Source organism: Clinocottus analis, unplaced genomic scaffold, assembly GCF_023055335.1.
Source record: "Clinocottus analis isolate CAN_PGR_092001 unplaced genomic scaffold, fCliAna1.0.p SCAF_11, whole genome shotgun sequence".
Classification (NCBI taxonomy): Eukaryota; Metazoa; Chordata; class Actinopteri; order Perciformes; family Cottidae; genus Clinocottus; species Clinocottus analis.
The window spans coordinates 3,502,100-3,571,855 of record NW_027175832.1 but is presented as its reverse complement, the minus strand read 5'-3'; the positions used below and the strand labels follow the sequence as shown (position 1 = coordinate 3,571,855).

The following is a 69,756-nucleotide window of genomic DNA, read 5'->3' as shown; positions in this document are numbered from 1 at the left end:
CGCATTTGATTGAAAATGAAATCATATACACGAAGAAAAGGTACATATGGCAGAGGTTTGAAGGATCTAAATTTAGGGGGGGGGGGATTGAAGGACTGAGCTATGGGGGTTCGAGAAAGAGGAGAGGAGCCCGTCTTTCTTTGGTGTATATGCAAAATGGCTGAAGTGGGTAATGGAGCCGTGAGGTAAGAGGATTAAGATCAGCATTGGGTCAGGACTGATAGTGAGGAATGGGGTGATGGAGTGACAAAAGGATGAGTAGAAGAGAAAGGAAAAAGGGGGGAAAAGAGGAGAGAAAACGGAGAGAAGTTAGACAGAGATGGGTGATTTGGGGTGAGAAGATGAAATAGAAACGGGCCCTCTCATCTCCTCTCTTTCAGGCTCATAAGTGATCATTTGGGTTATGTGCTACCGCCTGATAGGAAGCAAAGCATGACGCTGAACCTGCTCCTTGGATTGACTCGTGCAGACAACGAGACAACGGGCGCGACGGCATCTACAGCTTGAAGGCGACAGAAAGGTATAGAGTTCAACCGCTGAGCGCTCAGGAAGCGAGAAATCTGCAGCATCGAGCGTTCCTGTGGTCAATAATAAACACACGTGGCTTGGAAATATTTGCTTTTTTTTTGCTAAGAATTGGAAGAAAAGATTGATGCATCACTGCCTGTTAAATATGAGGCTGGAGCCAGGAAACGTTTAGCTTAGCTTAGCATAAAGACTGGAATCAGAGGCAAAGAAAGCTCACCAATTAACACATTATCATTTGTTTAATCTGTAACGTGTAAAAAAAAAAAAAAAGTCACCACTCCCACTTAAGAAATGGTCCCGCACATATAACCTTCCATACAACCACAACTTGTGGTTTTCCTGGTATGTTTCACAAAAAATATATATAATTTATGAGCTTTAAAGATGCTGGTATATTTAATTACCTCTTGAGAGGGCCAAGCAAGTAGTTTCCCCTGTTTTCAGTCCTATTGTTTAGAAAATGTCTCAGCTATAAACAAACAGATATAAGTGTTTTTTATTCTCTTCTTCAAACGCATAACAAGAAAGCGACGAAGCAATTTATCAAAATGGTCGTCCATTAACAGCAATATCTTCAGAAAATGAATAAAAGACAACATTGAAACTGGAAAAGGCTAAAAGTGCCTCTAGTTTACAAACTTCTTCTCCATAAGTATCTGCCCCAGCAGACCGAGTTGTGGCCTGGGATCCAGTCTGCAGCGGCTGAGGCGCCGCATCTAAATGTTCCTCTGACCGACGCGTCTCTGCTTTAGCCAATTAGCTGCCGTCACAGGATCTGACTCAACTCCTATTTGCCAGCCAAAGAGGCTCAGCTGCTCGACCCCGGCGTGCGGTATAGCCTCGCCAAGCTACGTTTCCCTCCTCACAACCCCTCCCTGCCTCAGTCGCCAAGTCTTAATTCAGACACTTTGAAGTGTCTTGGTCTGCGGTGAGGAGCCACTCAATCAATTACGAATAAAATAATCTCCTTATGATATTTCTAGGTTCCTTCAAGTAGAGGAGGGGGGGAATGGAAGAACAGATTACGAAAGCCAAAGCAGTCTCTCAGCTGCGTCTAAAGTGACAGGGGGAGAATCAGCTGAGAGGATGGGGGGGGAAATTAAATAAGAAAGAAAAAGATTATGTCGAAGTGTGTCACCTCCCAACACTTCTGGGAAATCTCTAACCTGATCCATACAGGAGGTGGTGGAGGAGCGAGAATGGATTATTGCAAGACCTGTTAAAAAGGACCCACAGTTGCTTGAAAAGCTTTTGCTTACCACTAAATGAGAACACACACACAGACACACACACACACATGCATGTGATGCATTGGTGTCACTTGCAAAAAACAAAGACGAGGGGATGTAACATGTCATCTTGATCTGCTCAGTTTTTTTTTTCAAATATGTACTCAACATGACAAACATAAAAGACAGACAAAGACATTTGTACGTGTGAAAATAAAAGTTTTTTTTTCTCCTATGCAGCGTCAGTGAATTCCAACACAGGAAAAAATAAGAGTACGATGCTCAAATGATTAGATTGCATTGATATTCATACAGTTTTTAAAGCATTCTTGGGCGAATGAAAAGTAACTTTGTCCCCTTCAAGCACAGTTTAACTCACATGTATATGACACAATAGCACATGATGTCATCTTCCATCTTGCTCTGTGTGTATGAGTCGTCTCTGCATCTAGATTTGATCCTTTAAAGCAAAGTTTAGACAACTCATGTCAAGCTTTTAACAATTTATTGGAATAATTAGCATTTTAGTGCTCGTGTGGCTCAGTTCATGTGATGTTGTGGAGCAAACATAAGCGTTACACAGACTGTCCCCGGACGCAGCCGAACATACACAACATCTGATGGACATTATTGTAAATTTCATGTATGTATTAGGGAGAGTTCAGTAGAAAGATGGATTGAAACCAGAGAAACAATCTGACTGCTAAAACATGAAGGAGTTCAGTTTCTAAAAGCACGTATAGGAATAGAAACTGAGCTCTATGTTGGTGCATGCCAACCCAAAGAGAAGATGAAAACCATCCATCCTCTGAAAAAAAAAACACAGAATTCATACAGTCATTTAGGAAAGCTGTGCTCTGTGGAGAAGAATTCACCCTTTAAGTGATCATCATTGTCATTCTGCGTAACTTGTGTATTTCTTACAAGACTTAGAAGTTCTTAATTTGACAAAGTGTACTGCACAACATATTGAATACTGTAGTTTTTCTTTTGTCTTGTAATACTTCGTACTCTTTTGTGTCCAGTAACAAACGATGCCTCGACCGTCTCCCCTCTCCTCCCCCGTCAGTGTTGCTCAAACATCTCGCCTCAAGCCCTTTTCATTTTCACGGCGGCCGAGCGTTTCTGCTGCTGCAAGCTCAGCCACGCGCTCGCATTGATCGCTCCACCTTCATCCTCGGCGTCCCTCGCACCCGAGTATGGCGACTAATTATCCCCGTTCTCACTCTTCCTCGTCCCAGATTGAGAGGGTCGCGGGGAAAAATCAATAAAGGTGACAAGTGGGGCGGGGTTAAGGGTCAACGAGGTCCCTGACAAGTGTGTCCGGGGAAGGAAGGAGCGAGAGAGGGGGGAAAAAGTGCTTGTACATGTGTACGTCTCTGTGTGTGTGTGTGTGTGTGTGTGTGTGTGTGTGTGTGTGTTGCATAAGGAGTGGTCAAGGAAACAGAGTGACCAAAGGCCTCGTGGGTGTAAGTGTCAGACTTGTCAGAGATCAAATATATGACCATTGATCTCAGCTCTGTGTGTGTGTGTGTGTGTGTGTGTGTGTAGGTGTGTGTGTGTGTGTGTGTGTCTGTGTGTGTGTGTGTTGGATGGTGATGAATGTGTGCGTTTGTTTGGATCATGGTGGAATCTGACAGGGGTGAGGAGTCATCATATAAAGCCCATTATGGCCAAACAAGCCAATGAAACAAATGAATCCCACGAGATGTCGTCATAAAGACCCTGCCATTCATCCGTCACTCCATCCATCCTTTCGTCATCAATTCTCACCTTGCTCAGAAAAAATAAAATAAAATTCAGGAGAATAAAAATGACCTATTTTACGTGTGCTTGCTTCATCTTATCACACTTCAAGGAATAGTTCCACACGTTGGGAAATATGCTTATTTATTAAGTGGGTTGTGTAAATATGCTATTTGAGAGATGTCAGTCTTTATGCTAAGCTAAGCTAACTGTCTCCTGAATCCTCCTTTAGATTAATAAATGGATAGATGAGTATCTACTCATCTAACGCTCGGCAAGAAAGAGCTTGAAAGCATTTCTCAAAATGTTGATTTTATTCCTTTAAAATGTATATTTTTAAATCACCAGTTAAAATGCATTTAACTATTTACTTCTCATTCCACAATGTTTAAATGTCCAGAGCAGCTTGTTTAAATGTATTCAAAATGCATGAAGCCCAGGCGGCTTTACCAGAAGCTCATCTACATTAACGTCGATCTCCTGCTGCTGCTCAATTTGGCCGTTCCTTCCCCGCTGTTTAAATTCCACATCAGTAATCGTTCACTGTAATCTTCCCAGCAACACATAATCACAGGCTTTTTACAGCCCAGGAATTAGCTCACACTTCTCCCAGGAGACTGTGTGTGTGTGTGTGTGTGTGTGTGTGTGTGTGTGTGTGTGTGTGTGTGTGACTTAATGACAGCCATTTAATGACTGACATCCCCTTCATGATGAAGGTAATTATCCCTGGAAAACAAGGAAGACAGCGATACAGGTGAGACGAGGAGGGTTTTCACTTCCAATAGAAACTTTTGGTCGAGGGCATTGTGCGTTTTTTGAGCTCTGGAGGTGTCTTTACAGACAAACATCTCTACTGTACATCCACCCCACACACAAGCGCAGGAGATGTGGCGAAGAAAAAGGAAGATGAAGCATTGAAGAAATCCATTTGCAATTTAAATGGAAATGTAATGAGCCCATGGTGGCAGTGAATTAGCCTGCTGATCAATTGATCATGTCAAGGACAAATAGGTAAACAAACATATCCATTAGCCTCCTGCTCCACCTCCTCCCTCCGTTCCCTGCTGTGGAAAAGTGCTGGAGGATCACTGAGGTGTGTGTGTGTGTGTGTGTGTGTATGTGTGTGAGAGGAAAGAAAAAACACAAATACGGCCTAAAGTGTGTTTTCATGCGGCGATGCCCGAAAAAAAACACTAAGTGCTCCCTGCAAACACATATACACAAGTGTAAACACACTGACACACAATTGCATACCCCACTGTGACCGTCCTGCCCAGCTCGTTAGACAGACAGTTGGGCCCAGCAAGGTTCCTTTCAGAGGAGGAAGAGGAGGAGGAGGAGGAGGAGGAGGAGGAGGAGGAGGAGGAGGAGGAGGAGGAGGAGGAACGAGGTCTCTGAGACTCAAACAAGAAGCAGGAGGAAGAAAACAAGAGAGAAAGAGATCGAGTGAAGAGATGACCAGAGGACAGCGGGTTGGAACCAGACCTGCTGCCTGGCTTCACCCCAATGTGTGTGTGTGTGTGTGTGTGTGTGTGTGTGTGTGTGTGTGTGTGTGTGTGTGTGTGTGTGTGTTCTGAGAAAGACAGAAGGGCCAATCATGCCCAACACTAACTGTTAATTACTGCTTTCAGAAATGTGTGTTTGTACCATATTTCTGTTCAGTCTTGAACGATGTCAGTCAAACGTAAATGTTCTATTTATTTTCAAGGAAAGAAGCTTCATTTTGAAACAAGCTAACACATTAATCATTTTGGTCACTGAGCCACATCTCTCATCAGTCACAATCATAGATTATTCCTCTCTGGAAGAAGACTCAAGAAGACTCAAACGCCACAACTAAAGCACCTTAATAAGGAATTGATGAAGAGCTTCTTTGGTTTAAGTATCTGTCAAAATAACTTGAGCAGAACGTTCATGGACAATCATTACGGTGAATCTTAAAGATTTACTGTGCTTTGCTGTGGCCGAGAGATCCAAATCCCATAATTACAGAGTTCAAAGTGAAATTCTGGCTACATAGCAGCGCTAATGCTTTGACCTGCATGCTAACACCAGAGTCTTGCATGTCAGCCGTCTAACATTTCCTTATTAGTATTTAACACATCAGGCAACCAAGTGACGCAAATGTGGAAATCTCATTTTATTTATTTAGGGATATTGGACATATTCCAATTTTGACCTGATGATGTGTGCTAGATGAAAATACAGGAGATCCCTCAAAGATGTTAGGATGCATCCTCTGGAGACAAGGACTGTATGGATGAAAAAACTAAACCAATGATTAATAATTAAGTTACTAATGCTTTTACATATCATTGCAAAGTTATTAACTCATTAAGTAATTCATTTTGCCACCAATTATCCGCCTCCTGATGTTATTGTAAAACTATGTAGACATAAAAATAATAATTTGTATTCATGAAGGGAATACCAGAAAGGATACCGGCACAACCTGGCAACCTCAAAGTGGCTTTTCCTCATAGTTTATAACACTTTTTTAAAGTATTAAAATAATTACAAGACATTTGAAATGGTGCTTTAAAGTGCTTCCAGATATTCTCGTCTTTCCAGAATGCAACGCTGCTGTGCTCATCTGCAGGGCAACGACGTTTCGCACAGTTTACAGTCATTAATTCGGACAATTGTTTGGCTTCGGTCTCGAATACATACGAGGTGTTCAGCCTCGGTCACGACACACGAGGTGGCGACACAAGAGGAGACGACAGCTTGAGCGCTTCCATCATGAGCTATTTCATGCACGCTGCCTGTTCAGCGAACAGCAAAAAGTGCCTCCATCTCCACTTCCAAAGCAGGATAGCATATTGCCCTTAGCTTTTAAAAGGCAAGGACATGTGGAAAGGCATTTGGAATATTATAATAACCTAACACGTGCTGCATTTTGCAGTGTGAATGGTTATATGGTGACACTTCAAATTAGGAGCATATAACGGAATGTGATGCACTTTGCACAAGACCTTGAGAAGGAGCGCGGATCCCCGTTGCTTGCGTGTATTTAAATATTGTCACACGTTGCCTTGGATTTCGGCAAATATAGAGATAGCTATACCTCCAAATCTAGAACGCACAAGAACAAAGAATAACACACGGCTGTTGAGGAAACAGCAGGTTAATTCAGGATGGAGGGAGTAGGGGGGGAAAGAAAGCGCTTTTTAAAGAGGACCATTTGTAAAACAAGGAGTTTAAAGCCAGATTATAGGGCAACAATGACACAATCCCTTATGTTCATTCCTGTAATACGCTGTGAAGAGGAGGATTTATACTTTATTGTGGTGGAATGTATCCAGGCTGCCTCTTTGGGAAACATTTTCCTCCTCCTGAGGCCAGGTGTAATCCCTGCACAGAGGAAACAGAGATGCCTTCAGCCAGCGGCTGATCAGCCTCATAATGGTTCAAGTATTACGAGCGATGCCACCAGAGGTAAAACTCCTTCAATTCAGTTGAACGCTGCACACACACTCTCTCTGCAAAGCGTGTGCTTGGTGTGGACGCCTGCTCTCTGCTCGTCTCACGGTCTGAGTTGGATTGCATTGGATTGTCTTAATTGTCTCTAATGGCTAAATTGTCCCAACTATTTGCTTCATTAACTCCGTGTTAGCTCTATTAAGAAGGAATGGAGCCGGAGAGGAGACGGTAATTGAGAGTGTTAATGAAGGCAACATGATGAGTGCCACGCTGAAAGTAAAAGGGAGCTTTTGTTTTGACACTTTTGACAGAGTGGTGGAACATTTTATTCTGAAAAGATCTCAATTAAATGATATTTAAACATGTTGAAAACTGTGGAACTAATTTTGTCTCTAGACCTATTTTTCCCCTGTGTTTGAGTCGTCGTAGGAACCCCAAATTAATTACAGTACTTGTGTTGATTGTATGTATTTGTTCAGCAAAGTCTTAGGGAAAAAATGTATATCTGCAAAAAAAAATCACTTTTAAAAGATATTTTGATCATAACTATGAACATCCCGCATGATATGAGCCAGATTTCCCAAAAATGCCTCCCAGAGTGGTCAATAAGACACCTTTTTTGGAAAGATTAGGACCTAAAGAATCATAATCTGCAACAAAATCACAATAAAACAAAACCTTGGCCTGTTAGGAAGGAGTTTCAGTCAAAAAACTGTATCGTTCGGTTCAGAAATTACGTATTTTATGCCAAAAGATCATCTGAATGGGGCATGCTGGGACTTAAAATAGTAGCAGGAGGATTTTCGTGCACGGTTTCCAAAAGGTTAAAAAAGGCTACTTCAGATGAAAAATCATGTCTTATTCCACACATTGAAAGATAAGTTAACATCTTAGTGCCAGTATTCACATTTTTTATAAAATAAAATGACATTTGCAATGAAATGAGAGAAATACACGCTGCTGATGTTCCCTTAATGCAGCAGGTATCCGCTGGTATCACCACCTTTATCTTCCTCAGAGCTCCAACTAAAACCGTCAGACATGAGCTCACAGTTTGCTAAACCCAGCTCCAGATTATGGTGAGATTGTCCGTATAGAGCAGACACAGTGGGATCGTCGTAAAGACAGATGTTTCAGAGGACGTGAAAGGATTCTGGCTCCAGCAGAGCTTAAAGCTTTGTCATCGTTGTTAAGATTTGGCCTCATGAACTCATTTCTTTAATTGAAATCTGGGCTTTAGGGCCACACCCTGTGCCAATATTAGCAGAGGCCATAAAAGGAAAGGCCTCACCTGAGCCGAACCCTATGTACGATATGCAGCTTTCAGCCTGTGTGGATAGTTTTTTTTTACTGTGACACACAAATCTAAAGACTTTAACAAGTGGAACTATACTTCAATCAAAAAATATTAAGACTTTTGACATAGTGTTCAAGGAGTCTGAAGAATGAGTAAAGTCTCGTCGTTTTCTCATACAGGGTTTCTGTCTAAAATGATCCAACATGGTACTGCACCTTTTTTTACATTGTACTGATGAGTTACTGGACAACCTGAGAATATTTGCTCAAAAACAACAGATCACTCATGGAGATAGTAAAACTAAAGGGCGATGTTACTGAAATGTAAAGGGAAAAACATGCGCGTCATCGTTCTTTTTTTAAAAACGACACCGGTTGAATGTTATTTGAATTAGCTGATCATGTAGATAACGGACAGGAAACCCAGAGCATCTTTGAGAATGATGATGGATATCCTAAGAAATGTGCTCGCAGGTTATGGTGGAGGTTTTTTTTTAGGAAATGCTTCATACACACCTGTAAAAACACATGCAGATAATTAACATTGAGTGCTCAGCTATACAGATTTCAGTTTGGTTTTCAAAATAAAAAACATGTCGGCCTAACTAATACACAAATATGTCATCTACATGTGGCCCGACAACCAAAAAGGAAATCACAAGATTGGAAACTGCTATCGCTAACCACTGGAGTCGACAACTACAGGTATTCAAGTTGAGTGATAGTCATAGAAATATGTATTTCCAATTCATTATGAATAGCATTTTGACAGTTTTTCATCTATATGTGTGTGCATACATATTTAAGTTAAGTTTGTTGCTAACAGCTGTGCTCTCCTCCTCAGTGACCTTGCAGTTATCTCCACCAACAACTTCCTGAAGAGTCTTTTCACAATACATTTCACTCTGTAGTGATTTAAAAGACCAGTCAACTTCAATATAATTTCTATACAGACAGTATTTCAAATATGAACATTATTCACGGTTCATGCAGTTAGTGAACACGTGAAAGTTCTTGCAGGTGAAAGCTTGTCAGTATTACTGAGCTCTTCCAGGAAACTTAGACCCTGGATGATCTTTCTAGTTCAATCCTTCAGTGTGTGAGAGTTTACTCTCTTTCTCTTTTTCCTGCTCATTCTCTCTTCTCTCTCTCTGACGCTCTCCAGTTTTTCCTCTCTTTTTTTCCAACACATAGGTGGATTAAGGCAGAGGGGCTTTTGTTTAGATAAAGCGAAGGATTAGGGAGAGATTTGCCCCCATAAAGTTGTGGGCTTAATGGGCCTTTTATCCCTGCATGTCCCTAAAGCTGTGTTGCCTCTGGATTAGGACGATACAATGGGGCCCCTTGTGCAGAGGGATCCGGGCCAGAGAGAGCGAGGGAGAGAAAGAGAGAGAGAGGAGAAGGCAAGAAAAAGAAATGAGACAGAAGGACAGAGACAAGGGAGAAAAGAGTCAAGAAGAAAGAGAGAAGGGGATAGATGGACGGAAAAAAGAGGGGCATTAGGGAGCTTTTAGAGGAAACTGACAGGTTGAAAACTTTTAGAGGAGGGATTTAGCAGATCCTGAGATCTTGTCACCAATCGAAGGGATTTCAGGAGGATTCAGAGGTGTTGTGCTGACAATAAAGCAAAAAGAACTGTTGCGGTCTTTTAAAATTCATTCATCTCACTTTTTTTAGAATAAATAAATAAATGGGAAAGCGGCTCTCAGTGTTGAAGTGCTGCTAATAATGTGTCTAAGAAGTGGCTCCTGGCAAATTGCTTTGTTATTCTTGTCAAAAAAAAAAAGGTCTCCGCAAGAAGTCGATTTTTAAACTACACATCAAAATGATTAATTGCCCCGGGATGAACAGATGCTGAAATACCCTTGAATGGTGCCAGGGAGGCTGAGGCTTGCTGGATTGTGGACCTAATGTATTCATGAAGTTGCCGAAATATCATTAAGAGTATTAATTAGCTATTAGTGAGCAGAATTCACCGGCATTAAAGATGGTTTTTGTTCTTCACCTTTATCAAACACCGGCTCAGACAAGAGGAGAAATACACTTTATATGAATATTATAGGGAAGAAAATCATTTGTGAACCTGATATGAAATCAATGAAGAAACAACAGAGATGTTTCTTGGACAAGTTTAGGAGTTTACTCACTTTTCTGATGTTAAAATCTACAGGAGATTACATGACTTCTGATGGGAAGATCCGAACAACTCAAGTTCTTTTGTCAAATTATATATATATATATATATATATATATATATATATATATATATATATATATATATATATATATATATATATATATATATATTACTTAGGGTTGCTCGTCAACTGGAGGTCATTGTTTACCCACCTTATATTCAGCGGTGCCTGGCTGGGTACAGGGTAAGGGGAGTTGTTTTTTGGCGTTTAAGCCCTTCAGATGCGCTGGACAGCTCTAGTCGCTCTAAGGAGCTTTAGGTGGAGAGGCGCTGAGAAGAAACTCTTTCTCGCTTTAATTGCTTTAGAGACGGTCCTCACAAAGAGACAGTGGCCAGATTTACCTCCCGTTTAAGTTCTTATTTCCATTGGTTCACAAGTTAATCCTCTTTCTTTCTCAGACCTCGGAGGAAAAACCGAGTGAGCCCATACCGAGGCGACAGAAACCAGAGAGGCGCACGAGTTCCTCCAGACGATGGGAAAAGACTTTGAAGCACAGGGAAAAAAAAAAAGTTTGAGGTGGTGAAAAACAAACAGATTTAGAAGGAAAGACGCAGCAGAGAGATGGCGTTTTGACGAAATCCATTACACCAGGCAGTTAGGCCTAATAACAACAACCACACCAATAATAACAGTATTAATAATAATAATTTGTCATAATAAACCTAATTATTTTATGGCCCCGTAAAAAATGGAAATAAACACTAAAATATCACCGGAGATGACACAAACATATATAGTTTCTTTTTTTGTAAAAATCACATTGAATAATCCGTCTCAGATTACCAGAAGTGTCGTCATCAGCGAAGGTCTCACGTTTTGTAGGTTTTGTATAAAAGAAGCAAGAGTTTCCATCTTAATTTCTTTCACTTCATTTATTAATTCAGCGTTTTGCATTTAATCATCAATGTTTGAGTTAGCGCTGTTGTACAAAATAAAAGATGTTTTAAATATATTGTATATTAATATATTATAATAGCCCCACCTCACGCTCACGCGCGCACACACACACACACACACACACACACACACACACACACACACACACACACACACACACACACACACACACACACACACACACACACACACCTTTGATTAGTCCACAAGCCATTGATTGTCTTCAGTGTCTGGGTGCGTCAAAGCGCATGGACACATTCTCTCTTCCATGAAATCTTCTGTCTGTTCAGGGAGAATCATGGTCAGAGATAAAACCGCATAAAGGCCAAGCACTTTCCCAAAGAATCTACCAACAAAATATGCAAGCTTTACATTAAAAGGCTACTTTACGCTGCCCTTAATTCCCTACCTAAACGGTTTTGCTCCGGGAGAAGAAATCTTCTCTGAAAACCCTTCAAGAAGAGAAGGGCATTATTGCCCTAATCCTCTTACCCGCAGTCATTTTAAGACAGGGGTTTTGGGAGGCTGAGATGGCGTCTTGTCTTCCCTATCCCATCCCAAATCCTTCCAGGCCGGGGAGAGTCTAAAGGCAGCGCCCTGGCATCTATTAGGCATCTCTCTAAAGTCTCTCTCTCCTCCAGTGGAATGGAGCAAAAAGCCGAAAAGCAAACACACTTAAGATTGGTTGATTTTACTCACAAAAACTAAGGATGGGCAATTGGATTAATGATCCAAGTGCATACCAGCAGTTTGGGATATTAAAAAAACAAAACACATATAATATTATATTATATCACACATCTTCTGAATGTTTAAAATGCGTTGACAACGTTTTTCATATATTAGAAACGTATTTAGAAAAGTTGCAGAATAAATGTCTTGTGTGAGCGTTGAACCAATAAAATAATTCACAAAGTTACAAACGGTTTTTAAATAAATAAAATATGAATACTGCATTATATTGATCACTATTTAATATCTACACATTGTGCACAAAAAACTGAGCCATTAACAACCTTCAGTCTTCACATATGGGGGTGTTTATCGATGTCAATAAAAACATGTGGACCAACACGGAGGGATTTAGCGGACATAATGTGCTTAAAATGATCATATTTGAAAATAACACCACAAGTCTGCACACTGAACGATCAGCGAGCTTATTGACTTTGACTGACAGCCCGGAGAGCCAATAGAAAACCAGCATGACCCCCGCGAAGCTCTCCTTAAAATGCCTCCGCCGGGCTCTCGCGCACCAGCAGATGGCGGCTTCCCACTTCTGCGCGAGACCGAGAAACTCACAACAAGAGCAGGTGGAGCGCGAGCGGACGGACTTGAAGCGAAGCAACGAAACTGGAGGACTTGTGTATCTCACTGTCGGACAAAAGGACGGAAACAAGCGGGCTTTCAGAACAAGAACAGAACAAAGCAGCCACAGGAGCCGAGGAGAGACGTGGAGGATTGTCAGTGAAGGACTTCTAGAGGTAAACACAACTTCTGTCCGTCTCGTTATTCAGTTCAACGCTTTTCTGACATGTTGCGTTGAAACATGTCGTTCAAAAATGCTTTAATGTGCATGTTAAACTCTGTTGCATGTGTCAGCTTTTGTCTCTGATGTACTAGTGTATTGTGTTTGTAAGTGTACAATATAGCCGTCTGTGGCCACGAGAGACTTTAAAATTACACATCTTTTTTTTTTAAAAACTTAATTTTAGTGGAGAGCAATTCCGCCGGTAGAAATGCTATGATACATCACGAATTTTAAAGTTTTCGTAAGTCACAACGTGAACACATTACAAATAATACAAACCTAAAATAAAGCTAACTCTTAACAAGCACTGTTTTTTTATTCACGAGCTCAAACATGCATACCCAAACTAAAATTAAAATAAAAGTCCTGTTCGCCACTCATGATGGTTAAACACGTGACCGTGACTATGACCCCCTTCTTTGGAGTTTACTATTTAAAAAAAAAATCTGAATTCCCCTTAATACATATTTACAGAAGACACCTGGAAGGTTTTTCTCCTTTTTTTTGTCCAAAATGTTCCGGGCATATCTCGTATGTCAGAATAAAGGCGTTTGGATTTTTAAATGCTTTTAACAGACAATTAAATCTTAGATATCGAAATACCTTTACATTTCTATGCCAGGCTTCTGCAGAGCAGATCTCCTTCAGCTTCAGAGACAATCACAGACACGTCGCTCGGCCTCTGACACTTCTCACTGAAGAGCAGATTGTCAGGTCGACTCATGCCCCTGAGGGCTGTTAGCAAATAACATTTTCTTTCTCCCTAATTTAGTGGGATCAAAGAGTTGCACTGTACGCCAATTTACATAATGACGGTCTGATAATCGAAGCATTGCGCAGGCTGCCAGGAGGGCCCAGTGCCCGGAGCAGAGAGGCTTATGGGGGACAATGCCAGCACTGACAGCTCAGTGATGAGCCATTGTGCTGCATTTGGTTCGGGCGGTATGCTATCACCAGAGGTGCAGTGGTAAATATAAAAGGGGTAAAGCATAATCACGAGGAGACGGGCCTTAAAGATAAGAAGTTATACTTGAGGGCCAAACTGTATAGAATGATGTTGCTGAGAATGAGAAGTTTTTAATTGCAGATTATTGCATTCAGCAAAAAAAAAGACAGGTTAATTATCGATGGCAGACGTTTCAGCCCCTTTCATCTTTCACCGTTTTTTTTGGTAAACTGATGCAGCTTTTTGAGCAATGCTTGTGCAAATAGAAACATGGTGCATTCATTTATACGTGTGCGACTTCGGGTTTAATCCAATTATAGCATGCCACCTAAATGAACACGCACGCACACTTTCCCACGCGGGCACGCGCACGTGCAGACTCCGACCTGGAGCTGAGCTTCCACAGTGCCGCTGCACGTCCGTCCGTGTCAGCGTTGATGATAAATGGAGGGCCTCGCAGTCGAAACCTATTTGCACTTCCATTAGACGGGGAGCCAAATGGGGATCAACATGCATATTTTTACCCGCGGAGAGGCCATACATCTCCGCCAAAACGTTGCCCCGGGGCGATGGGATAAGAGGCCGCCAGAGAGGGGAAGGGGAGGGGGAGAAACAGGGGGAAGAGAGAGGGAGGGGGGGCATTCAAATCAAATACTTGGGGGAGTAAAGTAAATGTTTAGCGAAGCACCTTCTGTCCCGACGAATTAAACTATTCCCCACTGCCCTCTGATCACATTCATCAGCCGCCGAGGCACTTAATAGGCTGGGAATGGGCACTGCGGGCAACACACACACACACACACACACACACACACACACACACACACACACACACACACACACACACACACACACACACACACACGCTCTCTAAAAAGCTTATGGATAGAAAAAAACTGCCTTTGAACGACCACCCGGTATTTTCTGTTTGATAAAATCCGCGAACGATTGCTTAATTTGCCTATTTTAAAACAGTTTATATATATATATATATATATACATATATATATATATATATACATATATATATATATATATATATATATATACATATATATATACATATACATATATATATATATATATATATATATATATACATATATATATATATATATATATATACATATATATATATATATATATATATATACATATATATATATATATATATATATATATATATATATATATATATATATATATATATATATATATATATATATTATCCTCATAAGATTATTGTAGTTAATTGTTATTAATGTGTCATAATTTAGTGCTTTATACTGGAATTTAATGCTTAAATTTGACATTTGATTGTTAAATGATTGATCAAAAGATGTCAACTATAAGGTTATGTAATAATATGACCGTGGTCGAATTAACATTAATTAATGATCAAATTACAACGAATATTCTGCATATATTAAGATGACGGAGCCCTCTAAACGGTTACACTACAATTGTTGACATTTACAGCATCGACCTACACGAGGAAAATATTGTTATTTTCTTCATTAAATGTACTATAACAAAAACAAAAGAAGTAAAATGATAATTCAAGAACATCATTTATCCGGATACCGTATCCTGTCATATGGAGGACGGTGTTCTCCCTGTGGTCTCTCTGTAATACTTCTAATAACTGGTTGAGATATCCCTTCCTGTACTAATACATATCTAATCGTGTCCTCAAGCGCTTCATCATGAACATCTCGGTCGTGAAGGAAAACTATAAAATACAGTTTGGGAAATTGCCGCCACGTGAAAGACTCTAATTTAGATGTTTTATTCAAGGAATTTAATCGTAACATTAAAGCTGCACGTTTAGGCTGCGTGTACATTATAAATAACACCAAATTACACAGCATCATTTGCACAGTTTAGAGTTAAATGTTGCAGGAAACAAAAAGTGAAAAAGTCAATCATTAATCTGAACAGCACTTGAATAGCATGTCCGTAATCAGAGACTATTAAAAAATAATCCTGCCATCCGGGTTGCAGGTTTTGCCACCAAGACCCGAAACAAATCTCTTTTATTTAATTTCCCAACACATTTCATCAGCGCCTTGATCTGTCAATGCAACCCTTCCAGTGGGGATTTGGCTTCTCCGGGATCATAACGACGTGAATAAATTCACGACTGGAGGCCTCCGTCACGGTTCATTATGCGAACGAGCGATAATTACCCCAATTAAAAGTCTTTTGTATAATTAATGGATTGAACACAGCGATAATTGGATGCTAATAGATAACACGTTTGTCTGAGTGCGCACATTAAAATCCATCGGCCCTTCAGCGCGAGGACCTGTCATTTGGGGGCCATTACATTTATTTTTTTTTGAAAGCCGAAACATGATTTTGCTCCTTTTATCAACACGGGAGGGTTGGTTTCACATCACGTGTTCAGCAACCACGCGCACATGACAGCATGCACTCCCTCTCCTTCCACTATTTGAAACTCGCATCTGTCTTCCGTTCCGCAGGTACTGACCTCTCGCCATGCAGCACTACGGGGTGAACGGCTACTCTCTGCACGCCATGAACTCCCTCAGCGCCATGTACAACCTGCACCAGCAGGCCGCGCAACAGGCGCAGCACGCGCCCGACTACCGGCCGTCCGTGCACGCGCTCACACTGGCAGAGAGACTAGCTGGTAATTAAGTGCACGCTCACACACAAACTTCTCACATTTTCTATTATTTTAATATTTTCCATAGCAATAAATAACAAGTGCCTATGCAATAATGATAATAATCCGCTTCAGCTTCATGTAATGTTATAATTAGTGCAGCTGACGTTCGTGCACATAACATTAGGTGTCGTGGACCCAGCATGCCCAGTTAAATAAACTTTCCGTGTGTGTTTCCTTTCCAACGGCTGCGCATTTCAAGACATCATCCTGGAGGCTCGCTACGGCTCTCAGCACCGCAAACAGCGCCGCAGCCGCACGGCCTTCACCGCGCAGCAGCTGGAGGCGCTGGAGAAGACCTTCCAGAAGACTCACTACCCGGATGTGGTGATGAGGGAGCGGCTGGCCATGTGCACCAACCTGCCAGAGGCCCGTGTGCAGGTATGTCTCTGAAGGGGAAAAACACTGAGCAGCAGAGAAAAGCTTGTTTGTGTTATATTATTTATGTGATTGTAGGATTTTTTATCTTTTGACAAAAGTTGTATTTGTAGTGTTGGCACACTATTGACCTATGTGCGTGTGTGTGTGTGTGTGTGTGGGAGGCAACATTTTATAACAGTTATATGTGAAGTTATATAACAGTTATATGTAAAGAATATAACTAATAATCATAAGTCCGGCCTGCTTTACATTATTGTTTTGTTCATCAAAACACAGCTTGTGTGAGCTGAACACAGAAAAAAATTAAAAAAGTTTCCACATAAGAAAATGTAAGAATCCAATATGCTGAAATAGTGTCGATTAAACTATTTGTTAAAACTTTAAATTTGATCATGATAATTTGCTTTTAAATGAGGTCATTCTGTTCCAGCCTTGTGGACGTGCTCATTAATACTGTCAATAATTTACTTTTTGGAAATTTAATTTGCCCTTCAATCATTTGATGCAGACTAAAATCCATCATTTAGTGTGTGTCCGAGTCCCTCTAATAGCTTACCTCCACATCTCTCCTGCTTGTTCTTCCATCTAACTCGGCCTCTTCTCCCCTCTGCCGTCAGGTTTGGTTCAAAAACCGCAGAGCCAAATTCCGCAAGAAGCAGCGCAGCCTCCAGAAGGAGCAGCTCCAGAAGCAGAAGGAGGCTTCGGGGGAAGGAGGAAGCGAGAAGGAGGACGCATCTCCCTCCACAACAATCCTCCCTGACACCCAGCTGCCTCCTTCATCCTCCTCCTCATCCTCCTCCTCTTCTCTGGAGACAGAGGGTCCCGTAGTCCGTCCTGTGCCGCTGGACATGGAGCTGAACGTCACGTCGGCAGAACACTCCGGTAGTGAGTCGGCGACGGAGGACAATGCCACGGATAAGGAGGACGAGACTAAATCTCACAGAGAGGAGACAAAGTGTGAGCGAGCAGTGACTCCTGGGGATGTTTCACCAGCTTGCAAAAGACTCAGCCCGAAACCAGGTAAACAACTCTCTCCCAATGCGTTTCACACACTTGTCTTAGCAACGCTCACCTGTACCAGAATCAGCTGACTGTTATAATTCACTTTCTAAATCCCCTCTTCTCTCTGTCCAGACTCTCCCCTGGTGTCTCCGTCCTTGAGCCCCCCCTCCTCCTCCAGCGGCGGCCTGGCTGGTGGTCCTCTCTCTCAGAGCCATTCTTACTCCTCCTCCCCTCTCAGCCTGTTTCGCCTGCAGGAGCAGTTCCGCCAGCACATGGCCGCCACCAACAACCTGGTGCACTACCCAGCCTTTGACCTCTCCGCCCCGTCTTCACTCCCCTACCTGGGGATGAATGTTAACATGCCCCCCGCGCCGCTGGGCTCTCTGCCCTGCCCGTCCTACTACCAGTCCCTGTCCCATCACGCCCAGCAGGTGTGGAGCAGCCCGCTGCTGCAGGCCTCGGCCGCAGGCGGCCTCGCCAGCCACAACAGCAAGACCACGAGCATCGAGAACCTCCGTCTGCGGGCTAAACAGCACGCCGCCTCGCTGGGACTGGACACAATGTCCAACTGAGAATCAGATTGTATGGATGACAATGTAAACTAGGCCAGAGCCTCCTCGGCCTACACATCACCCCAACCCCCCCCCACTGCGTGTCTGTGATAGTTCTTTAGGAGTCGTGTAGTGACCCCTTCATGAGTACATGGGCGCAGGACATGCAGAGATGTCCAAAAATAAAAACATGCCGCCATGCACTGGACCTATACAACGACATTTAGCAGCTTTTTTTTTTTTTTTTAAGCCGACACACACTTTTCAACAGCTGGTTTGACTCCTCGTCGCTTCAGTTGCAGATCGAGGTCCAAAAGTGTAACTTCGGAAAAAGAGAATCCATAAAATATAAAAAACATTGCGAGAATAATGAAATGGATGAAATTAATTTTCCAACTCAGAGGACAGTTAGAGTATTCCTGATTCACACAGCTGATGATGGATGCACTTGGTTTGAAAGACAATGCAAATAATGTTTACAAGAATAATGTGAATAAATGAGGCACTTTGGAAATAAGAGGAGGAAAAAAAGGTATCGCTTGTGCAACAAAGAGACCATTAATGACACAGGACCCCCTCACATTTCAATTAAGCAACATAGTTATGTATATAGCATGTACTACATAACGGCAAATAAATAAAAAATAAACTTCAAGTCATGTTGTCCTCAACAGCATAATTAAAAGTGACTAATTTACCAGTTTAATGGCCAGTAATATGCCACTTTGTACAGAGGCTATAGCTTGATAATGAGAAAATGATTTCAGTGACTAAATTCTCAAAGCCTTTAATTACATTTTGCCTCGGGCTGAGGGAGCTGGGGAAAATGAAATTATGAACATGCATACCTTTTAAGACCGAGGAAACAGCCAATTAAGGTATAGCAGCGTGATTCACTTCACCACGAGTGGATCCATATCGCTTGAAAACAAAATATGTGAAACAAATTTGGACGTTTGGATAAATGTCTTGTCATATTTTGTCTGCATTTATTCTCGCTTTAATATTCTCTTGGGGGGAAACGTGCAGCTTTTCACTGAAAGTCCGACTGACCGATAGCACTTGATGAAGGAGAATCACACACGTCTCTGATGTTTTCTGTTCATGTGTTTGGAAGCTAATGTCTTCATATGAAAGAAATGCACATTATTTTAATATGTAAAATACAAAAAAAGTCTATCTATTAATGTTTACTGGTAAGGTAATTGTAAAGTTCCTATTATGTTGTATAATTGATAAGGGACTCTGATAAAATTCCTTTAGCTGTCAAAATGTAAGATTGTATTTGAGCTCACCGGCGGCCTCGTCTCCCCTCCTCCCCTGTTGTCTGTGTAACGATCCTGGGTTAACTCACATTTTAAATGTGTTCAGTTTCTGCAGTTTGCGAGAAAGAAACAGTTGAAAAAAAAATATTTTTTTCTGGAAATAAGTCTCCTCCTGTCTGGAAAAAAAAAGCCTGAAGTCAAAGAAAGTGAACAGATTTCAGTGAATTGACCCGAGTCCTCTGTGTACGGCTGTCTGGACTCTATCTGAGTTCTGTTGTTGCTATTATTCTAATGATGCCCCCCCACGTCTGTCAAACTACTTGGTCCAGTGATAGATAGATTTATAATGGTTGAGGAGAGCGTGAGGATCAGCAGTGTTGGTTCCTTTACCTCTCCCTAACAATGTAGACTTGTTGTTGTAAAATAATCGCAAATAAAAACATTGCTTGGAGATCTTTATAAAGAAGACTATCTGTGCTGCATCTTTACACTGTCTGTGGGTGGTAATGGGAACAAACTGACACATACATCTGAAAATAAAAACACAGCATGACGTTAGAAGTAACTATAAGCTGTAGGATCATATGTTGAGTACACAAACTGTAAAACTAGTGCAGGAACACATTTTGAGTTGTCAAAGTCAAATATAGTTCAGGTTTCATGTTGCAGGCTTTAAAGATGAGACGATGAGGGAAAAGATGATCATGAGAGGAGAAAGAAGCAGCAAATAGAAGAAAAGGGAGATGAAAAAAGAGGGAAATTAAGAGAATACAAACAAAAAAGAATACAGATACAATGTAAGAGATTTGCAGGGAGACCAAAAAAAGAACAACGTAAACTGAAAACATTAAAAAAAAAAAAAGCTGCATGGAGACATGAGCCATCCCCAATGAATAAGCAGGCCATTATCCTGAAGAATGACGGCCTGGGGCGGTGATTATGCTGCTATTATATCTTTAACAGCATGGTTTGTCAAAACGCACGGACCCCCACCCCAACCCTGCTCCTACACACACACACACACACACACACACACACACACACAATCAAACACACACTCAATACATGCGGGGCAATCAGGCTTCTCACGTTCAAAACTGTGCCCTTGCTCTTAAACTTTACGTGGCTGTGACATTGCTCTGCTGTTAATTGAATCCGCCTTTAACATACATTCCCCCCCTTGGTGTGTAAATAACCAATGCATGCGCTGCCGCGTGGAGAAATTTCCCCGTTATGAACGACCACAATCCAACAAGCAGAGAGAGGATTAATGATCTCAACAGATTAGTATAGCGTTAATGTGGATGTTACACACGCGGCCTAACCTTTTTATGTTGCGTTACACCGCATACGTGTGTGTGTGTGTGTGTCCTCAAGCCAAGGGCGTCCTGGTCATGTGACTGATAAGATTGTGGCGGTGCAGCAGAAGTAAATGTCCTTGTTATCCAGGCGTAGGAATCTGTTCGGGTACGCGGCAGGATTTCCTCCCATGGGGCTCTGGAGCAGAGAAAATAACACAATACTCTTGTTCCAAATGTTCCCTCTTTTCTTAACACCCAACCCCCAAACACACAGAGAGAGAGAGAGACACACACACACACACACAGACACACACACACACCCTGGGGGTTGAACAGGGATTGCTAGATTGTACTGCTGCAGGGTCAAGTGTGTTGAGCCCTTGATGCTGGATCAGGTGCTTCCATCTCTAACACTCAGGGCTGTATATTCACCGCCGTACCCCCATAACCAGCTATTTATAGTCCTCCATCTACTTTCCTTTAAGCAAGTGATGACATGTGTGTGTGTGTGTGTGTGTGTGTGTGTGTGTGTGTGTGTGTGTGAGAGAGGTCTGAAATAATGTACGCAATATATTGAGGCAGCAATACGAACCCAATACTTTAACCATGTCAGATAGTTCTACATTAAGATGCTAGTAGTCCTGACCTAACTTCTCCAAAAAGTGTTTTATATAAAAGTATACACGTTAATATTGCAGAGTATTTTCTTTTGTGCCATACAGAGTTAAGACAAGAAAATGTTTCCATAGTTTGAAACAAGAAAGGTCTGCGTCTGATTTACATAGAGCCGCAGTTTGCTGTATTTCCTGCTTTGACTCGCTTTCTTCCTATGACACACACACACACACACACACACACACAGACACACACTCACACACACACAGAGCCCCCCGGAGCAAGTCCCCCACACAAAAATCACAGTGTACCATTCAATCAGTGCTCTTTCTCTCCCTCCTCTCCATGGTTCTCTTAAAGGTTTTAACCATGGAGAGAATGAAAAGTGCCAGCATTAGAAAGCTCGGCCCATTGAGGAGGTGACAGGGTCTGCCAGAATATGATCCTAATCCGGTTTCCAGCATTCTTTTAGCCCACTGGCATTGCCATTTCACTGCATATTCTTTAAGCTGTCAGGTCCAGGGAAATCCCTCTAATAGTGCATTGCCCAGATACACATCAAAGTCCTCCTGGAAACCAGCAGCAGCAACTAAAGGGAGAGGGAAGCGCAACACAATGAGGCTCACAGCTGCACATTCACTTGCAAAAAAAAAAGAAGCAAAAACTTGCTTGAGAACTTAATGCTCAAATAAACAAAACTCATACATGATGCTTGAGGGCGAAACATCAGCAATCTTTGCCCTTTTTTGACCTTTTAAACTGACTTTAATCGTAATTTATTCAAGAACGGAGAGGGCACGACACTGAGGGAGACGGTTATAAAGATAAAAATAATATGAAGCGTCAGACAACAGGTGGTTAAACTGTGTCTCCTCGGCCATCCTCCTTTAGTTCCACTTCATCTTCCATTTTCGTCTTGTCCTTTTTTTTCTTAAACACTCTTACTGCCATCTCGCCCCTCGATGGGTAATCTCCTCAGAGAGAAGAAAAACCCCATTCTCTCTCTTCTTAATCTGGCTGCAGCGTAAACCTACGGCTGCATTTCCAATGCAGGCTTCACTGAGCCAAACAGGAGCGCTCTCAGCTACTCCATGGAGTACCGAGTCTATCGGAGAACGCTTAGATCACATATTGAGCTCATGGCTCATATTTAAAGCTTGTTTGAAGGACAGTCTGAAGTTATGAGATGGCACTTTTAGCTATTCACTGCAACAAAAAGTGTGTAAATATGTCATGTGAGATCATTAAATGTTACATAAAAGCAAGACAAGGCTACAATATGGGACGCGCGGCATCTTCTCAGGCCTGTGCACAGACACACTCACGGCAGGTAATATTATATCCCCATGTTGATGTGAATTTTTAACAAGCAGGCCGAATACCAAAGAGAATGAACCCATGTCACCTGCACCTCCGTAGTCTTTTGATGGACTGCAATAGTCATACCAACAATCCTGTCACTAAACGACAACTGGATGTCTGAAATGGGAAATAGAAATTCAGAAACTGGAAAAAAAAAAAAGATAAACGACTGTAATCTGGAATATATATATAAAAAAGACGACATAGCATTTGTACATCTGCCCTGCGGCTGAGAGCTGCAGGGTCCTGCTGGGCTCAGTCGACTCAGTGCATCTGGGACAAAGACCTCCACCTGTGAAATCTCTCCTCCCACCGCCAACTGGGACGCGTCTGCTCTCCACCTCTGGGCTGGAAACCACCACAGCAGGACCAGCAGCATCTGCTTCAAACACACAGACTGCATCGGCCTCACAGAGGGAATGCTCACTCAGGAAAGACACCTGAATAGTCCGTGCTGAAGACACACAACTGAATCCCTGATTTCAACCCATTTAGACGGACAAAGATTAGTTTACTGCGGAGGTTGAAGTTTCAGTGCTTCCCTGCTGCTGCCGTCTGACACACTAAATGCTCAGATTAAATATATGGAGGTCATTACTAATGGGGGCAAGATTATTCATTCAGTAGAACTTGTGTGTCACGAGGTGAATCCACAACACTATCACAGTGTTTTACATGTTTATTACCAAAAAAAGCAATGTGGAAATTGTATTTGGAAATGCAAGAGAAGCATAGTTGTGGAGTTATATCCATAATATTCATCTTTTTAATACAAGGCATATGTCTGCCTAACACAGGCTTACACACACAGGGACACAAAAGCACAGCGGTTCATTGGCTAATTCAATAATAAAGCAGAGAGCCAGACGAGTGTATAGACAGGCAGAATAGAGAGTAACTCATCTCTAACAGTCTGCCGTCTCCTGAGTGTTAAAACATGTAAATTTATGGAAGAGCCCATAGGAAACACATATTTACAATACGTTTAGGTAATCACAAGATGTGCGAAAAAGGCATTCAAGGCCCTGGAGACGAACGCAGTCAATACAAAAATAGTTTTTATGTGTCATTAATTCCCTCTGCATTCCCAGATACATCCCCCCTTTTACCGCAGTAATACAGTAATCACTCACAATCGCACAGAAAATTATCTGCACTCATCTGTGGAATCAAAAAAAAAAGCGGAAGGGCAAAATAGGGAGAGAGATGTCCCATTTTAGCTCTCTGCTGCCTCTTTAATGTTCATCTGGGAGCCGCATGGCTGCCGTCCGTCCCTGCACGGGGATGGGAGTCGGCTGCTGCACTTGGAGCAGCTTAATGACGGTGGGGTGTAGATGGTGGACTCGTTAGACACACACACACACACCTTTTTCACGGTACATTGCCTGGCCAGGACAACATAAAGGGTCATCGGCGGTGTGATGGAAAAAGAGGCACCTCTCTGCTCACATTAGGCAGTGATACGAGGAAACGTTTCAACTCTGAGTGATGTCAATGCAAAACAGATTCAATCCAGATATAATAATGAAAGTTTTACAATTTCAGATGTGAGGAATCAAATGGTCAAAAAAAAAAAGTCATTACCTGCCTGTTCATTATGCTCTTCTTCCATATATCCACATATCGCATTATTAGGCAAAGCCATCAGACCTGATGATAACCTCGGAACAAGCCAAGCAGTTTCATTTGGGGCTTAAAGAGAACTTGGGATTCTGATGGAAATTTGTATTTCGGTAAAGTGAACTCCAAGGATATGCATTCTTTATCTCCTGACAATGTATAACCTTAACAGACATTAACTTAGGGCCCTCTAGTGGGCACAGGATACTTTTAATATTGAGCCACTGTTGCCCCCTACAGGTAAAAAAAGGAAAACTACAATTAAATAACTGGTTCGTTCCAAAAAACTTCTGTCAAATCAAAGTTTTAACTCTAAAAACCAAGAGTCCCGTAAATGTAATTTTGCGTTCCTGTTGGTCGAGTAGAAATGTCTCAATGCTGTACACAATAATAATGTCACGGTCCAGGTCCTTCAACTGGAGTATTTGTGTGTTTCTGTCACATTTAACCATTTGCGGTCCAGTGTTTCAACAGTGCACCAGCATGATGAAAAGTTCTCCAACAGCTACAGTGAATGCAGGGAAGACGAGTCAAGAGGATCTTCACCATTAGTCCATGAAGCCGTAATGTCGTCGTTCCAATGTCCACAAGCGTTTAGGCAAAGCTGTCACCGGTCTATGTGAGCCTCCGTAGCTTGCACATGTAGATGGGACCAAAGTTAGCTGCCATGTGTGGGACGACCATCTCACCCAGGTGGAGGTCGGCGGCGAAGTGAAAGGTTTTCCTAAACATGTGCGTGAGGGGTCGCAGATCAACAACCTGAACGTACATATGATCAGGACAAGAGGGAGAAAAAGGAAAATAAAAAGGTTCAATCCTTTGTTGTAATCAGGTTGCTGTGGTCATAATCAGGAAGTTCAGAAATTTCAAAAGGTCAGAACCTTAATGATAGTTTATCTTCCACCATCGTTGAGTTGTATCCTTGAATCTCTAGTATACAGTCTCTTGATGACGGTGACTGTGTGTGTGTGTGTGTGTGTGTGTGTGTGTGTGTGTGTGTGACTGACCTGAAGCTGGATGCCGTGGTTCTCTCGAGCCAAGACGATTGCCTGTTCCACCACACTCTGGTTCTGGATATGAGAAAGTGTGCATGTGGAGTAAAGGATCTCCCCGCTTGGACAAGCTGCTTCGATTCCAGCCCTGCAGGACGGAGAAAGGGGTTGTTTACTTCATATGAAATAATCACAGTTAACTTGACACTAGCCTTATATTTTCACCAAAACTTACATCAGTAGCTCCAGCTGTAGCTGCGGGAGCCTTCGTCTTTCACCGGTCCTGATCTTACTGAATATATTGTTGTCGTCCTCCATGAGTGAATGTCTGTCTGTGGTGCAGGGGACATCGACGAGGACCTGAAGGCCGAACAGATAAGAGGACGTGGACAAAGTGGTGGTATTTGAATAAATGCAGCAATATTTCAGGCACTGGCTGTATGACGACGTGACACTGGCTTACTCTGTCAAAAGTGTTCCTTTCGATTTCCCCCCATTTGGTGCCATCAAAGGAGGTGATGCGCAGTTTTTCGTCAGCTAAAAGCAGCTTCGGAAAGTAGCTGGTGAGGACTTTTCTCAGTCGCATTGTCCGAGACACTGAGGCGTCATTTACGCACAAATAAGCTTTGAAGCAGACAATGGAGGGTTAACTACAACCGACAGATAGAACACCAGTACTAAGTGAGGAAAAAGAAGAAGGTGAGAGCAGTCCTCTTACCTATAGACTCGGTCTGAAGTAAAGCCAAGGTCTTGCCTCCTGGAGCAGCACAGAGGTCAAGCACATTGTGACCTTCTTGGACACCCAGCGCGAGACAAGGCAGCAGAGACGCTGCGTCCATCAGGTAGTAACCCAACAACCCACACACGTCTGGTCTTGAGAGGACAAAGGATAAAGAATTAGAATACACTTCAAATAGAGTAAAACATTTTAATTTGGGTTAATAATTGCCACATTCTTGGTTCATCTGGAAGAGAAACACAGAACACAGTTCCCTAAATGTCCAACCACTTAGTAAACCTTTTGAAATTAAATATAGAAACAAAACATATAAATGATTATCATGTGACAAACTACCAGATTGTAAATGACGTTAACAACATGGCACGCATACAAAATATACATATTTTTTTTATTGATTTTAAGTTTTTGTCTAATAAATAAGGAATAAGCTCACCTAGCGGGCTTGAATCTTGTGATATCGCCTCTTGGAAACACTAAACACTTGATGTGAGGACTGAGGTGTAGGGGAGATAGCTGCTGACCATCAATGCCAGATTTCTTAGAAATGCCGCTGGCATCCTCAACGCCTGCAACCTCAGATTCTTGCTCCATGTCTGGCTGAGCTGCAGAAACTATGAAGAATGTAGAACTGATTATATGAGATATATTGTGCTTTTCAATGAGATAATAAAACTTTGTTTAATTTTGAAGCTATCAGAGAAGAATAACTTGCAAGTGGCCTTTTGCAATGAATAGAAATACACATTGTGTCCTATTCCCTTTATTTTGCAAACTTTTTGAAAACACAATGATCAACTATTGTTAGTAATTTAGATAGAAATTTAAACTACAGTTTACACAACAAAAAAGTATGGTTTGAATTATAATACTAGTATGAACCTATATGTATGAATATATATTTCACTTAACCTACACACTGATTATCAAGAGGCTTGTTCAACAACAAAAAAGTGAAAAAATAAATAAAATAGGATTCAGCACTAATGGTCCTTTACTTGAGAATAAGTCTCTGAGGAAGTCAATACACCAAATTTCAATGATACGCAAATGAAGAGGTTTCCATTGAACCACTAACATCTTGTTTTAAAGTTCTACATGTCATGCTTGATATAGCATTAATAAGTAGACTGAGCCTTGGATAATGCACACCTACCTTCTGTATCTGTGTCAGTGAGGAAGTCTCTGCAGCCCAGGTCTTCGAGCTCTGTCAGAACAGGATCATGGGAGAAATTATTTAGCAGGGCTCCGTATTTCCTCTCTGACAGCAAGGCGGCTCGGACTGATGGCCACTGCGGCCCGAGCTGGTTGCTGTAGATGGCATCAAAGTGCTGCAGAGCCAGGCTGGTGGGAGGGTGCTTGGTACGTGTGACAGCCTGTCAGAAAGCAGAGAGGTCAAAATACTGATTTAAAAATGTTTACTTGCTTCGATTTTTCTATTTTGTGAGTTTAATTAGTTAAGTGAACATGTACAATTGGGAGCAAGGTTTTAACGAGCATGGCCACGGATAACCGCCATGCTAGTGTACAATTATATATCCTTTAATACAAATACAATAAATTGATTTATATTGTATTAAACTGTATGAGAGAACAGACTCTCGATCAAGTTTATTCACTGTGTCATTGATTACATTTAGCGAGAGAATTATAATTCCAAAACGCCACGGTATAGATACCGGTATTTAACACTTTCTCTTAATTACATACTGTATGCTTATTAAATGATTTGTCTATTTATGCATTGATAACGTACCCATTTTTCCTTCACTCGGTTTCGTCTTGGTATGAAACACCTTAAATCTTTAACTTTTCTCAGTAGAAGTCTGGTATCCAAGAGCAGCGCCATCTTGCCGTGCAACAGCTATTTGGTCCGTCGTCGCTCCGTCATCCGAAATAAAGTTCCGCCGTCATTGATTGGACCAGAGTAACGTCACTAACCACTTTCAACCAATAGGAAACGCTCTAAGGAAACATCCGGTGATCTTTCTCTCTGTTTCTTCCGTCTGAATGACCTCACGTCCTTAACAAACCTTCGGTGCAGCTGAACTCTGTCCTCTGTCGGGATTTTGGGAGAATTTTAGAGCTTTAATCATGGTTTTTGAGAGGAAGATGCTCACGTACGGCGACCCCGACGACGAGGTACTGGAAAAAAAGACCGATATAGTTGTCTCTTTTTGTATGTGTGTGTTTGGCCATGTCACGTGTTACCCAACTCGGCTCAGTCGCCCAACTCTGGTCCGTCTGGCTGTGTGTCGGCTCTTTTGAAGACGTGTAGACGTGAACTGTTCTGCCAAACGAAGATGGAGCTTAAAGTGCAACACAAACTGTGCATGAGTTACAGTTTTTAGAGATTTCTTGCTCGACTTTACTTGGATTGGTCCATAATAACTCTGGCTGCAACAGTGGTATTTCCTGTCGGTGAAGTTATTTGGATGTTTACCACTCTGTTAAAAGAGGCTCTAAGTTATGAATTCAAATCTAAAATGTGTTTTATTTGTATCATTATTTATGGATCGATGCTAGTTGTAATACAGCCCATGTAACCTTTAAACAACTATACGTGTTCAGCCCAAACTAACAAAATGCCTATTTTATATTATGTCCTTGACAAGGAGGAAGATGCACCAGCTGAGGAAGAAGAAGAAGAACAAGAGGAAGAAGAAGAGGAGGAGGAAGAAGAAGACATGGTGGTAAGTTTGTGCTTCCTAAATCTAATGATTGAGTTTAACAGTTATATATGAGCAACACAAACATATTGAAACTATACACTAGATCAAGGAATAGACATATACTTTTGTTCCACTAAATTCAGTGACAAATATTGTAATTTTACTCCACCATATTTATTTGGTTTGCTTCGGTTACTTTGCAGATTAATATTAATACAGTATACATAATAAATACATTGTGGTATATTATAGACAAGACAAACTTTGACACAAGCTACTGATCAGTATATCAATTCAATTAGCCCCGTCTTTACCTGCAACATTAAAGTAATGTAGACATTAACACATCAATCTAAGAGTATCATTCACATTAGTCAAATGGACAGTTCTGCATAAATACTTTTACTTTTGATACTTTATTTACATGTTGACTCCATTGTCTATAATATACCACATTTGTCCCTTTTAGGACCCTTTAGATGCGTTACGAACCAAGTGTGAACAGACGGATCAATGTGTGCACTACAGGAAGCGTCTGGAGGCCTGTGAAGCCAGAGTCAATTCTAAATCCACCACTGAAGAAGAATGCACAGAAGAATTGATGGACTTTCTGCATGCGCGGGACCATTGTGTAAGTGGTGCAAAAGGAAAAATACAATGTGCCGCCTTTTCACTTGTGACTATTTTTCCACCTAGAAAAACGGAAATGCTGATCATGTTCTTCTTTCTCTCTATAGGTGGCACACACGCTGTTCCAGAAAGTGAAATAACCTTCCTGACCAGCTCCACTTGCAGCTGTAAAATAATCCCCATTGCTCTGTTGTTCTCCTGTGTATTAATGTAAAAGAAGTTTCTTGGATTCCTGGACTAAATACATGTCACCCTTTCTCTATACAGTGCAATCATGTCTAGTTTGGCTTAGCGGCAATCTGTCAAATGAGCCACTGCTTGTAGGTAATGAGGGCTAAAATCATGCTCGCTGGTCAGTTCATTTGCATTGCTGCCCTGCAATACATATTTCTCTCAGGTTTGGCCATGGATAATAAACATTTTCTTATCCAGCATGTTTGAGTTGCATCATTGATTGAGACACAAGTGACTGTATACTCGGGGCACAATGTATAAAGACCAAGAGGATGTTTTCATTTGTGAGTTTAATACAAGAGGAAGTCAGATTTAGGCAGACTGTTGTGCAATATGGGTTTATTATACCCTTTACAAATAATGAGATGACCATTGTATTAGATAATATGGTATCTGAACACTTTGGGCATATTTCAGGCAATGATGCTTTTAGGTTTGCGGCTTCTTAGAGCCAACTCAGGTTAAGGCGATCCATTTTTTTGTCATCTGCTGGATTGATGTGTGTGGCAAGTAATGGCAGCGCATGCAGACGGCTCAAACAATCCACAGATATTGAGAAATTTTATTGGAATACATACCAATAATCATGATAAATAATATAAAAAAAAGACATAAATAAGCTCTTGAAAAAAGTGACCAAGAGGTGGCAGTGTCACTTCAATTGCTGCAAAAACAAACCATGAGGTAAAGTGCAGATGACTGTTATTGCCTTAGTTTTAAGAAAATCAAGTTGTCCCACGAGGAATACAACATGATAAAATACAGATAATTCATGCACACGGTGCATAATGTCACAGCCGATGGAAATGTATTCACCATATCGCTGAGTTCTTTTTGTTGCCGTTGTCAAGAAAATCATCCATAGAGGCCTGTGGAGACAAATCACGTTACGATGAGACTGAACAGTGTTACGACTGCTGCAGCTCTGTGGTGTTATGTTTGTGTTTTATGTGATCCTACAGTAATCGTTTGTACTTTGTGCACTAGACACATCATGGTTGACGCGTCATGAAAGCTAAAGTAATCAAGCAACACGTCCACAGGTTATGCACTCACCTGCATGAGCAGCCGCTCCTTCCTCAGTTTCTTGTAGAACATGAGAACGTCTGGATCGGCCCGGACCACGAGGGGGTCGAAGTCCATCACCCGCAGACCCTCCAGACTTCGAGCCCGAGACAAAGCCACGTAGGCCTGCCCGCTCTCAAACACACGCGCCAGAGAGATTTCCACACAGTCGAGTGTCATTCCCTAAAATATGTATTTTTTTTTTTTAAAGAAAAAAAAAAAAGCAGGTCAGAAAAGGAATTGTACAACCTAGAATGTATTGTCATGTGGATTGCTTAAAATAAAGCATTGGTAGATGAAAATTCCAGTATTTTACACAAAACGTTTTCAAAATCAAGATTCAAAGTGCATCATCTCCACCCACTCCGTTTATCTCAGTTATATCATTTATTTGATCTCCACTCATTTCCTCTGAAATGTGTGGGATTTTCTCATTTCCCCCGTGCTTTAGCTCCTCTGCTATAGAACACACACACACACACTGGTCATAACCCATGAACTCCATTACCAAGAGGGACCCTTTTCCTCTCCAACCAATATCTGAGGCAGAGGTCAGGGAGCTGGTGGTGAGGCAGCTGAGAGATGATGATTACAGCTCATTTTTGGGAAGCGTTAATACGGTGTTGGTGTGCCGAGCGCGTCTGACCAGGCCTGAAGCAATTTCCCCTCATCAAATAGCATTATTGTGTCTGTTCATACTCACCGTGGCCGAGTTTCTCTTCTTCCGTCTGCTCTGTGGTTTTTAAACTAAGTAGGAACCTTTTTCCTTCAGATACAATTTTTTTCTTGTTCTTTCCAAAATCTTTTATTTCATCATCTGGTCACGAATGTCAGCTTCAAATGTTGTGCCAATCTTTCCCGTAGATAGAGAAAATTTACTCAGGTGAAAAATCTGGTCTGCTCGAGGTGCTAGAAAAACAAAGTTTGGGGACCTAAAATATTTAGGGTGTATCCTCTGTGGATCAGGAATGTCTCCACAAAGACGACCACAAAACACTGGCGTCCTGGTGGTTTTTAGATTTAAATTGAGCATCTTTCTATGTCGGTTATGTGTCATATGCCATTTTCTGGTATTTCTTCTTGTAATGTGTTTTGTCTGTTGTGCACCGATAACCTTGTCTGTATGAGTCTGTTGTCGTCCATGGTGATAAGTGAGTTTCCCCACTGGTGATTAATAAAGTTATCCATCCATCCATCCATTCATTCATCCATCCAAAAAGAGTCTTCAACAACAGTCTTGTGAGAGCTGCGACTGAACCGGTTCTCACCTGGCTCTTGTGGATGGAGATGGCCCAGGCCAGTTTGAGTGGCAGCTGCTGTCGACTCAGGTGGATCCCACTGCCCGACTTAAAAACCCAGCGCTCGGCTTTCAGCACCTCTGTGGCGCCACAAAGGAAACGTACACGTGGGAGTCCTGAGGAAACGCAGGCACTGGGTTCAGTACGTGGATGGACGAGAATCTACCACCACTGTTATGACTGAGAAGACACTATCTGTATTTTGGTTAAGGGCATTTGCCATAAGTTATTCTCCTTTGAAATATCCCACAGTGACTATTCTTTTAAGTAATCCTATGCAATTATCTTGCCACTAAGCGTATACGTTATTACAACTAAAGATAACATCCAACAACATTTTCTGAGAAAAGGTTCCTGCAATACATTTCAAGATAAATCAAATACCAACCATGTTTTCCAGACTCAAACGCCACCACGAGCCCTCGCGCTCCGTTCACCAGACCTCGAGCAACATCCAGGTTCTTGGTGAGCATGACCTTCAAAAAGAACAAGAGTTACATTTTGTCGTCGCTCAAATTGAGCGCAGTTCGATCAACATAGAAGAAAAAAGTGTAACGTTCCAATAACACAGGCTCACCTGAGCTCCCACTTTGAGCTGGAGCAGTCTGCTGACGGGGCTGTGGCCGTCGATCGTCTTCGCCAGAGCTGGGTCGCTGTCCAGTGCCTCAAACACACGCACTGACCCTGAGGAAACGTAAACGGTCATGTAAAGAACAAAAAGAAAGCAGAGCACAAAACCAATCCTACAGGGGATCAAACACGCCTTCCAATTTCCTGATGCAGCTATGGCTAACAAAATGAAACGTGTACACGCTTCTTCAGGAAATAACTGATGTTTGGCTGAGACTGAAAATATGTGATGGAAATAGGTTTTTACCATTTTTTTTAACCATGATTTGAGCCAAACAAACACCTGTTAAAGCGGAAAAGAAAACCTAATCAAACACGTCGGACCTGGCAGCTGCTGGAGTTTGTTCTCGTTGGTGAGCTCCACGTCGTCCTTGTGCGTGCACAGCCTGGTCGCTAGAATGCCGTCCCTCTCGATCTGATGGTAGGCGCTGCCCATCAGCTTAGTGGTGACTTCCTCTGTCACCCTGAATGGTTTGAATTAAGACACATTTGGCTTTAGAACATGCTATTCCTGAAAGACCCGTAACTGCATTAGCTGAAACGCATTAGTTTGGTAATGGGTGTGCTCTGAAATCCCATTAGCAGAACAGAAAACACATTTCAGCCATTAAATTGTGTGGGTAAAAAAACTAAAACAGAACAGTGCCATTACGTCACCTGCCCACCCTCACTGCCTGTAAGAGGGAGATGAAGGACTGGTCAGTTTGCCTGCGCACTTCCATCAGCTCCATGTTGACCTGGATGACCTTATGCCAACTCCTGGCCTGGAGGGGAGGAAAAGGTCATAAACAATAAAAATACAACAATAATAATAACCATTAATGCGCTTCAGGAAGCACAGTGTGTAGGACAAATGCTGAGTCATGGAACAGTCACAAACAAATGTTACTGACTAGCAGGTACTTGGAACAACCTCTGAGGACCTAAACTAATGTAAACACGCCTCTACAGTCCTGGTGAAGCTTTTTGTATCCAGTTTTTACTTCCAGTTAGAGAAGACACGCACAGGCCCAAACTACAGGCATGACGGATTGCTGAGAAGTTCAAATGTTCTGGGATTGAAAATGTAAACACTATTTTTTATTGTTGCATAGATGAAATTTGACCTCTGCATTCAACCCATCTGAAAAACAAAAATGCATAAATCCTTAGATGCACGGTGGTCTGACCTGGAAGCAGAAGCTGGCCTTTTCTTTTCCTTTAGAAACAGGAGGCAGCTGGAGGAAGTCGCCACATACGATCAGTTGAATGCCCCCAAACGGCTCAGTGGACCTCCTGACCGACCTACAGGAGAGCAGCAAGAAGATGAATATTGTGATACAACTTCAATATTACGGCTTAACACGGTAGCTCCAAATCAGAAGTTTTATAAAATACAATATGAATAAATTATTTTTGCCAATTTAATAAAATAAAATAAAACAGGTCAGAAAAGCACTTAGCAATAAATGACACAGTAGTCAAACATGTCAAAAGTCTCCAAAGACATCTTGAACCACTGTAGCGTCACAGTCATCTCACCTTGCCACCGACTCCAGCTTGTCAAAGAACTGGGCCTCCACCATGGAAACCTCGTCGATGATGAGGTGGCGACAGCTGGTCCAGTGCTGCAGCACGCCGGGCCTCTGGGCCAGCTGGATGCACTGCTCCAGCGGGGCAGAGCCAGAGCCAATACCTGAGAGAGCACGAGAGGAAACACTGGCGGTCAGAGGCGACCCAATTCTATAACACCTGCAAATACTCAAAAGATAACCTTTCCAAAAAGGCACCAGAAGGAAGAGAAGTTTCTGAACCTCAAATCACAACATTTATTAATTGGATAACATGCAATATTGTATATAGTAACTTGTTGAAGGGAAAAATAACCTGTGCATCTCTCACCACGTGTATCATTTACAGAGACACATTTGTGTCAAGTCCGTTTTATCTCTGCAAAGACACGACAACTCACCGGCAAAGTTGTGTAATGTTGTTCCTCCGATGTGACATGCAGCTACTCCTGTGCTGGCTGTGGCAAATGTGTTTTTTGGAGGAAGCGATCCCATGATTCTCTTCAGTAAGAAGGACTTTCCTGTGCCTGAAAAACAGTCAAAAAAAGGACCTTAAAACTGACAATTTCATTTTATTGCCAGAAGAATACTACAAATGTCATAAAAATATTTACATAAAATTCTCTTTTGGAGGAGATCATGATAAACTGTTATATTTACAACTAAATAGCATCAATAATACATATTTCAGTAAGACAGTTCTGCAGAATGCATCATCAGGCATATCGTTTTAGACAGTTAATACCAACATTTTGCACAAATGTAGCTGTATTTAATTGTCACAGACTTACCGGCACTTCCAGTAAAGAAGACATTCTTGCCACGCAGCACGGCAGTGAGGACAGCGGCCTGATCTTTATTCAGCTTACGTGAAGGCAGAGCCAGGATGGGCTTTTTGCTTGGGTTGGCTTTCACCTGAATCAAACACATTCAACTGATTAGATACAAAAGACAGACTATGACATGGATGCAGGAGGGAACACGTGAGGGCAGTAGTCTGCTAGACGAGATACCATTGTATGTGTGAGTGTTTTCCACTCACTGGGCTGAAGTTGGTGTCACTTCTTGACCTTTTGACCTGCTGTCCTCTTCCAGCTGCAGTTGTCCTGTTGGTGCGGTCTGTCGGCCCTTTGGGCGCCACGGTGCTCCTCATCTCGTTGACCTTCTTGATATCCTTCAGTTGCAGCGGGCTGATGGCCTCGAAGCTGCGGGGCAGACCGGCGTTGAGCTTCTCTCGCTCGGTCATGGGCTTGCTGCTCATCCGGGCCTGGTGCTTGATGCTCAGGGTTTTGAGGAAGAGGTTCAGTCGGTCAGGGGGGCAGTTGGAGATGAGCACCTGGATGTTCTCAGGGAGCAGTTTCACGGTGCACTTCCCTTCTCTGACGAACTTTGTAAAAAGCTTGAATTCTTTGAGATGATAATTTTGCGGGACTTTTGCGTCGTGCACCCGGAGGATAATGTCCTGGAACTCATTCCGGCCCAGAATGACCGAGGCTTTACGGATGAGCTGCCTCCGGGTGGCCTGCCCGCAGGCGTTCAGATGCTCCACCGTCACGCAGCACTGCAGCTGGGCACCGTCCTCCCCGTCCAGCATAGCGGGGACGTTTTGCTAAATGCAAGAGTTCACGTTGAATTAATGGTGAATCAGCTCGCTCAGGCGGTTTAAGATGGATATTTAAACAACGTGTAACCCCCTGAACTGCATTGACACATCCCCGCAGCTGTCTTTAATTTAATTAATACAAACATCTGATAGCGAAACAATTAAACATACCGGCTTGAGCAAAATACACTTTAAATGTAGTTACTGTGAAACGTTTATTAATTCTTACCTTGGTTTTTAAATAGACTACGTCCTGATCTTTGTCTCTCTTCCTTTCTCCGTGTGGGTCTCAGTCTGTGAGCAGAGCACCGCTTTTCAAATTGTCGTTGCGGGAATTCAGCCAATAGCTGCGTGACGCTGCGGACCAATCAGGAAAAGGGGGTTTAATAAACTACCCAATGAGAGTACGAGGAGGGCCGTCCCTATGGCTGCACCGACCAATCGCTGAAGCCATAAGCGGGGCATCGTAGTTGTGTGAAATACACATGGCTATCCGGAAATAGCAAACTTCTTCACCCACAACACTGCTATTCCTACAATTACGTCAATATCAAAACCTCTTGTTTTCGCTATTGTCGGAAATAATGTAGGTATTTTTTTATGTATTTGTTCACCTGGGAAACTCAGTCGGCTTGCCAACTGCCTGTGTGCAAAACACATGACGAGTGTCATTTATTTAATGTCTCTGTGAGGTCACAGTTATAATCTAATGCTGGTTTACTGTGTTCATCTGGAGATCATGAAAGAATGGCTGATGAAGACTGAAGGGGTGAGTATGCTATAGTCTTATGTATTTTCTAAAATATGTTTTTTGATCAATAATTTATAATTAGTGTGCCAGCCAAACTCTGGATTACATGATTTATTATTCAATATGTACGGCGTGGGACTATAAGGTAAACTTGGTACTGGTAATGTAACATGATCAAAAGGGGAGCTTTATATTTCTTTAAGAGTTTCGAGTCATCAGTTCAAGGTTTGCAGCTCTGATGTCTCCATTTAGTTGTAATTATGATTACTCATTAACTAAGTTATGATTTAACATTTAAAAAAAAGTCTGTGTCTGGAAAATATAAAGTCTCACACACATACAATAACAATCACTAGATGTCTCTGTAAACCCAATATAATGAGGAAGAAAAATAAATGGGGCACGTTGACATCATTCTACTTCCTGTCTTCAAAGTAAAATCACTTCTTGTTTCCATGCTCCTCACAATAAAAGTCAATCATGTAATCAAACAAGTTAAAACATTCATACGCGTTAAAATATCGCCCTGCTTTGATATTTAACGGTTCCAGTCGCTGACAAGCTTCTTGCACTGCACATTGTGCGTATAATTGCAACGCACAAACAGTCAAGTGTTTTATTCCACTGTCACCTCACGCAACCATTTAGATACAGTTTATGTTCTATTTCCACCTAAAAATGAAGAATGGTTTCTGTGATTTTGAGCACTGGACATGGTCTATATTCTCAGATGGAATATGTCCGTTGAAATGTAGCTGTGACAATCTTCCTGCAGGCAAAATGTCGATCAGGTACTAAGTTGAAAGACCTTGGTTATATAAACTTTCCAGTGCTGAGCAAATGAAGCAAGCATTACAAAATATTCCATCTTGAGCATGATTCATAAGGATCCCTGTTATGAAAAGCAACACATTCTGCGTCAGCCGTCCTCGCCAACAGCCCAATTGGTTAACATTTGACTTGAAATCCGAGGTGGTTTGTTCCCCTGCGGGCGGCCGATTCCAACATGTGGGTTTTAGGTTCACTTTGCTTTTATGATCTGTGCAGAAGGTACATTTATAGTAAACACTAGCCTGTGAGGTTACTGCAGCTGCTCCGGCCCATGAGGCAAGTATGAGCGCAACACATCACATGGCTTTGTCGAAAACCACAACAACTTTTAATACTCTGTATTCCAGATAAACACAAAATGAACAGCAGCAACATCATGTGAAAATGGACAAACCTAATTTGCATTACATGAGGGGATTTTTAAAAGCTTTAAGTAATAAATTCACCATGTTGTTTTAAATGCGCGCACAGAGCCTCTCAGCAGTAATATGCATTAGAACCATATTTTCATGAGAGTTGAGTGTTTTTCTACAGCGAGAGGACAATATTTGCAATTTGTACCTGACCTTTTAATATTCTCATCATTAGGTGGACAAATTATGAATGTTGGTGCTTCTCACCTCCTACAATCCTACAGTTACCTTATTGACCCGAGAGAGATGTGTCGATGTCACAAACAAACGGCACACAAATGGCCCACAAGATACAGTGCAGTTTTTGTGTTTGAGTATTGTGTGTGTTGATGTTGTGCTCATAACGTACTTCTGAGGCACAACAATGCTCCCTGTCAGTGTATTGAGTTTCTCCGCTGGCCCATCTGACTTATGCTAATTGAAGTTTTATTCTGTCCCTAAACATAAAAACACAGGGCAATGGTGCTGAAATGTTGTCGTAAATAAGTTGTTTTTCTTCATTTTCTCTTTTCTTCTTTGCTTACGTCTTTCCTTTCTCTGCTGTCCTGTCGCAGCGTCTTTGCCGTGACATGTTTCTGTGCAGTGGAGCTACAGACCTTCCTTGTACCTTGTCAAAGTAAAGAGCACATCCACCCAACCATTCACGTACATCCACCCACTTCTTTGCCCTCCGACTAACGTCCACAGAGCTTCTTCCAAGCTAATTATGTGTGTCGCTCTTTAATATGAACTCTGAGGTGGGAAAGGGCAGCTGCAGACCAAAAGCTGCAGTCTGTGTGTGGTTGATTCATTTTAAATTACTCATGCACAAACACTTTCCTTCATTAATGATCCCTAAATGCTATGTAATCTTTATATAATAAGCAGCTTTCCTCAAGTTCCAATGATGCATCATATGGATTAAATACACGGCATTCCCACAGGTGCAATTAAAACAGCACGTATGTTTTAGCTGGTTAGAAAATATTTGAATTGCAAGTAGCTTTCATTTATTTTTGTGCGTAAGACAAAGAATAAAAACTATATTGCATTTGTCACATCAGCAATACACTATCTATTTTATTTAATGTTCTGATTGTCGTATACAGACCTTTAATAAAGGAACTGAGTACTTCTGGTACTGCTTATTCATCTTGAATGCCGTAAGATAACAAAAATAAATACATTTAAAAACTGCCATTAGGAGGGGGGGAGGGCTTTAACGTCAATGACTACATTTTCATGCAAAGAAGGCTCATCATTCGGCACGTGGAAAAGGGACCAGAGCGTGATGGTAATAAGGCTTTTGTGCTATGGAAGGTTTGCCCATCGTGAGATGAATTCATTGGGTCAAATTAAAAACACACTTCTCATATGTTTCACAAATTTTCATTCCACGGCTCAGTAAAATGTATATTACCACATAATCTCAGGGTAATGTGAAAATGAAACATAATGGGACATGGGTTTTGCATTTACACTTAGAATTAGCTGTCAAAATCTGTACAATTACCTAGAAAATGCGTTTTGTAAATTTAATAAAGCTGGTGGAGTTCCACTTTGCATATGCATGCGAGACTTTGCTACGTCTGACCATAAAGAAGTATTTTCTTCTGTTTGCAATAAAGTGCTACACATCATTATTAATAATTAAGTGTTCATAACTTATGAATATGATCCCAAATATAAATATATTGATAGTCAACATAAATATAAGTCAAATAATGAACTTTGATCCCAATTAATTGTGTAAGAATGATCCATTAAGAATGATCATCATCATTGAAACTCTGCTACATTTTATTGAGACGTGTGACACAATGCATGATGGGTAACTTTAATTGTCGCAAGGTGCATGAAACTGTGATGGAATGACCCGTCCTCTTTGAAGGCCTGTTATTGGCTGCCTCAGCGCTTGAAGAAAGGCTTTATGAGTTAATGATTTTTAAAAAACACTTTTCACCAAGTTAAAAAGTTCAGAGACATTTTTATACAAAACCCATTAAGGATATGCAACACTGTTGGGATGACACAACTTAAATATCTTAGTTTTTACAATATAATATGACTCCTGCATGCTAGAATATAGTGAAGCATATACAGTGGTGTCATGAAGAAGATCCCTCAGAAGAATAGTGGCTCATTATTCCAGAACAGGAACAATACGGCTTATGACTCATCCTGCAGAGTATGACGTGGAGCCCCGATACCACAACGGACCACAATCCTTTACACGCCAAAGATCATGGCTGGCAATTACACCCTGTGAGGGAAGGGACATGTCTTGAAAGGAAGGTACGCTAATAAGGATGGATGGAGATATTAAGGATGGGAACCCACCAGAGAGAGAATGTGACGTAAAGAAGAAAGAAACTGTGATCCCTAACGTTTGATATACCAACTGTGTTTTTAAAGAATAGGCGTAAACAAAGTGACCAGCACTTGAGCAAAGAATGAGAACACCAGAAGTATTCAGTTAATTCTACAAGTTATGTGATTTTAATCTTTTTTTTTGTTTATTTCCATGTGCCTCACGTACCCTCAGGGGTTCACGCACCACCACTTGAGAACCACTGTCTTCAAACTAGGACATTTTCTCAACAGTTAGACAAAACACTACAGTTTAAAATTGCAATTCAGTGACATATTTTTGAGAATAGACATTCCAGTTGAGTTCTCTTGTTTTGCACCAATATCTCAAGACTTCAGACTTGTGTCTCGTGACATCAGACGGTTATTTATTTATATTTTTAGAAGTGCCGATGACAGATCTCATGTTCATCAGCTGTAAAGGTGTCAGCTGCTGCCAGAGAGCAGGCAAAAAGGAAATTGCGAGACGGTTTTCACAGTTGAAATACTTCAATTCGTGGTGTAAAATGTCTCTCTTGATAGCGAAGATAATGTTGACAGAGAAGCAACCTTTTCTCAATTAATTAGTGTGCCCATGACTCCATATCTCTGTTGCCATTCACTCTTAACAGATGTCTAACTCTTTTTAATTGCCTTTGAAAGTGAGTCAGCTAACACCAATTATTTCCAATTAGGAAGTCTCTTTAACGCTTTGAGGACGGAGGCGGGAGAAGAGTCCGTCTGTCAGCGTGTTGAACATGTAGTTTGTCCACATCCTCCTCCCTCTATACATGGTGACGTTGCTGCTGAGGAGACGTTGGACACCATTGTTTGTCTTTTTCTTTTTGCCGTTTTTCTTTTTGAAATGAAAGGATGCTTTGGATTTGCAGTGTTCAGTTTCCACCGTATACAGTTTTGCTTCATCACATGAAAATTTGACGACATCAAGTTGTTGTCCAGCAATCTCCACTGCAGATGACGACAAGTATGGAGGACAGATAATGACTGAAGTACAAATAAATAAATGCATGAATAAATAAATAAAAGCATGAATAAATAAATACAGGAGTAAAAAAAGAAATGAAGAAATACATGTGGACACATAAATACATACAGAAAAATAATACAGAAATGTAGAAATAGATTTATTTAATGATGTCCTGTTTATAACTTATAATTATATTTTCCTGTATTTATTTACTTATTTATACATTTAAGTATTTATTTATTTATTCCTGTATTTATTCATGCATTTATTGACTCTTAAGTCATGTTGGGTCCTCCATAGAATACCAAAGAAAACTAGAAAGTATTTATTTATTTGAAAAGTTTGTTTTTTATTTTCCAATGCCTGGGTATAATAAGCACATCATGTGTTAGTTCTGGCTTCTTTTGGACTTCAATAGCTTTTTTTAAGGACTTAAATAGCAAACATCTGAATGAGTTGTTCCTCTGACGGCGTCTGCGTTACTGTGGCAGTGAATCTAAACCACCGACCACAGCGTGCGCTGTCTGTACAGTTGTGTGACGTCCTCCCTGCAGGTTTTCTGTGGGAGGATGATTCAGTGTCAAACCCAGAGGGTGAAGCGCACACAAACCTCCAAGTCAACAATCGCTCGTCTTTTGTTCCAAAGTTCAACTCTTGGAGGCTCCAACTCTGCATTTTGTTGTTCATTAAATGTTGGATGTTGTACCTTTTTCAATGCCGACATCCCACACACTGCCCACGGTCTATGTAACTTCACCTTCTGTAATCCGCGGCTAAGTGTGTGTATTGTGTCTTTGGTTTGTGTAGATATTTCATGAATTACCCTCATAGTGCTGATATGCCCCTATACAAATCATATTGTTTCCATTAAACACGATGAAAGATGATGTGACTGTCTCCATTTGCTACTTTAGACAGGCATGAAACCCGTCCCTTTATGTGGCAAACGTTTTGTTTAATTAACCCCTCTGGTTCCATTGAACTGAAAACAATGTGGATAATGTGATTTCTTCCTCTCACTGGCTCGCTTGTATGAAACAGATACTCTGAGGACACCATGAAGGGATGAACATTAAATGCATGAGACTGGCAGGCTAGACTGTGGAGGTGGTAGTTAATGTTGTCTAGGGATGCCCCTGGATGAAAGAGAAGTTGAGATTACTGCTAATAATCTTGATTGTCACATTAACAGCACGTGACTGAGCCGGAGGCGGTCCGCATTGTGTGAATGAGGAACAATCTGCAGTCAATTTACTCTAATTTGACATTAATATTACTGAAGAAGCAGTCACAGATGTTAAACCTTTGCATTGTACATTTTCCTGAAAATGAAAGGTGGTGAGGTTTGAATAAAAACATAAATAGGAAAAGGTTGTTCCCATTATTATTTGCCTGTAACTTCATAATGTGTCATGAAAACACTTTCCTGTAATCCCTTGGTTTATCGATCCCATGCGAGGCTTTGGTTGCAGTTGAATAGCCTGTGGAGAGCAAGAGAGGTGGTTTATTGTATGTATTTGTTACCAATAGAGGAATGGAGGCATCAAGAAAAGGAAAACAAAGAGGCAAGAAGTGCCCGCCCAATAAATCACATTTACACTCCAACGTGAAGGATTAAAGATGGAACATGAAAACACATGAAATCAGAGGAATGCAAGCAGAAATTACATATAATTATTTACCAGCTGACGTCAGTCAGTTCCTGAGGGTTCGAGTTGAGGAATGACACACACAGATACACACACACACACACACATACACACACAGACGTCACACGCACATCCCAGCAGAGTATTTCAACACCTCAGTCACAAGACACATCGAGATATTAAACATCTGTTCTTCAAAAAGTTGGCCCAGATGTGTTAGTGGGTGTGTTAGCAGTAGCTCACATGATAAAAATGTTTAATATCCAGCAGCCACCTGACGCATGATGTGAAAACAGTGTGTGCAGGACCATTAGCTCTGATTGCTGCACTCTGTCTGAAGCCCAGTCACTAAGAGGAGGAGGGGGGGGGTCTTAATGATTCAATATTTCTCTTGTCACAAAGAAAAAGAGTATAAGTGCTCACACACGAAATCCATTTGAATTTATATGGAACTGGATTATATGGAAATCTTCTTTTTATGTAAATTTTGCAGGAGAATATCCCTCACCAGTATCTTAACAATTTAAAGTCTTAATAAACTGTCAGTCCGCCTCCACACACAGTTTTTGAGTTTAGATTTGATGTTTTTTTCCTGCTGTTTGTTTGTCTGTTGTCATCATCTACCTGCATGTCTTCTGTTGTTTTCAGCAGCGTCGACATTTCATAATCCTTGTACATTTCATTTTATTTCTGCTTTTAGGTTTATTTTAAGTTTTTGGCCTCTTGGGACGACGGATGGTAAAACAGCCTCTTGGCACTTTAAACAGAAATGTTTTTATTCAAGCGCACTGTCCCCTTATTAAATGAACCATTATCAAATGTTTTGCATTTCATATACACCATAATAATCTCTCAATAAAGTTGGATCACATTTAGACAATCACATACAACTCAAACAGGAAAGAGGCGTTGAATGAGTTCACTACTTACAGCGTACTGTGAGCTCCAGGCTCCACAACATGAGGCCAGCTGAAAGACGGAGATGTGTGGGATGCACATACATCCACACGCATGTACACATGTTGACCCACACTGACGTGGAGCTGGCCATGTGTGGGATGCTAGCCTCCAAACTTAACGACAAAATATCTGTCGATTTTAAAAGTGTTTTGATCCACGAATGTGGAACCGATCACATCGTAGGCACAGGAGAGGACAAATAAGCAACCGCTCAATCAACAAGCTGATGACACCACTTTGGTTACCGTGCTTCAAAATTGGAGACATTGGATGAAAAAAGAAGGAATTGTGAGGTGGAGTAGAGCGCGGCGATGAGCTGCACGGTGTCAGGAACTCGTCAGGCTCCGGCAGACGCAGCAGTGTGATTGAACGCCGGTGTGGGAAAGGCAGCAGTGGTGGAGGAAGACAAATCAAATGAAGCTGGAGGGATGACATTGCAGCAGTGTGGCCACCGCCAGCGCTGAGCAGTGTGACGGCATGAGGACGGTGACGCGTCACCTTGAAATTACAGCGCTCACCGACGAGGAGCAATCACCACATCTCATTCTCTCAATTTGCCCAGAAAAGAAACTCGACGTCTGTACGAGTCCCCCAGGAGACTAAACGATGGGAGAAACAAAGAGGCTCGACCTTTCTTTAATCGTTTTATTTTTTTTAATCTCCTTTTGTTCTTCTGATGCGCTCTCATGAAGGAATCATTGCAGCTGTTGCAGAACGGAAGCACATTTCCTCCATGTTTTCTTTTTTTTGTGAACTGGAAGCAAATGTCCTTCAGAATCAAGATTCAAGACGTTTTTACTGTCATATGCACAGATACAGTTATTCTACTCAATGAAAAGCTTATTTTGCTCAGTCCAGATTCCATATGGTCACTGATTATCTTCTCACCTGTGCAGGTTGTGAGGATTACAAACTTTTAGTTAACATTTCCTGACATAACTGCAGTTGCTTTGTTATAAAATTTTGATTAAATTAATGGAATAGTTTGACAATAGCCTGGAATAGCAGCGCGCGAGATGAGGATATTGATTGACCACTCCCATGTCTGCAGGTTAAATATGAAGCTCCAGCAGGATGATTACCTTAGCTTAGCATGAAGACGGGTCCAAAAGTAATACAATCTCTTGAACACATAAATCTAATCTCATAAATTAACACGTTATCTTGCGTGCAAGTGTAAAAAATGGCACATTGTGATTTTTTTGTTTACAGTTTTTATGCTAAGCTATGCTAACCGTCTCCTAACTGTAGATAGCTCCTAACTGTAGCTCATGTCACTCGTGAGCCTGCGAGTCTCTGTGGCCTTTTGATTGCACATGCGTCACATGCAGATCAATACCAAACCCGAATACTTCCCTCGAGACCGAAGATGGATTGTATTGTTTTGTACGAAATAAGCCGTGAAAATCTTCCAAAGCTCTCGCGTGTTATTGCCCAGTGAGAACGGAGACGACCACTCAAACCATTAACACCAATAATCCACACCTCGTGTGGTTTTCACACGACAACATCCTCCTTCTGCAGCCGGCCTAATGAACGTGTGAATCAACATCTCGACATCCTTCCATGCTCTCCGGGGACTATTGATTATGGGCCTCTGAAAAAGAGATTTATGGCCTGTCATTTAAACGAGGAATCCCCAAAGAGCATATGTCCTGGACGAGAAGAACAATGACACGCGCACAACGACACACACACGCACACACACACTACTGTAAACCTTATTAAACTCAAACCACGTCTGCCCAGTGTGTGGGCCATGAGTCCCTCGGGTTGTGTGTGTGTGTACAGAGGGAGAGAGTGTTATAGGAGCCACTGACGTCTGGCTTGGTTATTACATCGCTTAGGGAACACACACACACACACAACCAAACACACACACACGAACAGAACTGCAGCAGACAATCTAATCTGTGGAAATGAAAGAATTCATCATATACAATGAGAAAAAGGTCTTTCTAATGTTGGACTGATGAGGATGTGGTGGCTCACTGTCTGTGTCTGTGTGAGTGGATTGTTTCCCTCTTATTAACCCATTGTTTCCGTTTGTGCGTCTGTATATAAACTGTTGTAAATAAAGTTTGCCTATAGGAATATACTGTGTCGTAGTTATGAAACCACTAAACCACCGTTATGTATTGTCGTGACTTTCTTAAGAATATAAAGTATTCATTCTATATCATATTGTAGTACCACGAGTGGCCATGTGGGAAACATGCAACAGGATCTCAAAACCTTATATTTAGTCTCAAAATCGATAATTCAGAGGCATCTGGCATTCAATGCGCGGGATGGAGGCCCTGCAGGTGGAGTCGAGCTCGACTTGGGAGGCGATGTTTGTGGGATTGGATGATAAGTTTTAATGTTCACCGCATATGGATCCCCATCGCACAGTGCAGCTTCATCTGAGAATAACTCAATTATTGATTCTGATTAGAATATAGTCTATGGGCCATAGAGATATGCATGATGTATGACTTGAACTGCAAAGGAATTGAAAAAGAGAAGAGATGGCATAATAATAAAAAACCCACCAAAGTGTAGAGCTTATGAAAAAATCTTTTGGAAAGACAGAGAGCAAGTGGAATAAAATAAACAATTATGCAGCTGAGATTCTTTGGTGCAAAAACCCAAATCTGGTGAAAAGAAAGCGCGGCACCTTTGTAGTGTTTTCTTCATGTTCTTGTCACAGTCTGGGCGTCACAGCGGTTCAGTGGGAGGATGTTTGACAACGGCCGTCGCACAGAGGCATCAACAGACTCAAGAGTTTCAATGGGAGCCTTTCAATTCAAACTCCCTCCGCTTTGTTCTCTCTAAAATAGCCAAACTAAATGGATTCTTTTTTTAAAAAGCCACTCACATTAAGCATTCTTGATGCTTCCTTCTCCTCGGCTTGTTCTTAAGTTTCTCAGGAGATGCACGCGTGTGACACAAAACACCGGAGATCAAAACCAACCAGAAGACATAAATACATCTAATTAGTTTCACTTTGTTTGTCCCCAAGTTTTCTCTTCTGCAAAAGAGACACTTGGAGCCTCATGGTTGATGTGATTCATGAAGCAATGTGTGCACACACAGTCTGAAGGCAGTTAGTGAATTTCTAACGACTGCCAATCTATTGTCTGGTGGAAAGGGACACGCCTGCTGCTTTCTTCCCCCTGGTTCCTTGGAAAGACTCATTTTTTAGGGCGACAAAACGCTACAAGAACATAAGTGAGGTTCAGGCATCAAACCAGTTAGGTTGAGCAGAAACAGACAACTATGTGTGTCTAGTAGATGACATCACGTGACAAAGTCACACCCTGCTATTACACGGGCTGGACATCAGATTAAACAGGATTACGACCACATACAAACAAATATACATTTGGTGATGGATTGTAAACATTTCTACTTTCCCAATGAAGTGTGTGTAAACTAAATGGATCGTTTCCTGCTTCATCCAACCAAATGGTCCGTGTTGTGCCATCGATCTCAACCGTAACAGACAATATTCACTCCTGGTTGAATACATGTTGAGTGTTTGAAGCAGCCTCGGGACAACTGTCCCCGCTCGTGGTGCTGATTGTCTTGACGGCGCTGACCTTGGTGCTGAAGTTTGGGATTTATGACACGCTGTCTTTGCTTGTGTTAGTCGATGTGTGGTCACACAGACCAGTGCATGTTCTTGTATGGTGTTTTCATGGCGAACCTTCAATGGTGACCAACCATAGAGGAAATTAATGCGGATTTCATTTTCCTTCCTGCAGATTTTGTGCAGTTGTCTGATCAGATGCAGACATTTGGCTCCGGGTGTCAGTCAAGGCTGATATGACGAGCAATGCAAAGTACCGACTAATGATTCTTTGGCAGTCTGAAATGTGATCCAGGGAAACCTGGGTCTCTGCGCGCAGCCCGCGCGTCACTCTCCTGACATCAGCACACCGCTTAAATACCCGCAGCTCAAGCGGTGTCAACACAACCAGGCACACCTTCATGTGGGCACAAAGGAAGACAAACACACTGCTGCGAACTAATCAGAAGAAGCTTAATGTGATGCACTTCATGCTCTTTTGGACACACACACACTTTTTCAGGGTGTTACAGCTAATGATTTATTTTTGACGAGCACTTTCAATTTACGCAGCAGGTGTTCAAACATTGCGGTTGCGGGAAGTCTTTGCACTTTTAACCCTTTTTTTATTTTACGGTGTTGGTTGTAATGATGATCAACGACACTCTTGCGTTTGGAGAACTGAATGTTTCCGAGTCCCTGCCGCCTCTCTCCCTCAGCCACAACCAAAGTGTGTTCCCTGCGCTGCGGCTGGAGTCCAAGTCTCTGGTCACTTCAGCCACGATGTTCGCCGTGGGAGTCCTGGGGAACATCATCGCCATCGTTGTGCTGTGCATCTCCAAAAAAGAGCAGAAGGAAACCACTTTCTACACCCTGGTGTGCGGGATGGCCATCACGGACCTGTTGGGGACGTGCTTCACCAGCCCGGTGGTGATCGCCACGTATGTAGCCAACCGCTGGCCGGGAGGAGCGCTGCTCTGCCACTTCTTCTCCTTCTCCATGCTCTTCTTCGGCTCGGCGGGGATGTCGATCCTGTGCGCCATGGCCGTGGAGCGCTACTTGGCCATAAACCACGCGTACTTCTACTCCCAGCACATAGACCGCACGATGGCGCGCATGGCGCTCCTCACCACGTACCTGGCGAACATTTTCCTGTGCATTATGCCCAGTTTGGGATTCGGGCAGCACGTCAGGCACTTCCCCGGCACGTGGTGCTTTCTGGACTGGAGGTCGATGGATCTACTTGGAGCCTGCTACTCCTTCCTGTACGGCGGCGTGATGCTGGTGCTGATCGCGGTGACGGTGTTGTGTAATCTGGCGGTGTGCAGGTCGCTGGTGGGAATGAACCAGACGTCAGGGATAGTCAGGACGGAGTTCTGTGAGCAGGGAGGCTCGCGGCGCCGCTTCCCCCGGCTGCCCTCCGTCACCTCAGCAGCGGAAATCCAAATGGTCTGGCTCCTGATCTTCATGACCATCGTTTTCTTGGTGTGCTCCATCCCTCTAGTGGTAAGGATACCTGGTCACTTTGAATTACTGTTCTTTATTGGATGCGTTAAACATTCTCTCTCTCTTTCTCTCTCCATCTTTCTATCCAGGTGCGAATCTTCGTGAACCAGCTGTACGATCCTGCCTACATCTCCGCTGGAGGGAAGCCTGACTACCGCAGCGACATGTTGGCGATCCGCTTCGCCTCGTTCAACCCCATATTAGACCCTTGGGTGTACATTTTGTGCAGGAAGAACCTGCTGCTGAAAGGCTGCGAGAAGCTGAAGAGGACCGTGGCCCACGTTAAAGACGGCCGGGGTAACGACGTCGGTTGGGTCGGAGGTCAACACTCCCCTCCGTCTTTAAACAGCAACGACACCAGCTACGCGTCATTACGCACGGCCTGCTACAGAAACGGCGTGGAACACGGGGTGTCCATCAAGGATACATCTTTTACAGACTTTGCCATGAGACAAGCGTGGGAGTACGACACCGCCCGGGTCAACTTCCACCCGTTCAGCGTCGAGTCGACCGCGATCCTCGGCTGTGAAGAAGAGGAGGAAGCAGCAGCAGCAGCAGCGGGTTCCCAACAGGAGGTGGCGGCCAAGTCGTCTCCAGGACGCAGCGCGACGCCGCAACTCCTGTCCGCGCACGTTAGAAAAGTGGACATTGTCACGTGCACGTTCAGCACGCCGAGCTCATGTCAGTCCGCGAAAAGCCTTTGATGAACAAATGATCACCGTCAACATGCGTTTAGATTTGTGTTTTTTTTCCAAGGGTTTCATTTGCAGAGAGAACTTTTTAATTCATCTGGGAGTCAAACGCTGCCAGTGATGAACTCCACACTGAATCTCCTTCGATGGGTTTTAACCACACGGGCCATATCACCTTTAACAGATACACGGGACCACTAACAAGGCTTCTCACCGCCTGCTACAGTGAATCTTGAAGACAAAGAAGATGTTAAAGAACTGCAAAACAATACCGATACAAACACACACACATTTGTGTAGTATAATCCAGTTCTCATGTATTCAGTCGGAGGCTGGCTCATACTTCCCCAAACACTTGCATCTTCGCCAAAAAACTTCACTTTTCGAAACAAAAAGACGGTTTCACGCTCGCGCATGCGCGCTCCTGGTCCAGTGAGGCGCGCTTTAATAAGACACAGACAAGTGTGATCATTTCCAAACATGGAAATATAAACAAATTATAATCATACCCCATGGGTACAAATAAAGAGTTTGATACGCTGTATGAATCCATATGTGCTATTTACATATACATGTTGTTGTTCTGTTTTCATACTTTAGAAACCATCTAAGTGCTGCTAATGAACCCTGTGTTGCATGATGCAGGGACAACTGAATGTAGACCTTTTGGACCTTTTTAAATCTGGTTTTATATTGCACAATTGCATAACATGTTTTGATAACAACCAAGGAGAACATCTTTTTAAAGAAAGACAAAGAAGCAGTGTGTCTGTAAGCTGTGTGACTCGTGGTGTTTGCGTGATGTGTTGGTCTGTGCAGCGACATGAATAAAATGACAGAAGACAGAAGGCCGCTGACTTTGAACCTGTTGTGTTGTTTCAAGAGCAAGAAATGATTAAAGCAAACATTGTGTTGAGCAGACAGGAAGCAGCTCTTTAGGTTCACGTGTTCATGTTGGTTTCAGACCAGCAGGTGGCTCTGTGACATCACTCCCCTTTACAAGTGAAACCCGTTGTGTTGATGATGCTCACATGTAAAACCATCACGAGAGCGAGGAAAGCAAACAGTGGTGACAAGATGTATATTAAAAAACTTTATTCTCTTAGAGGATAATGCCATAAAAAAATAAAGAAAACTTTATATAATAATATTAATAATAATAACAACAATAATACAAATGATGTGACATACAGGGAGTGTTTAACTAAATGCAAATCATCACTTTATGATGAGAAACGTTGAGGTCCTGCAGTGTAAATGTGTTTGCTGTACATCCATCTGGACATTGAGACTGGCCGCTGTGGAAAAGGTGACATCGTTACGCCGCCGCAGACTTCAGTATGTGAGGTGCTCTTGAGAACAAAAAACATGTATTAGATGAACCGCATCACTTCAATGTCGGTCAACGTGTTTCTGGTGATCCATTAGAAGCTCTTGGATCAGATGTGAGAGCGAATTTGAGCTTTTCTTCTTATAAAATCACTTAATTGTCAGAAAAGTCATCCAATACGATGCTTCCCAGAAGGATCTGTCCACTCCAGGTGTATGAGGTGTTGGATAAATGTGGAAATTCACCTTTAAAAAAACAAAAAAAACAACCGTCTGCAAGCAGAAGTAACATGAAATGTAAATCTCGGCAATAAATAGATATTCATCTACAATATAGAGTTAATAAAACAGCTCTCAAATGAAGCTATAATAAATAAATAATTTATCAGAAATAAATATATGTTACTTTTATACAGTAATACATGAAGATGCATGGCATCCATTTGGCTGAGTTCACCTGAACATAGACACGATATAACGTAATGTCTCTGTTTTCACGTGGAACAAAAAGGGTATACGTTTGGGAGGAGCCGACGTCACTGTGAGTAGAACATCACATCAGAGTATAAAAGGCGTTGAAAGTCCTTTAATTGCATCTTTCCTTTATCTCTCTTCGGCCTTCAGGCCTCGTCCATTTAAAAGCACAACAGTCACGTTAACGGGTCCGGAGCGTTCTGCAATCAGCTGAAAACAATTCGCTCTTTTAGAGACGCAACACATAAATCTAGGCGGACGACTCCCGACTAATGACTTCCTTCAACGCTCTTGGATTTTGACCTCCGACCTCAATTGTCCGGCTGCACCCAGACCTCGTCCTCCTCAACGGGGAGATCCACCGCAGGAAGCCGACGAGGAGCCTCCGTCACTTCCTTTGCCCTCTCTGTGTGTGTGTGTGTGTGTGTGTGTGTGTGAGGCCTTCCTCACCCCGGGCCTCTTGACTCTTCCTCGCCCGTTCAGGATGGGTGACGCCCCGTCCCGGTCGCCTTCTCCCTTCGTTTACGCATTCAGCCCATGCACATGCAGCTGGCGGCTGATAACGACTGGATGGTCCTCCACGTGGTCTGGGCGTCCATGAAGGAAACCGGCTCGTACCGGTCGGGCCGGCAGCAGGGGTGGCCGCTGACCTTGCGGGCGGTGCGCCGGGGCAGCGAGCCGTTCTCCAGCAGCGCCTTCAGCGCCAAGTCGTAGTTGGTCCTGGAAGACTGGCAGGAGCCCACGCAGAACTTGAAGAGGACGATCTCGTCCGAGTCGAAGCCCAGGCCCAGGTCCCGGACCTTCATCTCCCTCTTCTCCACGCGGCAGTCCCTGCTGTTCTGCTTCGGCTGTCTGCTCTTACCTTTACCCCTTCTGTCCACTCGCCCTGTCTCTTCCTCTTCTTCTTTATTCTTCCTCTTCCTCTTCCTCTTCGGTACTTCCTTGGTTTGAGGTTCTGCGGGGTCAGAGGAGCGGGGGGAGCGCCCCGCCCAGCGACTGCCGGGATGGTCGTCCACCTCGTCTATTACAAAGGGGTCTGAAAATGGAGAGAGAGGAGGCGTGGGCAGAGAGAGTTATATGGAAATGAACACTGGATTCAGGAAATTATGAGCAATGACGTGTAAATTATCCCACAAAAATCTACAATCTCACACTTGTCACCCCTTAAATCTTGTGAAAATGCATTTTAATGGCTTAAATACAGAGCAGACCCCCGGGCTAATGCCCTCTGATACTGTCTGGTGGAGCAGATGTGCTGTGAATTACACTTCCACTAGAGCGTCAGTACCGTATAGAGTGTGCCAAGTGGAGTAAGGTTCACTGTCCTCCTCCTGCTCCTCGTCCTCCGCCACCTCTGGCGGCGTCACAGGAAGCTCTCTCTCCTCCCGGCCTGCCAGCAGGCTCACGGCGTCGCCCGAGTCTGATCCCACACCGGCGGAAGCAGCGTTCATGTGAGCTCCTTCCACTAGAGGCAGCAGAGAGAGCAGCACCCAGAGCAGCAGCCAGAGCAGCACCTACAGGAGACAGAAGTCACATGCTCGCTGACAAACGGAGGGGTTTGTTGCACCGACTCGCTTGAGTGAACAAAGCAAAGGATTGCATGGGAAGTAACCGACGCCGGGGACGAGTACTGCGGTTTTTGAGAAGCGTTAACATTTAATGGTATTTCTACTTGTATAATGTAGAATTATTAATCTATAAGAAGGAGCATTTTCTTTGTTGTCTCACGTTTTCGACAGACATCTTGATTTGTGCCACTTTAAGTGGATTTATAATCACATTCACTTTCAACTTCAACTTTTATATTGATTTAGCAAACAAGGTATGGAGGTGACAGAGGGCTGTACAGATGTGATACCAATATGAAGCACAAAGCTCTTTAAAAACAAGCTACAGCCTTTTTTTATATCAATAAATCTCATTTATTCTCCCGTAATACTCGTCAAATAATTGCTGTCTTTCCGCCGAGGATCAAACTTTGTCCACTGGCTTTGCATTTAGCAACGAAAGCCTCGACAATAACGCGGTTTTATGGAAAGCTTAGTTCTTGTATTTCATGAACAATTTATACCTTTACATAACTTGTCCTCTGGTTTATCTTGTTTCCGGTGGAAATGACAAACGACGAAGGCCGGGTCATTTTATATTTCATTTTGAGGCAGAGTGTAAAATGCGAGAAAAGATGGAGACGAGGAAGAGATAGAAAGTGCAGAAAGTGACAGAAGAAAAAGTAGAAGAGGAAGAAGAAGAAGAACACAATGTCACGTTGCTTTTTAAACGTCTGCTCATGACAAACCTTGGCCTTTGCTGACATTACAGAGGTAATCTCCTGTCTATCCTTCCTCCGAACCCTCCATCTGCTCCCACCTGTAGAGAGAGAGAGAGAGACAGAGAGAGAGAGAGAGAGAGAGAGAGAGAGAGGAATGTAAGAACAAGAACAAGGCTTCACTCTGTCAACTTTGCGCCTCCCAGAACTCCCCTTGAAAAGGTTAACGTAAACTAAAAGGCACAACATGCGGGCAATATGATGTCTACGCATTCACAATTGTCCCGATACTGTAAAGAACTAAACAAAAAAAACAGCGCAGCGGGCCACCGGAGCGAGACGTCGTGTCACATAAATCACGTCCTCAACGCATGAGGCCACGGTGTTTGTTGCCGCTTGGGTTAAAAAGGCCAGTGTTCGCCGCCAGCTAGTGTCGGCTTGTCGGCTCACACAGCCGTGCAAACGGGCCTGTCCGGCAACAAAAGGCGGCATCTGCGCTACACACTTGTCAAAGGCATTCTTCAGGGTTATTCCTGTGGCGGAGGTACAAGCAGGGGGAACCAGGCATAGCCGGAGCACTTCGCGGAGGTCCCAGACAAAAAAAAAAAAGAAAGAACACACAGATGCAGGACAGGTGATAAGAAGTATCACGGAGGCAGATGTTTAGATATAGTACGTGCAGTTTTGAGGAGCGCGGCGGCTGCGCAGCAACCACACATCCCATAACACCAAGGTCATCCGGGAGTTTGGAGGCCTCCAGAATGTGAAGCTTGACTCAAACAAGTAGTAACTTTATATGTTTCTCATCTATCTTGCATCAGACGGACAGAGAAAAGTCAAAGGATCACCAGAGTTATGAGGATGCATCCAAAATGACGATCCGTATTAAGTTTGTTGAGATATTTTTTTGTCCGAAAAACAGACTTTTCTCAATGGAGCATCTTCAAATTCCTTGTTTTGTGTCCAACTAATCATAAAAAACTGTGTTGATGCATTTAATATAAATGAATTGATTGTATCTTAAGGGTTGTGTCGGCCGATCACTGATCTCTCTCTCAGAGAAGCAAAGCTCAGTCCCGTCTTTAAAAAGCTTTTTAAATCCTGCTTTCTTTCAGCCTCTTTTAAAAAGTCACAACATGATAAGTTGTTGTGTTCACAGTCTGCTTCCTGTTTCACTTTTCCTTTTCCTGTAAAGGGCTTCGAAAGAAGCCACACAAATAAAGTTAAAGTGATCAACTCAACCTTTCTGCTCTAACGTCTGACCCCCTTAAATCTGCTATGAACCATCGTTTTGTCGACGCCCCTCCGCCCACAGATGCGTCCAACATCTTTGAAACCACATCTGTCATCTCTAAGATGCTTTGCGCTGAACTACAGCAACACTGTAACGTATTCAAGCGTGTAGTCGTAGATCTCGCCAATATGTAATGTGCCATGTTTATACAAAAAGTCCAAAACAATCCTTGCAGTTCTGTCTGTGCAATGACATGGAAGACTGACACGAGGTTACAGATCACAGCTCACGATAAGACCTGTTGCAATCCTGCGTGTTGCAGCTGAAGCGATCCAGTCAGGGTTGAACGACGCCACAGACGCGGAGGAGGAGGAGGAGGAGGAGGGAGAAGTGGGCATAAATCAGCCACACAGACGAAAAACCAAAGTGTACCAACCCCTCAGCCCTCCATCTCCCGTGAGCGACACGGGGGGGTAAAGATCCAGGCTGGGTCTGAGGAGAGGTGCCGCTCTGAGTCCCAAACCAGCCCAGCTGGGAGCGTTTAGCCCCTTTTAGCTCAGCGAGCTGGGAGTCTGCGTCGGGCCTGTCTGCTGGTTCATTTCACTCCGGCACCGTGGAGCTGTTTACAGCCCCGACGCCTGCAGCCTTTTTCTGGGCTGAGGATGGCGAGGGCTGCAGAGGAGGAGCAGGGACTCCAGTGTAGGGACACCGGTCCTGATGAAGGTAGATTTGAGTCTTTTCTACCAAAGCAATTTTCTAGTTTGTAAGTAAATTATCCCCAAATCTTTGCTTGCAATTAAAAAAAAAAATGCTCTCAAAACTAAAATTTGCTCTCCAAAAAAGAAATTTCTGAAAAAGCTCTGAAAAAAAAATCCTCTCAAAAGAAATGCTCTAAAGAAATATATTAATTAAATAATAATTTGCTCTGGAAAAAAAAGAAAAAAAGGCTTCATTCCCAGTCCACCAAAATATATAATTTTTTTTTAGGGCAAATTTTTTTTAAGTGTCTTTTTTTTAGAGCATTTTTTTTTTTTAGGAGCAAATTTTAGTTTTTAAAGCGTTTTTTTTTTTTTTTAGAACACATTTTTTAATTAAGAGCAAAGATTTGGAGATGATTCGCTTACAAACTAGAACTTTGCTTGGGTAAAAAAAGACAGAAATCTACCTTCACAGGTCCTGAAGCGCTGCAGACCGCTGATGCTGCGTGCGCTGTTTCAGACCAGCGACGTCTTTCTACGTGTTTACAAAGCACAGCGAGTGTTTCTTCTCTTGTTTGGCTGATTAAAGCCTTTAGTTTATCCATCGGACTGGACGTCGGCGGCGGGGAGAGTTCTTGTCTCCTTCCATTGGCACCGTGTAGGTCCTCTGCGCTCCCGTCGTCCTTCACAGTCACTTAAGTGGGAAAACCCTCCTGGAGCAAGTACAACCCATAAAGCCACGAGCCAGTTATTATTTCCAGAGTTTATTCTGCTGCTCTGAATTGCTTTTACAAATGCCGTTTAAGTGCTTGGAGAGGATGGATGAGGGATGTTTATGAGGTAATAGAACAAGGTATCAGCTTTAAAACAGAAGCTGCCAGCACAAAAGCACAAAAAGTAACATGTACTTTTGTACAAATACGATGAACAACGAGCAGCAGTTTACAATAAAGCAGAGACGTTCATCTCACGACCATCATCTGACATCCAACTAGTAAACACACACAAGGTCAAAACTGAGACCAGTATATGTGGAAGAAAAGTTGATTCAAATATTCATTTTCATTGAGATTCCTCCTGAGGCTGAGGAAGAGCATTTACATCACGAGATGGACAAAATGGACCAAATATATGTCAAATAAGGAAAGTGGCCGGTGACTCGTCCTCCCTCACCTCACGGGTTCATGAATAGAACATTAAATATGTTTTTTTGTATTTATCTGTATGTTGGAATGAATTTGTTTGACTCGATTGACTGACAACGTGTTGTTTTGGTTTATTATCATATCTTTATTTTTTTACTCATTTACCTGCTTGTTTTTTTGCGTGTGTGTTTCTTTTCTTTTGGCCAGACGCATGTTGTTTTTTTTTCCTTTACCTTTTGAGTGACATATTTTTCTGATATATAATTAAATAAAATATCAAGTATTAAAACACAACAACAGGTGACTCAGGTGGAGAAATCTTTGTTACATCCTATAAATGTAATTGTAGACCAGAGAGATCTGCACCCATTTGCTTTTAAAAAACAATACAAGCTGCAGAGTCACAGTCGGCCATGAAGCCTGCAGCTTGTACACACCGACAAATACTTTAGTAATTATCTCATCGGCGATGCAATCCTTGTCTTTTGGGTTTAATAAAGTAAAATAAACGATGTGCTGGAGGATTCTGGGAGTCAAAGCATAACATTTTCATCTGTTGGAAGCTGTGATCTGTAAGCTAGGCTAGCTTAGCGCTAGTAAGTAAGTAATCGTCTCCCATCCAGATGAAAATGCTTTTGGTGCGTGAATAAGGACATAGTACATGTGCGGCACAATTAAAAGGTCCTAGTGGGGGGGCAAAATAATGATTTAAGTTTTTTACAATCATATCACAATGGAAGAAAAAGTAACATGAAGTAATCCTGCTGAAAACTAGCAGCAGTAACTGTGACTCCCGTTATATTCCTGTGATTTGTTGGTGGTTTCGCTTTATTTAAAATGTATTTAATTGAAGATCCAACTGCTCTCTGCCTTAGTGAGGCCGTATAAATAATGCATTTATGTTTATTACTTTCAAAGACAATTCATCCAGACTCTCAATAATACCACTTTTTTTCAACAGAGACACATTTTTGCCACGAAAAAACAAACGTGTGTCCGATTAGTGATCTTGATGCCTACTGTATCCCATCACACCCTCAGACTCCAGCTTTGCCCGCAGAGCCTCTGTAAACCTCTCGCGTTGTGAAGAGAAAACATGCGGAAAGAAGGAAAGAAAGAAAGAAAGAAAGCTCCGAGCTCTGCGGCGTTTCGCCTCCCTCTAAAAGCCAAACTTCTTTGATAATGACCGCCCATTAGAGACACTCTGTTCTTTGCTCGTGAGCGTGAGCGCGTGCGTGAAATGATCTGACCTCCAGCTTTAACCTGTCACTACCGCCGTGCCTGATTGCAAGAGCGAGGAGAAAAACAAGAGTACACTAAATCACCTCTGGCTCAATAAAAGACACCTGCGAGTGTAAGAGGAGATGCAGGAGAGAGAGAGAGAGAGAGAGAGAGAGAGAGAGAGGCAGCGCACCAGGAGAGCCGCGTGATCGCTACCAGACACTGAGAAACCTGCGGAGGTCCCACGAAGCGTGATGATGTCTGTGCTCACATGTGCCCCACAGCTCTGCATGTACATGCATCCAGAGGTGTGGAAACGTCTTGTGTGACGACGCTTTAATCTTGCTGGCAAAGTTTCATTGACAGCGCTGCGTTCAGGCTGCAACCACGAACCACGAGGCCTCCAATTCGGACTTTTTTAGACATTAAACCCTTTTTTAGACATTAATACAGTGGTTTTCACACTGTGGGGCGCGACCCTCTAGTGGGGCGTGGAGGTATTACAGGTGGGGCGCGGGGGAGACGCAAATTCTTTTTTTAAAAAAAGGTTGTTTTTTTAAGAATCCTTTATTAATCCCACAGTGGGGGGATTATTCTCTGCATTTTACCCAGCATCCTTAGTAATGAAGGAGCTTTGTGCTGCTGTGAAGCTCTGGGGCTTCAGTGCCTTGCTCAAGGACACTTCAACATGAAACTATGGGGAGAAAACAGGGATCCAACCGGCTTCCTTGGTCATCTTTGTTTGCCAAATATGAGTTTTTTGCACATATACAACTTTATTTGCATTGTTTTAACAAAGTGATGGCACATGTTATTAGTTTTTGTCAGATGGAGCAATCTGGTTAACTTGAAAGGGATTTTAATTTTCTTTAATCTATTAATTAAAAAAGCACGGAGAGTTGGAGCATTTTGTTTCCATGTTGTCGGGGCGGTGGGAACATTTGCTTCCTCCAAAGTGGTGACAGAAAAAGTTAGAGACCCGCTGCATTAATATGATGTGAAGGAGTCATGTTCTCCTTGATGTCATCCCCTCTTCCTGTGTTTCATTTCCATCATACTTCATTTAAAGCTTCATAAACATCGTGTGTCTTTTCCTCTTGTTAAAGACTTAAACTATTTCACTCTCCAGCAGTTAACGACAAAGTCAAAAGGAGAACGAGCTCGAGTAGGAGCGATGGAAAGAAAAAGATAATAATACTTGTTTAAAAAAAAAAATCACATAAGAGTAAAAATGAGTTATTGTCCAGGGAAAAGAAAAATGAGAAAAAGATAATTGAACCCTTGAATGGGAGAAGTCTGAAGGCAGAGATAAGGTGAACAAAGGGAAGCGAGGGAATGACAAAATGAAAGTGCAGGAGGAGAGCGCAGACTGAAGCCCGGTCAGCCTGTAATCCCATAATCCCTGGCAGGCGGGCAGGATGTAATTGCTCGTTAGTGCCAGTTTCCACTCCGAGGCCTGTCACTGCTTTAAAACCACAGAGCGCCGGCGAGAAAATGAGAAACAGATAGCAGGTCCCATGCCTCGGTTCAGATAGGTGGGGAGGCCCCCGCCCAAACACCCACACATGTGCACACATGTGCTGTTTCTGCTTCCTTTTTCCTCGTAATCCTTTCTCACAAAAACACACACAAGGTACACACATCATCTTTATCACTTTCTCACACTGATTTAGCACAAACACACACACGCACACGCTCACACTCACACTCTCACACACGAGGAGCGGGCTAATCAGAGGTGTGGACACGACACCGCCTGGAGGAGGATGGCGAAGAGAGAGAGGTTTTTATTAACCGACTGACAACATCGGAGCCTGGAGGTGTCTGAAAGTATTTCAGGCCGGCATGAGACAGAAAACATGCGGGGAGAGAAACTCAGAGCGGAATAATCTGTCAGGAGATTATTAGTATTATTATTAGAGTAACAGGGCTGAGCTGGTTTGACTGCATGTATTAATGATGGTCTGTCGGCCGACCCGCTGCTTTGGTCCAGACGGAAATATCCCAGCGACTATATTGCTCTTGATATTTTGCACAGATGTTTAAAGTCCCCAGAGGATAAATCCTACACTGACCTTCGTGACCGCCAGGTCAACGTTTCAATCCGGCCCGTAGTTTACAGTCGCACACCTGCAAAATGAAACCTCAGCATCGTCGCTGCGAGGGCGTTAGCATCCCACATGTAGCCTCACGGAGATGCTAGCACGGCTGTAGACTCTTATTTTTATTGTTGAAACAGAGGGCAAATTACTTGTATGATCAATTAATTTATCCGATAATATGTGAAATGTTCCGCTTACAGTTTCTAAAATGTACAAATGTATTATGAAATATTGGACTGTATTACTACAATTCAGTTTTTTTTTACAAGTCTGATCATGAATCATTCACATAACCAGATTTAATAAATAGAAATATTCAAACCGTGGATCAAATGACCACAAGTAATGTGACGGCGAGAAATAGCAGCGAAACGAAGCGTTTTAATGTCTTTCAGCAGCTTGTTTTGGGTTTGAAGTCGCTCTCCTGCTCTGGTTTCTTCTCATCAGCATTTAGTTAGGTAGAAAGTAGCCGGTGAACATAATGCAGCATTCAGCAACTAAAGACCTCGATATGTCCCTGATGAGAGGATGAAGACCGAGACATTCATCCAGTAGACTTCATGACCAACATGTTCTCCATATGGACTTCATAACACGTCGCCATGTCACTGCTCACAGCGAGGCAGCCAAGGAAGTCAAATGAGTGCAGATTTAATATTATGGTGATTATTCTGCTGATTATCAGCTCGTGCAGGGATAACCATCCACAGATTATGGGGAACAATAGATCCTTCAAGCTTTTCCTGTCGGGTTAAACAGTCCAACCTGGCGCTCATTAAAAGCCGCCATTAGAGACACACTTATTGGTTGCCAAATGATAAACCTGAGTGGTCAGTGATTTACTTACTGACCCTGCAGCTTCCTCTGCATGCTAACGAGAGGAGCGCGGGAGAAAACCCGTCTAATGGTTTTGTTTTACTGGGACGGAGGAAGCGCTTTTAGTGGAGGACCATCGCGTTTGAAGAGTCGCAGTTCTGCATTAACGCGCTCACGCGTGAAAGTTCAAGTTGCCAAAAGGTGCTTTGGAGAGTTACGGCAGGTCATCGCAGCGTCAGCGAGTCACAGCGAGTCAGAAAATACGAGTTTCCACGGAGCATTAAACTGTCGTCTGTGTCCACTTTAACCCTCGAGCTGCAACCCTGATGGCAATATTACTGAGGGAGAGAGGGAGGAAGAGAGAGAGGGAGAAGGAGAGAGAGAGAGAGAGAGAGAGAGAGAGAGAGAGTCCTGTCATCTCGGCCTCTGCAGGTTCTCAGCTCCTCTGCTGTATCAGAGTTCACAAAAGAGGAACTTCAGCGATATAAAAACAGGACTAGTTGTGTGTTTGGCATCTAAACAAAGTTGTGAGTTCTGAAATGATTTTATCTTGATGACCCAGACACTGACCTGATGGTTCCCGCCAGCTGCTTTCCAAAATGCAACTGAACCTTTTGGAAACCGTGCGAGATTTTAAGCCCCGTTCAGACAATCTTCTGGCACAAAATATGTAATTTTTCCATTTTTGAATTTAACGACATAGTTTTTTGACTGAAACTCCTTCCTAACAGGCCAAGGTTTTGTTTTATTGTGATTTCTGTTGCAGATTCAGATTCTTTAGGTCCTAATCTTTCCAAAAAGGTGCAAAATGCCTCCTGGACCGACCGCTCCAGGAGGCATTTTGCAAGAATCTGGCTCATATCATGCTGAATGTTCATAGTTACGATCAAATTATCTTTTAAAAATGATTTTTTTTTGCAGGTATACAGTTTTTTCCTAAACTTAGCTGAACAAATAATACAATAAACACAAATATTGGAATCAATTTGAGGTTCTTACGACGACTCAAACACATGGAAAAAACGAGGTTTAGAGACAAAATTGGTTCCACAGTTTTTTAACGGGTTGAACTCTTCCTTTGTGTGTAGACGTTCACACACACACACACACACACACACACACACACACACACACACACACACACACACACACACACACACACACACACACACACACACACACACACACACACACACACACACACACACACACACACACAATTACTGCTTTGGTAAACGTGCCAAAGCTGCTCCTGCTTCCCTCTTTTCATCCCATAACCGTTTACATCAACCTGTCAATTACGTTTCAATGAGACAAAAAAGAAACTAAACTACAATCATTCTTCCAGCAGAGCATGACTTCATGTCACCTCATAATTTACAGCATACTTATGCGATTAGCGTCTTTGGCGTCATCTCTGCATATAAAGACGACTGTGCGGCGTTTCCGCCTCGTCTACTGGTTTGTGAGGAGAAGACATGAATAAGAAGTGTATTATACGGCATGAACAGCTGCAGTTAAAGCGTTTATTTGTACTTAAATGAACAAGTTAGTTCTTACTGCTCACCAAAGTCATTCAAATCAAAGCACTAAGCATAAAGTGTAACCTCAGAGAGTTTAGGACCCGACTCTGTTCCCCTCTCAGCTCCATGCCGAGCGTTTAAACGTCTTTTATACGACAGTTTTGGTTTCAGACGCCGCAACTTGACTGCTTTGGTTCTCTCAGCGCTCTCATCTGCCTCATTCAGCAGCCTGCAGCTGTGACTCTTCTACCTGCTCAACACCAAACGGCAGACAAAGCCAGCGGCGAGCTGGTGAACATGGGGGAGCAATTAGCCGCTGAAGCGCCAGATACTTCCTGCAGGAGTCGGTGGAGACAAAAAACAGAGCTAAAAGAAGAATGAACACGAGATTTAACGGTTTCATTTTGACTCAAACATGACGGAAAATGCTCTGCATCTGCATGTAATACGAATAATGCTAACTGCATTTGTATAGCACCTTTAAAAACAAACCTATGCATGCCTACATGCACAATAACACTGAACTGAAACTGAGAGCAAGGAGTAAAAGATGTTTAGTGTAATGAAGCTGCTGTAGATTTTCCACATCAGCTGTAGACCTCTCCAAAATCCAGCACACAGGATCAGTGGAAGGTTTGGCTAGCGTGCAGCTAGCACTAATTAGCCACAGAGAAACCCACAATGCAACAGAGCTAGACGAGTCTTGTGACCAGTGGAATAGGGTGTGGGGGGGGCAGCACCACCAGTAGCTGAGATGAAGACAGCTTCCTGACGCGACCCATCTGTGTCCTCACCGCCTCGCTCTTCCTCACTTTGTTTCTCGCTAAGGCAGTCCCCCCCCCCCCAGTGTCCCTGACCCCGGCAACCCAAATTCCTGCTTGATTAAGTTGGTTTTAAAAGGAAGCAACACAGAGAGCGCTTGGGTGAGCCTCACCTTAAATGGGAACACAATTTAGCCGCCGTTGGAGCGGCGATCGGAGGGTAGGATTTCACTTTCTGGCGTTTGCGAAAGCGGCGGCGCTTGAAAAAGGCCGCAGAGACGACAGCGGGAAAGAACGGAGAGGGGATGAAGCGGGACGGACTGAGAAAAACTCTGGGTTACTACCTCTCGGCCTCTTTAGGGCCCGATTTCTTTCAAACGCACGAAAAAATACTCACAAAGTTGTCGCTCGGCGCACACACACACAAAACCCGTCGACTTTCATGCGAAACCACAGACACGCAGTCACCCACTGAACCCCCCTCTCCCACCCGCACGACCTCTCCCTGCTCCCATCTCATGTTGTTATTTCTCCAAATTAAGCCCACACTGAGCCGAAAGTAGCACTCAGAAACGTGGCCATCTGTGACACACACACACACACACACACGCACACACAGGTCATTATTAGTGTGTCTTGCGGGTGAAGCAGTGCTCTCCAAAGTGTTTCCGTGTCGCCCGCTCGCGCCCCAGACAGGCCGGGTTTAATGACCTGGCCTGATAGTTCAAAGCAGCCCTCAGCCGCTATGATTAATGAATCTGACCCGCTAATTCCAGAAGAATACAGCTTATTGTAATAAAAAAGGAAAAACCGCTCGCGCAGACACAAACACAGCGCGGGCCTAGTTAACATTCTTCTGCGTTTTGGAGAAGAAAAAAGTGGTTTGAAGGAGGGAGATTTCGGGATAAGGACAGGAGTTGGCCTTTACGTTTCATCAGCGGCTCCGAGAGTATTTAAACTGCTGCTTTGGTCCAAATAATTTAAGCTGTTTGAACTTGAAGAAGCCAAAATGCTTAACAACAACAAAACAATTCAAGATCAGAGACAGAAATAATTCCCTCTGTGTACTTACACAAGATTGTCCACCGCTACAACTAAAAAAAAAGCAAGGACCTAGAACACATAATAAGTAGCATGGGAGACATTTGTCTGAAGGAATACATCTAACAAATTGAAATTCCTTTTTGTCAGATCATGCCTCCTTCAATTTGCCCTGAAGGAATCACTGTGGTTCGTTGGATACTCTAAGCACTTCCAGATTGGAGTTGCCCTGTGGCACTCCAGGTTGCATAATCAATCTCTCTCACTGCACTCTCTCCATTAGTGCTCGGACAAAACAAGCAGAGTAGCGTTACACAGCGAGGACGAGGACGAGGCCTCCTGCGCGGCGCACGCGGCCGTCTTTTAACGGCCGTCCTGAACCGCTGTGAAGGGATCGAGTCCCCTTTTAACAGGCTGAGACCGGTGGAACCAAATGAGTCTGTTTGACCTCTTTTCCCTGTGTTTGAGTCGTAGGAAACCCCAAATTGATTCCAATACTTGTGTTTATTGTATGTATTTGTTCAGCAAAGTCTTGGAGAAAAAAATGTATATCTGAAAAAAAAAAAATAACTATGAACATCCAGCATGATGTGAGCTGGATTCCCCAAAAATGCCTCCTGGAGCGTCAATAAGACACCTTTTTAGAAAGATTAGGACACAAAGAATCGGAATCTGCAACAAAAATCACAATGAAACAAAGTCTTGGCCTGTTAGGAAGGAGTTTCAGTCAAAAAACTGTGTCGTTCGGTTGAAAAATGGAAAAATATTTTGTATTTTATGCCAAAAGATTGTCTGAATGGGGCATACTGGGACTTAAAATTGTCGTGGGAGGAATTTCGAGCATGGTTTCCTAAAGGTTAACTGGTGAATATTTAAGAAGCAAAGTGCTTGTCAGTGTGTTTGATGATGTGCTTTGTTCATTTCACCATTTCCAGTAAAGTCACTCCTACTTCTCCTTCTGGAGACACTTCTGTTGCCTTTGTTGCATCTTTGTTGCATCTTTGTTGCATCTTTGTTGCATCTTTGTTGCATCTTTTGCACAGGTGGACCTTTCCTCCACCACTATTATACAGTGTTGTGAAGCTTCAGGATTGGGAAGCTTGGTTAATGTAAAGTGTGATGTAAAAACAGAACCACAACATGAATTGACTGAGTGGAAAAACGGCAAAATGATCTCTCTAAAACCAAGAAATTAAAAAGGTTTGTTGAATGAAAACAAAGTCAGCAAAAAGATGCATAATTCTTAAGTTCTTAATGTTTTTGGACTATTTAATGAGCTCTAGAAGCAACTGAATTTGTTGTTACTTTCATTCCCCCCCCTCGGTTACAGGGTGAGGTACATGTTGGGTTTTTCTTGGCAAATTTGATGAGAAAGATGCAATCTTCTGGGTTTTATTTGAAATATGGCTCAGAGTCTTTAAGAAAACACATGAAAGTAATATTGGAAAGCTTTGTGTGGACAGGAAAGACAAACAACCTCTTTTGAACCACGACGGCTCTGAACGTCTTCAAGAGGACGCTTCTGTATGAATGAGCGATTATTAATCCAAACCATTGTGTCGTTTTAATCCCGCGTGATCAACCACGAGAGCGAGAAAGAGTTCAAAACCCCCAGAACGCGGGCGAACGGCACGCTGGCTCTCATAAAACCACACGCCAGTTAAAACAAACCAGACCACACATCAGCAGGCTGCCGGCGAGCAGAGCACGCCGGCCGCGCCGTATACCTGACCCCCTCGACCCCGTGACCTCTGACTGGAGGAAGTGAAAGCTGTGGCGGCGTGACGGGGGAGTGCGAGATGCCTGAAGCAGAGGCGACGCTCTCGTGTTCAGCCCGCGGAACGAACCGACGATTTTTAAGAACGGCGGCGAGTAAAAACACGGTTGTTTCGCAGGATGTTTTCGAACATTTTACAGGCATTGAGACGGGGGATGCCTGCTGGGGATGTGTGACATGTCTCAGGTGATGCCAGAGCTCTCTCACACACACACACACACACACAGAGAGAGTCAGTTTTGAGAGGAAGTCCTCTCCTCTGCGTGCATGAGTGACATTGTATGTACGTGACTCAACGAGTCAGCGGGCCATTGAGTCACAGAGAAAGCATGAAAAGTGCAGCGATGCATCACGCAGCTTCATTTGCATGAGGACCAATTGCTCATTTCGGGACAGACAACTGCTGTAGCTGTGAGTCAAAGATTTAAAATTCTAAAAAAAAAAAAAAGGCCAAGAGTTCAGAGCCGGATCATGTTCACAAAACTTGAAGCAATGAAAAGTTTCAACCCGAAAAGAAATGTGTTCGACTTCCAGCACGTCAAAACACCTGAAGCTTAAAAGACTTGATCTGCCTCTGATCCCCTCAGAGGAGGGGTGCAGTGTGTGTGTGTGTGTGTGTGTGTGTGTGTGTGTGTGTGTGTGTGTGTGTGTGTGTGTGTGTGTGTGTGTGTGTGTGTGTGTGTGTGTGTGTGTGTGTGTGTGTGTGTGTGTGTGAGAGATCCAGCACATTCATATTTAGATGTTCAGCCTGCCACAGAGGAGGGAAGACTTCCTGACCTCTTTATCCATAAGAAAGAGACACACACACACACACACACACACACACACACACACACACACACACACACACACACACACAGAGTTCACCTCCCGGAACCTCGTAAACACTTCTGACTCTGTATCACAAAAACTTGTCTTCATAAAACACAGAACAAAACACCTCCACCGTCCTCCTCCCAGCATGCATTTCACCAACACTACATGAAGTCCAACACTGAAGTCCAGCTTCAGAGACAGAGGAGCCTGAAACAGCTGGCAGGTGTGAGCAGAGCGCTGCTTTGGAGCAACAACACACACAAAAAAAAGCTGCCGATGTGAAAAGAAATCAGAGATCAAACAGCCATGTGTCAGTGTTGTCACAGCAAACACAGACAAGATCTGCAGGTCTGCTCTGGCAGCCACGCATGAAGTTATCCAACCATATTCTTCGAAAGCGCATTGTCTCACATCCCCACAGACAAGCTCAACACAATCGGAATGACGCCTTACCAGCTGCCCCGCGCGCGTTGCGCTCCAAGTGCGCGCCGGAGGGATCAGGAGAGCCGCTTCTTCCACACGGGGCCCAGCTCATGCTGCTGGCTATCCATACGCTGCGATGTGCCATGTTTCACACCTTATTGTCACGGCTCGTGAGTGTTCAGAGCAGGCTGTCTCCGCTGAGGCTGAAGCAAACATGTAGAATCCATCTAAAGCGGTTCTGCTTCAACGCGAGAGGCGCCTCCTCCTCGTTTTGTATGCGGCCAAAATCCCTTTTTTTCCCCTTCTGGCCGCGGTCTCCTGTCACGGTCTCACGCAGAGTCTCAGCAGCCTGGACAAGAACAGAGAGGTGAACACAGACTGTTGGCCTGCGAGCTAGAGGCATGGCATCCATCTCCCGAGGGGTCTTACACTTTGATTTAAAGCGAAAGTGGAATATTTATAACAAATGTCCCACACACAAAAAACAGATGCTCCTGTATGACATGTATAAAACAGCTTATTTTCTTCATCTTTCACTTCTTATGTTTCAAGAAAATACTGCAATACGAGGAGCAATTCTACAGGAGATGAAGGACGTTGTCGCAAACGCATTTAAGTTTAATATATGTGCATTTTAAGAAAGAATACGAGAACAAAATGACTGTTATGATGGATGTCTAGCAGACGGAAGACAATCCAGGTCAAAGGAACACACTTCACAACTGCCTGCAGCGTGAGGAGCTTAATCCTGAATAAAAGATAGTTAGGTAGAAGTTAGTTTGCGGGATCAGAAACATGCAACCCGGAGAAGGCAGAAGTGTACAAATGTGTCCTTAATTTGCTCCTCGTGCCGTCTCCCCGGCTGACTCACGTCCAACCATCGTTTAATGAAATGAAGCCAGTTTTTCAGGCATGACTCTTCCTACCTCCTGCAACCTGTTCGGTCTTGCCTCCAAACAGCTCGTATGCTTAATGAGCAAACATCACCGCGGGAAATGTCTCACAACATGTTCTGCGTCACTTTAGAGTGAAGTCAAGGGCGACGGTGACAAAACGTCAGAGAGAGAGAGAGAGCGAGAGAGAGAGAGCGAGAGAGAGATAGAGACTCTGCGCGGGCTCCAAATTAAGGACAAACGTCTTGTTTCCTTCTTCTTTTACGCGCCAGTTGCTCTTAAACATTTCAAGTAAAGTTCAAAATGGAAAAAAGAAGAAAAAACCCGCCTTTCTTTCTGTCAAATTATGTTTCTTCAACATAGAAGTCCACGAGTCACGCCTTTTACGCAGCAACAGTCCGCGTCTCCAACAAGCTCCTGTTTTGTCCTTTTTCTCCCTCTCGTAAACTTACTTAATCTTCCTGTGATCTGCAGGTATCCGGTGATCAGACTGAGCCGCTCCGGTGTCTTCTCCACACTGAGACTCTGGTTGCTCTCAATGCCTCGCGGGACTGGAGCCGATGCGTAAACACTGCGCGCCTCTCCGCCTGTCAGAGACTTTGTGAAACCGGAGCGCGGTGGCCGCTGTACAAAGTGCTGGGATTTCTTCTCTTCCCCATCCACATAGCTCAGATGTCTTTTTGTTCCTGCGCCGGGAGGAGGGAGGGAGAGAGAGAGAGGGAGAGAGAGAGAAAGAGGGAGGGGAGTGACTGTCACACAGGACGGTCATGGAGCTTTTTCTGAAAAAAAAAACAGAAGGGTTCCAGTGGAAGAAACCGTCGAGTGACATCTGCCCTTCAGTGTTTGCACTCCCTGACTCATAAATCTCGAGTGTTTCGCTGTATTCCACTTATAGGTGCGCACACACACACACATCCATACGTGTGTGTGGATGGATTATGAGACAGCAGGCCCCTGTGGGTGTACAGGCTGAAAGAGATACAAAGCGACAACAAAAGACTCCGCCGTGTCTCTGTGAGGCCCATTTGTATCGCTTTGTCATCTTTTAGTGCGTCTTTGTAGTTGTTGTGTGTTTGTGTCTGTATTGATTGACTTCCGGACAAGAAATATGAACAGCCACTTCAAAGAGAGGCTCCGGGTCCAGAGGAGGGGGCATGACCTCTTGGGCCCGTAGGCCCATGTATGATTGATTACGCTCACTTGTTGGCACACACACGCGCGCACACAGTCCTGCCCTGACCTCTTTATCAGGATGTGTCACCTGCGGTCGCCCTTGACGGATGGGCAAAGTGAGTCGTGAGCAAGTGAAGGTCTCCCCTCCTGCAGCAGCACCCAGGCACCTTTCGCTGGCCGAGCTCCCGGCCGCTCTCCAACCCTCAAACTTTGCGGGTTTGTCTCATGTTGTCCTGCCGCCGCCGCTCTCCTCCTCCCACCCCTCGGCGCACGGAAAGGCCCTCCGGCCGAGGCACTCCCTGCAGGGCAAACACTGAGGCAGAGAGCGAGCACAAAGGCTGGGTAAACAGCTCCTCGGCTTTCCTCTTTGGGCCCACTCTCCGAGACAAATGCAGGG

At 43.0% G+C, this 69,756-nt stretch overlaps 6 protein-coding genes across 7 annotated transcripts; 3 read left to right on the top strand and 3 right to left on the bottom strand.

The window, feature by feature from the left end:
- Positions 1-12,613: 12,613 nt before the first annotated feature.
- Positions 12,614-20,093, top strand: dmbx1a (diencephalon/mesencephalon homeobox 1a). Its single transcript, XM_068571125.1, has 5 exons — positions 12,614-12,801; positions 16,281-16,450; positions 16,689-16,867; positions 17,485-17,887; positions 18,002-20,093. The coding sequence occupies exons 2-5, from the start codon at positions 16,297-16,299 to the stop codon at positions 18,439-18,441; spliced, it is 1,176 nt and encodes a 391-aa protein (XP_068427226.1). The 5' UTR covers positions 12,614-12,801; positions 16,281-16,296; the 3' UTR covers positions 18,442-20,093.
- A 3,605-nt stretch (positions 20,094-23,698) lies between these two features.
- Positions 23,699-28,164, bottom strand: nsun4 (NOP2/Sun RNA methyltransferase 4). 2 transcript variants are annotated; one of them, XM_068570947.1, is made up of 8 exons: positions 28,071-28,164; positions 27,471-27,690; positions 26,751-26,928; positions 26,294-26,448; positions 26,039-26,199; positions 25,811-25,935; positions 25,591-25,723; positions 23,699-25,342 (listed from the first exon to the last, which is right to left on the bottom strand). In XM_068570947.1, exons 1-8 carry the CDS (start codon positions 28,161-28,163, stop codon positions 25,199-25,201), a joined length of 1,209 nt encoding a protein of 402 aa, XP_068427048.1. In that variant the 5' UTR covers position 28,164; the 3' UTR covers positions 23,699-25,198. The 2 variants fall into 2 exon arrangements, with proteins under 2 accessions (XP_068427048.1, XP_068427049.1); XM_068570948.1 differs by having other exon boundaries at positions 23,699-25,348; positions 25,597-25,723.
- Positions 28,165-28,329: 165 nt separating this feature from the next.
- LOC137781386 (cytochrome b-c1 complex subunit 6, mitochondrial-like) lies at positions 28,330-30,052 on the top strand. The gene is made up of 4 exons (XM_068570119.1): positions 28,330-28,456; positions 28,930-29,007; positions 29,456-29,617; positions 29,724-30,052. The coding sequence occupies exons 1-4, from the start codon at positions 28,409-28,411 to the stop codon at positions 29,754-29,756; spliced, it is 321 nt and encodes a 106-aa protein (XP_068426220.1). The 5' UTR covers positions 28,330-28,408; the 3' UTR covers positions 29,757-30,052.
- A 487-nt stretch (positions 30,053-30,539) lies between these two features.
- Positions 30,540-36,322, bottom strand: pif1 (PIF1 5'-to-3' DNA helicase homolog (S. cerevisiae)). Its single transcript, XM_068570107.1, has 13 exons — positions 36,226-36,322; positions 35,436-36,002; positions 35,185-35,308; positions 34,795-34,920; positions 34,365-34,518; positions 34,013-34,127; positions 33,501-33,607; positions 33,168-33,307; positions 32,791-32,897; positions 32,602-32,689; positions 32,184-32,329; positions 30,907-31,098; positions 30,540-30,719 (listed from the first exon to the last, which is right to left on the bottom strand). The coding sequence occupies exons 2-13, from the start codon at positions 35,985-35,987 to the stop codon at positions 30,663-30,665; spliced, it is 1,908 nt and encodes a 635-aa protein (XP_068426208.1). The 5' UTR covers positions 35,988-36,002; positions 36,226-36,322; the 3' UTR covers positions 30,540-30,662.
- Positions 36,323-48,120: 11,798 nt separating this feature from the next.
- Positions 48,121-49,679, top strand: ptger4c (prostaglandin E receptor 4 (subtype EP4) c). The gene is made up of 2 exons (XM_068570908.1): positions 48,121-48,975; positions 49,065-49,679. Exons 1-2 carry the CDS (start codon positions 48,121-48,123, stop codon positions 49,677-49,679), a joined length of 1,470 nt encoding a protein of 489 aa, XP_068427009.1.
- A 1,255-nt stretch (positions 49,680-50,934) lies between these two features.
- Positions 50,935-68,768, bottom strand: LOC137782188 (glial cell line-derived neurotrophic factor). The gene is made up of 5 exons (XM_068571359.1): positions 68,639-68,768; positions 67,324-67,642; positions 53,767-53,837; positions 52,759-52,984; positions 50,935-52,506 (listed from the first exon to the last, which is right to left on the bottom strand). The coding sequence occupies exons 2-5, from the start codon at positions 67,436-67,438 to the stop codon at positions 52,001-52,003; spliced, it is 918 nt and encodes a 305-aa protein (XP_068427460.1). The 5' UTR covers positions 67,439-67,642; positions 68,639-68,768; the 3' UTR covers positions 50,935-52,000.
- Between the last annotated feature and the right edge of the window lie 988 nt (positions 68,769-69,756).

What these genes read in the sequence shown, in the direction of transcription:
- pif1 (XM_068570107.1), bottom strand. Translation starts at nt 35,987, where the DNA reads ATGCTGGACGGGGAGGACGGTGCCCAGCTGCAGTGCTGCGTGACGGTG. An exon ending in AAGCTGGAGTCGGTGGCAAG is followed by an intron (nt 34,128 to 34,364) that starts GTGAGATGACTG and finishes GCTCTCCTGTAG; the next exon opens with GTCGGTCAGGAGGTCCACTG. An exon ending in AGGAGCGGCTGCTCATGCAG is followed by an intron (nt 30,720 to 30,906) that starts GTGAGTGCATAA and finishes TTGTCTCCACAG; the next exon opens with GCCTCTATGGATGATTTTCT.
- dmbx1a (XM_068571125.1), top strand. Translation starts at nt 16,297, where the DNA reads ATGCAGCACTACGGGGTGAACGGCTACTCTCTGCACGCCATGAACTCC. An exon ending in ACTGGCAGAGAGACTAGCTG is followed by an intron (nt 16,451 to 16,688) that starts GTAATTAAGTGC and finishes GCGCATTTCAAG; the next exon opens with ACATCATCCTGGAGGCTCGC. An exon ending in TGCCAGAGGCCCGTGTGCAG is followed by an intron (nt 16,868 to 17,484) that starts GTATGTCTCTGA and finishes CTCTGCCGTCAG; the next exon opens with GTTTGGTTCAAAAACCGCAG.
- ptger4c (XM_068570908.1), top strand. Translation starts at nt 48,121, where the DNA reads ATGATCAACGACACTCTTGCGTTTGGAGAACTGAATGTTTCCGAGTCC. An exon ending in TGTGCTCCATCCCTCTAGTG is followed by an intron (nt 48,976 to 49,064) that starts GTAAGGATACCT and finishes CTTTCTATCCAG; the next exon opens with GTGCGAATCTTCGTGAACCA.
- nsun4 (XM_068570947.1), bottom strand. Translation starts at nt 28,163, where the DNA reads ATGGCGCTGCTCTTGGATACCAGACTTCTACTGAGAAAAGTTAAAGAT. An exon ending in CTACAGCTGGAGCTACTGAT is followed by an intron (nt 25,724 to 25,810) that starts GTAAGTTTTGGT and finishes TCCGTCCTGCAG; the next exon opens with GGCTGGAATCGAAGCAGCTT. An exon ending in ACCACGGCATCCAGCTTCAG is followed by an intron (nt 25,343 to 25,590) that starts GTCAGTCACACA and finishes ATGTACGTTCAG; the next exon opens with GTTGTTGATCTGCGACCCCT.
- LOC137781386 (XM_068570119.1), top strand. Translation starts at nt 28,409, where the DNA reads ATGGTTTTTGAGAGGAAGATGCTCACGTACGGCGACCCCGACGACGAG. An exon ending in ACGGCGACCCCGACGACGAG is followed by an intron (nt 28,457 to 28,929) that starts GTACTGGAAAAA and finishes GTCCTTGACAAG; the next exon opens with GAGGAAGATGCACCAGCTGA. An exon ending in AGGAAGAAGAAGACATGGTG is followed by an intron (nt 29,008 to 29,455) that starts GTAAGTTTGTGC and finishes TGTCCCTTTTAG; the next exon opens with GACCCTTTAGATGCGTTACG.
- LOC137782188 (XM_068571359.1), bottom strand. Translation starts at nt 67,438, where the DNA reads ATGGCACATCGCAGCGTATGGATAGCCAGCAGCATGAGCTGGGCCCCG. An exon ending in CAACGCGCGCGGGGCAGCTG is followed by an intron (nt 53,838 to 67,323) that starts GTAAGGCGTCAT and finishes CTCTCTCTACAG; the next exon opens with GTGGGAGCAGATGGAGGGTT. An exon ending in TAATGTCAGCAAAGGCCAAG is followed by an intron (nt 52,985 to 53,766) that starts GTTTGTCATGAG and finishes TGTCTCCTGTAG; the next exon opens with GTGCTGCTCTGGCTGCTGCT.